General features: G+C 38.9%; 1 protein-coding gene and 2 long non-coding RNA genes across 3 annotated transcripts; 1 reads left to right on the top strand and 2 right to left on the bottom strand.

The window, feature by feature from the left end:
- Positions 1–5,184: 5,184 nt before the first annotated feature.
- On the top strand, positions 5,185–7,751 carry LOC135466865 (uncharacterized). The gene is made up of 3 exons (XR_010444157.1): positions 5,185–5,289; positions 7,161–7,339; positions 7,638–7,751. It is a non-coding gene; the product is annotated as an uncharacterized LOC135466865 (long non-coding RNA).
- A 7,547-nt stretch (positions 7,752–15,298) lies between these two features.
- LOC135467292 (fibroblast growth factor receptor 2-like) lies at positions 15,299–34,048 on the bottom strand. Its single transcript, XM_064745060.1, has 6 exons — positions 33,866–34,048; positions 31,802–32,021; positions 31,158–31,342; positions 17,021–17,145; positions 16,393–16,530; positions 15,299–15,461 (listed from the first exon to the last, which is right to left on the bottom strand). The coding sequence occupies exons 1-6, from the start codon at positions 34,046–34,048 to the stop codon at positions 15,299–15,301; spliced, it is 1,014 nt and encodes a 337-aa protein (XP_064601130.1).
- A 1,022-nt stretch (positions 34,049–35,070) lies between these two features.
- LOC135467771 (uncharacterized) lies at positions 35,071–41,330 on the bottom strand. The gene is made up of 4 exons (XR_010444184.1): positions 41,253–41,330; positions 38,025–38,098; positions 35,383–35,548; positions 35,071–35,174 (listed from the first exon to the last, which is right to left on the bottom strand). It is a non-coding gene; the product is annotated as an uncharacterized LOC135467771 (long non-coding RNA).
- Between the last annotated feature and the right edge of the window lie 11,727 nt (positions 41,331–53,057).

The following is a 53,057-nucleotide window of genomic DNA, read 5'->3' on the forward strand; positions in this document are numbered from 1 at the left end:
TTGTCGACTATAATAGTAATTGTAAGTGGGATGTTTTTACAGTTACATAATTAGTTTATATGTTGATTGTACAAAAACTGGTTCGTAGGCTGTTAGTTAATTAGTTAATTATTACAATGACTGTGTGGTTCCACGTTAACGTGGTCCAATATTTGAATGATTTGATAGCTGGTTGGTTTTTGGTTTATTTGCCTGTAAAGTTTGTATATCAAACTTTAATTATTCACATTGTCAATGAATGAAGTCACGTGAGACATAAAATAAGAGATGAACATAAAAACTTTCAGACCATTTTTTCATCACGATCCTACTCGGCGTAAACTTCATGTAAGACGAAATCACCCTATAGAGCGAGTTTCTCATGGGATCAGAGAGACTCTTGTTCGTGTGTCACTTCAGTCATTTTGAACAAAATTCATGTTTAGAAGCGGAATTTCGCTTTGTTATCCCCTTCTAAACTATCAAACGTTTCACATTTGGGCCCGTAATTGTAGTAAACAGCACGTGCTTTATGGAGAATGTTAACGTGGACATTGTCTGAGGGCGTCGCTATTCTTCACGTCTGTGTCACATTCTCAAAGGGTCATCGCTTATATGTTGGCTAAATCACAAAGTGACCTCAGCACAGATAAGATCACTTCCCCGTGGTATTTACCCAGGTAGGCATACAGAGTGCACGGGGTCCAAGGGCACCGGAGTGACCGGGCAAGTCAACAGCCAAAAGCAGACGCGATACAAATAGCTCGCTGAAAAAAGGAACGCGGTCAAAATCTTGCTCATCAGGTTAAACGATGTCTATGATTATAACTGTATTCGATGACTCAGACACAGAATCTGCACTGAGGTTTTTATCAGAGACGTTTGTAGTTTTTCAGTACTTTAGTCTGTTTTTATGGGGAGAAAAACTTTGACACCGGATGCAGGTGACAATGTAAATCATGTTGCATCATACCCTCTTATTTGGCTTTCGCAGATTTAACAATTTGAAGCTAACCAGTTTTCAACGTCATTTACCTGTTTGTAAGTTGTACGTGATGTGGGACGCCTTTTGCGAAGTACACCTTTCTGCTCTCATGAATTATCTCCCCTTGTCCACACATACATGCTTATGACTTCTGATGGGTGATCAGGCCAGCCATATCTAAGTTTACATTAATTAACCATTACTCTTACGCGATCAGCATATAGAGCTCTAATGCTAGTACATGTTATATCGGCACACGGAATATTGAATAACAAAACTTTAATTAAGTGCATAGAAGTGTTTTCAGCATGTTATTGTTATATTGCATATTACATATATGCATATATATATATATATATATATATATATATAACTATGTAACTACATCGCTCCATCTGTTGCAATGACCATTTTTTTCTGTTTATTTTGCTTTTACGACTATTGAATGACAAAAACTTGCTGTAAGAACCACGAGCTAATTTTTTGTATTGTAATGCTTTAACTGTTTTTTTAAATAACAGTCTGTTTATATAAGCACATAGAAATTAATGAGCTTTCCGCAACACTATGCGTTTTGTTACTTAACAGAGTCACGCTTGTTTCATCTTTTCTATCGCTACCCGGTCATTTAAAAGTAAAATACAAATGTACAACCTGGTCGTGCGTACGTGTACAAGATTCTTGCCACACCTCTTAAATTAATCAAAGTATACACCCTTAGTAAAAGGCTAAGAATGGATTTAGAAATAAAACAGCGTACTGTACAGTTATCTCACAAAGTACTGACTGGGTTGTGCATACCACCGTTCACACGACGGGCTTGTCGTTGGGATTTGGGAAGACAGGAAATTTTCCAGACGTGATCAGTGGAATGTAACTGTCTTTGCTGATGGTGTCAATGCCCCCAATAACGTCAGCGTGACCTTACTGGATTTCAGTTCCAGGAGGCTAATTAGAAGGTCAAATGGTTTTGATTGGTAGAAGATGGCTTCGTGCACTATCCTCCTAATTATTTCTCATTTCAGCCGAAATACTTTGAAACCCATCTCTTAAATGTCCCTCTGTGTTTCGTTGAGTACAAAACACGAAAAACGTGGGTCTTTCGTCTCTCAGATTACTAATTGTTGTACTAAGCTAATTGCTGTGTCATATTAGATCGGCTTTCGGCCATTATAGTTACCTACCATAGTGATAACAGCTATAAGTATCTGCTGATGCATCATTATCCCATTCCCTATGAAACTGTTTAATGCAAATTTTATTTCATAAAATAAGTAAGTGTACGACGTAAGTCTATCCGAGAAAAGTCGATACGCTGTCTTATCCGTTCTTTTGGCAGACTCATGTGCATGGTGGGGCCTTTTTTCTGGGCTCTGTTCGGTTTCATCAGCTAATAACCAAGAACGAAGTCATGGAAATGAATTATTCTTAAGCACGGTTTAAAACAAATTTATGTCAAGATGTTTGTTAAATTGAACGTGTATCGGGTACCCCTTATTTTATAAGATAGTGACTGTGCTTAAGTTGTATCGAATCCTAATTTTATTGGTACACTGTTAAATTCTGTGTAAAGGTTTATGTACAACCTTGTTTGTGTAATTTCGTACTTAGGTCAGTAAACGTTTCCACTTATTTCGCAAATGTGGTCAGATGTGCCCAGATTACATATAGGTAAACATTTACATCAATCCTTTAAACTCAGTGATACTCTTTTTTTTTCCGAAACTATACGGTGAAGAGTCCTCATAACTTCATTCTCCTTGAAGTTCCCAACGGAGATAATGCGTTCTTAACGGTTTTTTGAAGACCATATATCCGACAAATATGGGACTATATCCTACATAGGGCCATGTAGGCCAACTTGTACTAGTTGTATTTGTCTTAAAATTGGCATTATACAGATAGGCCTGTTCGAAATGTTCTGAGTGACGTCTAAACTTACCATTACATCGATCCTAAGCAATACCTTACTTATACATGGAGGTAGAATTATCTATTCTACCTCCGTAACTATACAATTAACACTAGTCTCCATAACCCCAGTTATACTTAATATTAAGTACTTGAAATGATCTAAATACTATCTATAGCAGTGCCTATACCTTTACTTAAACAACCTTGACAGAAATCGACGCAGCCCAGCTGCAACTTTTGCAGTCACGGTTTACCCCAAAATTTTAACAGGATACAATGCTGCAGCTGCTTTTCTGTATAACACATTATTGATACAAGACAAATAGAAATCAGCGAACTTTCCACAACTTTCCACGACCATAAAGAAGACAATGTTTGGTGCACAGCATTCTGTCAGACAAATGTGACAGGCTTGGGTGATCTTGGCATAATGTTTCATGTAGTCTTCCTGTACATTTACCGTTATGTGCAAGATTATCGCCTACACCACACCTAGTTTGACACACAAACTACCAATGATTTACTTTGCAGACTGACGAACATTAAAAAAGGAAACGACAAATTTGTGGATGTTTTTAGTTGTGTATGTAATAAACACTTATGTTAAAGACACACACCAACTTAAAAGCGAAAATGGAAACTGCAGAGAAATGACACACCAAATATGGTGCAGGTCTCGTCCATTCTGATCTTAATTTGTATTTATTTTAACTTTTTATTCCTGTTTTCAGCTTGTGAAGGGCAACAATGAGGCGCATGAGCGGTTTCGCTGCGGTCTTACTGTCATGTGTTGTTGGGACATTTGCATATCCGGCTATCGAGAAACGACAAGCTGACCAGGTGGAAGGTAGGCATATGTATATATATATACAAGAGATTCTGGTAATAAAACACTTCACATAACTAGTCTTGTTCCTAACTTTTAGACGTCCCCACTAAATATTTACAAAGTATGGTATAACATAGTCCTATACCACAGCATGATGCTCTCCATGTTATACATTAATATATAATCATATCATCTAGTCAGTCCTCGTGAAAGCTAAACAATTAAGTTAGATATTTTTGTGTTTATATTTTTACTTATTTTTGTTTATATTGACTCTTCAATATCTTGTTTACCTCTGTGTTTCAGCTCTGTGCGCCGACCTCATATTTCAGAATGCCTCCTTGTCTTATACCGTGGAAATCGGCTCCGACTGTACGATGTTTGCCCAGTGTTTACCCGAAGGAGGCTACCTTTTGGGCAACTGCTCTGCTGGACTGATGTTTGACCCTCTGCTGAGGAGATGCCAGTATGCAAATTTGGTCAGCTGTGCCCAGAGTGAGTACATACGCTCAGTGTTATTTATTTATTTGGTTGGTGTTTTTCGCGGCACTCAAGAATATATTTCACTTATGTACCTCGGCAGCCAGCATTATGGTGGAAGGTAACCTGGCGGAGTCTGGGGGAAACCCACGACCAGCTGTAGGTTGCCGGCAGACTTTCCCACGTACGGTTTGGGAGATACGCTAAATGTCGTGAACCTCTAACTCAACTTATAGTAACCTCAAGTGAGCAAAACAGTTTATGTTAACGTTAACTAAATGATTTTGACATACGATTCTGCTGCCTTCTCGTGGAATCGTAGCAGTCATTTAATATCTTTTGAAAGATGACAAAGAACTATTTATAGTAATGTGGAAAAGCGGAAAGCATTTTCTATGCAACAGAACGCTAATCTTGTCGCCGATGTTGTTAAGAAGATGATTTCAGACCCACAGATCTACGAAAGATTTAACAGTAATTCTCTGATATACGAGTTTTAAGTTGTATCCCATTGACAGGATGAAGTTCTGGTCACCTTTATCTTGAGAAATGAAAAATTTTATCTAAATAAAAAGAAGATCTTATGTTCTCCTTTGAGAGACATCTGTACAGGAGCTGGTGTAATATACTAAGATAATAAGCTTATGGATAAAAAAAAACACCTGTAATTTTTGCTGGTGACGTTTCGAATAAAGATGTTATAGAAGTTACATCGAAAAGTGTCTAGCAATTATTAAAGCAGTCTTTTATGTATAGGTCTAAGTAATGGTTCATCATAGTACATTACGTCTACTGTTGTTCGTCCGATACAATCGTTTTCATAAGGAAGCTGAACAAGCCGTTTAACGCTATATTAATCATGTCAATCACACAGATACAACGCTCTTGGTAATATTGTCCTATTCTCTGTGCCCAGATCCTTGTAGTGGTCGTCCAGATGGCGCTGCGATCAACGACCCCCGGGGTTGTGCTCACTTCTATGGCTGTAGTGGCGGACTGGCTGTGCCCTTGAGCTGTCCCGACGGACAGAGCTTTAGTGGCAACTCATGTGCCCCTGACGCAAGCTGTGGTTTCGTCGAGCAGACAACCATCGCCATGAGTCGTAAGTATATTGGAAATAAAAACATTTAATTGGAAGCTAATGCATTTAAATAGACCATGTGACATAGTTCAAGTTTAAAGGAGCTTTCTAGTTAGTATTCGGATTTGATGTTTAAATTGAGTTTCAAAACAAACAAAAAATATAGTAACAACGTGTATTCCCGTTTCGATCATTGTGTTATTTTTTCCGCATAAAATAAGAATGTTGTTACAATCCTAGACAAACACGTATCACAGGCAAAATACATGCAATCAAATTCCAAAAGTTTTTGGAAAGTTCTAGGAGCAGCCATTGGCAGGGTGAGTTATGTACTGGCAAAATCCGAGACGCCAGAATGACATGTCAGTGATCGGTGTTTTTTGCTATTTTTGTACACACACCTCTCCCAGTCGTTCTCTCTGTTGCGGAGCTTTTTTTTAAAATATCTGAGCTGTTAACAGGCAACATTCACTTAACAAGAAGCCCAAGTGCAAGACAACGGCGGCTTCATGTAAGACTTTTCGAAATTGCCATTGTTTTTTTTATAGCAAAAATAAATAACAATTTTATTCCATCAGAAATCTATCCATGCTTAGGATGAAAATGACTCGTGATTAGATTTAGTCCTGACTTCTTCAACGCTTAAATCATGATGAACGGTATAGCACATTGCACCGAATGAACTTGTAAAACATTAGGCAATCGGAAGAAAGCGATGGAGTGAAGGTATAGATCAGAGAACCTTTGCTCGGGTAACATCCGTCGATAATGCATGATAATCAAAATAAATGGGTGGGAACTTAACAATCATAACTGTTATTAGCCTGTCCCAAGTGAAGTATTTCTATGACGAACATATAGTAGTGCAATCAAATTCAGTTAATCAGTCATAACTTCAGAGGTGATTTAGTAAGTTTGGCGCACTCTTATATATATATATAGATCACGAACAACTGTTTATTAAGTTTCTGTCTAAATTGGTCTAAAATCACGTTAGTTACATTACGAAAGACAATTCCACATGTCACATAGTGGATAATTTACGCCGTAGTTACTACAGACATTTTCAAACCTGTGTCACGTCTACCCTTGGAAGCCACGCTGGTCGATTTTCCTTTGTGACTTATAGCTGCATTCATCATAAATAACAAAGGAGAACAGCCAAGAAGGATGTGGTCAATCCGCGTGTTTGTTATAAACATCATCGGACATGATGCTACGTGCGTTGATTCATTTGCTTGTGCGATATTGCTATAATCAACGTTGTTTCACGAAGAGTGTGCACCTAGGTGTAGGAAACCGTACGCAGTTGGAAGGCAACGACCGCAGACGCACGTCGCTGTAGGCTCCTGGGTAACCGTCGAAGGACATGTCGCACTCTATACATTGGCATTTGACATTCATTTTATGAGATTCATGATGATAATGTTAAAATATGAAGTCAGTTTCATCATACAGACAAATGAAAACTATGCGTGAAATTACTTTCATTTTTTTTTCCTTAGAGTTTTTCAAAGGCATTCAAATATTTGAATTCTATGGTGGGCTTTATGAACCACACTGACGGTATCTAAGAACTCCGACGTCACATCACCTTTTTTCCTGATGTTCACCAGAAGGAGGGAATTTTTAAGAATATTATTTCAGTAATCTTTTTATCATTGGTACAAAATTCAATATTGTTAATAGAGTTAGAAAACCTTCCTGTGATATCAGAGTTCCTAAACTCTGATAGTGTGGTCCATAAAGTCCACCTTAGAATTCAAACTTTTGAACGCCTTTAACTCTCTTCACAAAAGTCTATAAAAATAAATGAAATGATGTTTATGCATAGTTTTAAGTGGTCTATCATCGCTAAAGACTTATTGTTTTTCTTTTACCTGTGTTAACAGCAGCCGAAATGTGCCAGATCAAGGGCATGAAGCCGTATCCAGGGGATAACACGATGTACATTTCCATGCACGCTGGTGCAGTGGAGGTGGAGATGCCGTGTCCCCCGGGCACCGTCTTTGACGAGACCTGCTCCTGTACATAAGGCAGATAATTGTTGAGTAGCACATAACAGCCTGACGTAAGTTTCTCAAATGTGCAAACGAAAATCTCCCCATTTATTAAATGTTGAAGGGATTTAATTTCAGAATTGTCAGAATTGATATGGCTAGATTCTTTTCTATAACATTTATTAACAATAAATGCATATTTAACAAAATGAGGTGACCATGTGGACTGAAACATTACAAAATATATCTCTTTTTGTTATTTGTATTAGTTTAAATATAATGAATAAATATTGTTTAAATGTTCCTGATAAAATATGTATGTTAGGTTAGTCTGTGTTGATGGCCATTTCTTTCTACATTCTCTTTCAGCGTGATATAGGCATAAAACCATCGTTGAAGATTACATGTGCTAGCCAAAGAACTGAAATGTCGTCTTCTCTATAAATGTTTTATAAGTTGTTTAATTTATTAAAGTGCTTTGAAATGCAAATTTCCTACGACTGTGAGTGTACATTTTTTTGTGTGTTTTAATTCCCACGTTCTGCGAGCGCGGTCGGCTGTAGATTCGAAAATGGAGATTAGCAAAGTTTGACTTGCTGTCGGTGCACCATTCGTGTTATTCATAGTGACGTCAGTGACGTTGTTATTCACGGCAAATCAATATGAAATCAGAATCATTTCGGTTTAATAAAAACTAATTTAACAGCATGTTCATAGTTGTTTTTGCAGCCCTATAACTTGTTGAAGACAGGACAGTGAATGGAGGAGTATGTAAATCTGTATTTCTGAATCTTAAGCACAGAAAAATCAAAAAGTCCTCACATCTGCAACGAAGTATAGTCTTGCGTATAGTGTGTGAGATATGTACATATGTAGGCGTAGAGTTTGAAACGCTACTGATGTGCCTGGCCAACTGGGTTGCATCCAGTGCTATACTTAGCTCTCATCCGCCTTTAGATTATGTTCTCTGCGCGGAGATTTATTTCTTCCTCGATTGAATTAGGTTTACACGGAGAAGCCCAGAAGGGCATTCTTAAATTCTGTGAGTGTGGTCTGCGTCAAACTCGGGCACACTGATGAATGATATGAAATGAGACAAATGATACATCGTAACTCTAACCACCTCTGTAACTCTCTGCCACCCATGCACCTGACAACTGTATCCATCACCCATGGACCTGACCATCGATTCTACCACCCATGAATCTGACCACCGTTTCTACCACCCATGAACCTGACCACCGTTTCCACCACCCGTGAACCTAACCACCGTGTCCATCACCCCTAAACCCCATAAACCCGACCACCGTTTCTGAAAACCCATGCACCTGACCACCGTTTCCACCACCCATGAACCTGACCATCGATTCCTCAACCCATGAAACTGACCACCGTTTCCACCACCCATGAACCTGACCATCGATTCCTCAACCCATGAAACTGACCACTGTTTCCACCACCCATGAACCTGACCATCGATTCCTCAACCCATGAAACTGACCACCGTTTCCACCACCCGTGAACCTGACCATCGATTCCTCAACCCATGAAACTGACCACCGTTTCCACCACCCGTGAACCTGACCATCGTTTCCACCACCCTTGCACCTCACCACCGTTTCCACCACCCATGCACCTCACCACCGTTTCCACCACCCATGCACCTCACCACCGATTTTACCACTCATGAATCTGACCACCGATTCCTCCACCCAGGAACCTGACCACCTATTCCTGCACCCAGGAACCTGACTACCGATTCCTCCACCCATGAACCTGACCATCGACTCCTTCACCCATGAAACTGGCCACCGCTTTTACCACCCATGTACTTGACCACCGTTTCTAACACCCATGAGCCTGACCACCGTTTCTACCACCCATTAACCTGACCACCGTTTCTACCACCCATTAACCTGACCACAGTTTCTACCACCCATGAACCTGACCATCGCTTCCACCACCCATGAACCTGACCACCATTTCCTCCACCCATGAACCTGACCAGCACTTCTTCCATCTATGAACCTGACCTCCGTTTCTTCTACCCATAAATCTGACAATGTGTCTATCACCCATATAAACCCCATAAATCCGACCACCGTTTTCACCACCCGCGAACCTGACCACCGTTTCCACCACCCATGAACCTGACCATCGATTCCTCCACCGATGAACTTGAGGACCGTTTCCGTTACCCATAAACCTGACCACCGTTTCTACCACCCATGAACCTGACCACCGTTTCTTCCACTCACGTAGGTCTGCCATAAAGCTGGTAATCTTCGTGTAAAATAATTATTTTACACGGAGTACGGCGTAAAACTTAAATCAAATAACTAAATAAATAAATACATTAAATTCCTGTCAAATAAATTATAAATATTATTGCGAAGGAATGATACTGATTAATGCCGATGGTAGAGAATACTTCTCCAGGTGGTCCATATCCACCTGTGTAAAGACAAATTTAAAAGACCTTAACCGTTTTACATAACTCGACAAAACGGAACTGCAAAGCGTAACCATGTTTTAGCCTTTTTACAGATCAAAATGAATTGCGCAACGATGAACGATTTTTTATAATGTCGAAAAAATGAAAAAGTGAACAAATCTTATTTAGAGAAACATGTGTTTTCGGAAAAAAAAGAAGTTGTCTGAACAAGTTTTGGACAAGTGCTATCGTCAGATATAAAACAAGTTGTGGCAGTCTTTGACGCATCATCGGATGGGCCCACTTGTGTAAATTTAATCGTTGTTAAAGGCATTACTCATCGTCAGTTTTATGCATGAGTAAAACCGGTGGTGGTATATTGCGCGCATTACGTATGTGCATGTTGTCATATATGTCCATTACATATTGGAATACGGCGAACGGTTATCGACGAACATTAGACTATGCAAACGGACAAATGTACATCGTTGACCCCTCATTGTCAGCAAGCTTCCACAAACAATGAGAGCGGAAGAATAGGTGGGTTTACCAATAAATCTACGACAATGTTGTGAGCCAACACCGATGACCTGTTTTTCGCTGCCGGCAGGTTCTCGTGTCACATTATCCTGCTTTCATGTGTCTTGGTTGAGAGTTGTATGATTTGTCTTCGATGATCAATTACCAGTCTAAGAACGAACAATAGGCCAGTTTAGGGATTTATCAAATGTCAAAACCAAGTTAATAGTATTAAAAGTAAGGTTAGGTTATTACATAACAAAGCTTCACAGGTGTTTTGCATTAAACCTGAGATGTCAGCGGCTCAAGGAAAAAACTAGAAGCACCCCTCTTAAACACTCCATGTGTCAAAATCTCCTTAATAGTAATCTCAGGGAGTCCTCACATTCAACAGACCTTATGCGAGATCTATATGTTCAGCCTTGTTGTCCTATACAAAATCATATTATAATATCATCCATATTACCCGTTGACACGATATGGCTGGATTATTGCCAGAGTTGTGTTAAGCCGTAATCCTTCGTCAATGTAACCTGTTGCCACGATATGGCTCCAATATTGCCAAAGTGGCGTTAAGCCAGAAGGGTTCATCCATATCATCTATCGTCATGTGAGACGACACTAGAGATTTGAGCAAGAAGAACTATGCTGAGCGCATTCACACTGGTAATTATCCTCCGAGAACTGAACAACCTTGTCAGTGCTTTCAGTCAATCTAGCAGGGCACAGCTCCCCTGTTAGATTCAAATTACATTCAGCGACTATTTTGGGGTAAAATGAAGGCCATCGTTTTTCTTGGCAGTAATTTCAGTGTTATAAGGTCAACATTTGAGGATCTGAGGCATGTCTTCACTTAATTAAGTATGGGTTGCATTACCATTTTTATTGTTATTATTTAGCCGATACGGTTTTATATGTATAGTTGTCAAGTAAAATCCTTAAGCGTTGACCGCATTGCCAAATTAACTTCAAGTTCCGCATGGTTATGTGTATGGTTTCGTGGGATATGATGGTTGGTGAGAAAATCGTCTGCAACGAAGCAATTTAAACCGTGAAAGTGGTATCACTGGACTCCTTATACTTCGTGGACAATTGTTGAAGTTGATAGATGGCTGTTCGCCATTGTCCAGCAATCCTCTATTTACGGCGCCAGTCGGTTAGGCCTTTAGTATCCATTACGTGTGGAACAATTTACAACTAGAAGCCCGAATTATTTACAGCGCTGTGCAACAACCACAGTCAATGCACTCAAAGATGTGTCTTCCTGGTTTCCTGTTACATAAGTGGCATTACATAAGGGTCAAAAACAAATCCAGTTATGTGATGTCTGGCATCAGGATTGGGTATATTTTATACAGCAAGACATAAAACAATACCAAGAGCAAGGACACTTGTCCATCTTACATTACACATTTTGTGGCTGACGTGACTTAATAGTTAAGGCGATGTAAATGGCATCAGTTTGGGCGGATACCATACTGAAAACAGCTGAAAACTAGATTCCTGATAGAATGATTAAGACAGATAAATCCTGGACAATGTTTTGTACAGGGTTACGGGTCAAAGCGTCGTTAAACCCGAACGTCCCGTGGTTAAAATGCAAGGCACATAAAACAAAGCAATTAAGCTAATAGACGTATTTTAGGTTTAAATGGTTGTGAGGTGTCGCCTAAACCGATAGTTACTGTAGAATGGGGATAACTCCTGCGCATGCGCAAAGAATCACTACCCTGTACAGTAAAGGTTCAGTCTGATCTATTGTGGATGACTCTATGAAGCGTTGCATTAAAATCTCAACACAATGTACCATAAAAATCGTAAAATTGCAACGGATATTTGTACCATGTATATCCCTCTAGCTTATGTGTATATTCTTCTCTCCTATTTGTATTTATATGTACAACCACAGCATAAATACACTACTAAAACAACAAAGGAAAACAACACTAATTCGCTTCTGCACATAAAGTCAAACGAATATATTTATTGACAACAATAACAGGAACTACTGTCGTAAACTATGAGACCTTGGGTATAAAACGAAGCGAAAACCAACATAGTGGCAAAACACTGTATAGTGGTGAGTGTAAAACGTTGAGCAAATGGAGACTAAATACATCAAAGGACGATATGTCATGATAAACACAATGATTGTTTTGAGGCACATTTTTAAAATTATAAATAAACAAGCGTTTATGTTAAAAATCACACTAACTTAGCTTTAGTACAATCACAACCGTTATAAAGTACTGATTCAAGAGGCGCAATGAATGTTACCATTTAGTTCTGTGATGGCTTAAGGCAGATGATTATATGTACATATGTACACTATATACAGATTATAGAACACACAAAAAATCAGCATGCGTCATCATTTAAAAGTAGAGACAAGTTTGCATTTGCGACGGTGAAATGTGGAATGATCTCCGATGTACCATTTTGATCCGCTATTTTCTACTTAGCAAATATCTTCTGTGACTCAAATGTATAAAATTTATAAAATATTATTTTAAAAATGCTACATAGGCAATAAAAGCTATGTGTATTTATTTATATATTTGATTGATGTTTTACGCTTAACTCAAGAATATTTCACTTATACGACGTCGGCCAGTATTATGGTGAGAGGAAACCGGGCAGAGCGGGTGGGTGGGTGGGTGTGGGTGGGGTGGGGGCAAATATGCGCGTTTAATAGTGCTTGGCTGGGAACCATGGACTCGCCTAACGCACAATGACGTGGGATGTTCGAATTCAGCATCCGCTTGATCAGCAAGTTTGCTGCGCATGCAACTGACGAAGTACCCATCTCCCACATCTCATTAAACTGACAGCGGTAGAAAAGCAAAACACCTTTGATTATAGCGTAAATTATACTGTAATGAAGATGTATGTGTACATGCGGTGAAATCTAATCAGCAATGACTGGTTAATCATTGTCAGTGACAACACAAACAATGGTGAACTCTAATGGACATCCAGCCGATCATTTCCTGTGTAAAACGCAGTCTCTCCAGTCAGCGCATCTGTGTCATATTTTTGTGTTTAAGAGTCACCAACATGACGTACTACATTTGCTTTTTTATGTGTAAAATAGGATAAATTGAAACCCTTACTTCGTTTTTATGTTTATAAATATAAGTTATTTTCTGTTATCAGTCTGACCGTACCACTCGTGACATACGGATAGACCTAGGTATAGACCACGATGCAGTGGGTTTGAAGTCTGAGCATGCACATGTAACTTTAGTGGTTAACCTACATTGATAATCTGCCGTGTGACGACTGTGTTAAGAATGTCTCATTCACTCGAGAGCATATTCCGTTACACTGAGTGATTGATTGATTGACTGGCGTTTGATACTACTTTTTTTACTTATGACGGTGGTCAGATTTATGGGTGGAGGAAACCACCGGCCTTCATTATATTCCTGAAAAGCCCCTTCTTAAAGCTGCATCCGAAACAGCGAGAGCTCGTTTTGAGCACGCGACCTCGTGAAGGGTCTGATGTTTGCAGTGTGCCGTTATTATAATCATCTAACCCATACTTTTACAGTGTAGATCAGATCAAGCTGAGGAAAAACGGAAAGAACTTACAGTACTTCGTCAACCGGTAGGTGGATTTTTCTGCGTGAATCAGTAATTGGTAGAGCAAGACTTAACTGACATGGGAACTCTGTTTGAGAACATTTATATTACTGGTACAATATAAGCACTAATACCACTATTTCTTTTCACTGAACTACAGTAAAGCAAATGCTGATAGTCATCGTCATAAATCGCGTCGAGTAAGAGAATCTTTTCCTCTCCGTTCAGTATATACACCTCGCAGTAACTGAATACTTTGTCCCAGTGCCACTGGGATGACAGGCTTCGCTATATACAACGACTGAAAGTATATTTCACAAAGAAAAAGTGAAAACTTGCTGACGTTGGGAGTATCCAAGCGCTGAGACAAGAGCCTTAGCTTATCGTTAAGGTCCCAAATTCCATGTTTTACTGTTTGCTTTTACTGTTATAGCGGTTGAGTTTGAAATACGGTTCATTTGTTCATTTTAGTGTTAAAGGACGTGCAAATAATCAGGAGGAAAAAAGATATTAACAAAAAAAAAACAAAAAAAACACTCGGTTTTGTCACCTATAATATTCACCACAAACGGAGGCGTAAGGGTTTATGATATCAAAGAGTACATATAAATATTGTATATACAGTTTGCCGGATGTCATTGGTGGACTTCATTTACAGAATGGGAGGAGCAATGCAAAGGTGAAGAGCCAACAGAGGAACGCGGTGACATCTGGATGCCCTGGTCAGTGTCTGTGTCATCCGCTTCTCTGGAACTCATGTCTTTGTTGGATTTACTGAAACACAAGTTGCATGTTGATAAGACAACATTTTGCTTGTCACAGTACATATGAGTCATATATTTGTGATCAGGCGTAGCTTCAGTGTCATCCAACCATAACACTGACAAACCTAACAGTCGTATAAGTGACAAATTCTCGGAGTTAAAGGTGGCGAAAGCATAAAATTTACATAAAGGTCAGATCAAAAAGCGTGAAAAGTTAGATGTAAATATGGTTTTCAATATTTCTACTTTAAAGAAAAAAATATACTGGAAAATAATTTTTGCATGGTGGGTATTTATGACCACCTCTTGTTCTATATTGTCACAAATGAGGATGAAACATGTTTAATAAACATATTTGCACTAGAATTTCGTCTTTTCAGCTAACAAAAGTGTTCAACCTTGATTTAGACCAAACTTTGATAGAGAATAGCCGGTATCAATGAATGATAATTGTTCTTTTCAGTTGAAAAATCGGGCAAATCTAAATAAACTAAGAGACGAACAGGCAAAGACGACAGCTGATTTATTAGTCTTATTAACTAATTAACTGATATATTAATTTCGTCGCTAATTATCCCACAAAATCAAACATGTGATTGCACTAAAGGTCGTACCAATAGCTTGCTGCACTTCTCCAGTATGATTTATCAAATGGTAAAGTTTAAACATAAAATTTCTTTACTCTCACTGGCCTGATACCATCTCCAAGAATTGGCCAGTAGCTGATGTTACCTGGAGTCCGAGTGTAGAAAGTAGTCCTCGTTGAGATTCACCTTGAGATCGATATAGGCTTGTGTTGCCTCCAACATTGTCTCTAGTTTACTCCGAAGGTCAGTGAAGGATGGCCTGTCGATAGGATGCGGATGCCAGCAAGCCAACATTAACTGGTATCTGATGAATGGAAAAAGTTACATTGTACAAATATGTATAGCACAGATCAACGAAGATATTGTACAAATACGGACTGGTATCTGGCATACGTCAATACAGACACTGCATGAGTCTGAGAGATAAATAAATACACTGTACATGTATTAAGTAACAGTCGTTGTCTTATCAGATGCCACGTAAAAACTGATTGATTGCATGTCAAATACTCGTTTGATAAAGTTTGTGGTACACCGATTGATATATATGATACACCATAAGCAAATATCTATGGCCCTTACTAAATAAAATACAAAATCAATCAGTATATAGTTTATTCTACATGTGCATTATATGAAGGCATACGTCAGCTGGTATTTGCCGGCGGTGAACAAAAATGTAGTTTTTCTAAATTGACTCATGCCACTGGCGATCTGTCTTCTGTCTTCTATGTTTTCATATTATAAAACATTCTTGCCAGTTTACTTCAGTTAGGGTTTTATTCTGATTGATAATCAGAGTTGGGTCAGAACATGCAGAGATGATAAATGCAATTTATTTGACGTATCTGGTTCAGTCAAACTCCAAATACTGTTTTATTGTCACATTTAACATACAATAATATTAAAACAATGCAACCAGCCCACCACTAGAGTCCTGGCTTGTGCAGGAATACAATATCAGACACTCATAATCTGCAGTTCAAATCTATCCCAACTGCACGTATTTTGTAATGTTTGCATATATTTAATATGTAAAGAAAATGTATGAAACCGAGCATAGAGCATAAAACATGCAATCAGTATTCTGAAAAAAAAAAACAACAACAAAAATAAAGCACAAAGGATTGGGAAACCAGTTTTGATTTAAAATAAATTTAAAAGAACTAAAAAAAGGAAGAAAATTTCCGAATGCATGAACATTGATAGCATTAAATCAATTAAACTATACTTACACTTCCAAGCTGCAGTTACTAGGTCTTTCCATCCTGTAGCCATCTTTTAACAACCGGAAGAGGTCTTTGTCTGGGATACCGGGATAAGGGAAGCCACCTAGCGTCACTATTTCCCATAAAACCACAGCGAAAGACCACCTGTGTGCGTAGATCACAAATCACTTTCAGGATGCACGATTTAATCAAATGTTTTACCACGGTTACCCAAGAGCTAGAATGAGCCGAAAATGATGAAGTTTAAACTTGCAAGGCTGGGCACCGACCTGCGTCCGTTCCGCCTGGAATGTTTTCTTTGTTTATTGTTTTATATTTTAGTGTCAATTATTAAGTATTTCCATAAGCTTTATCAAATTAACAGAATGTGTTTGAGAAACTATAGTAGAGCATTCTGAACAGAAATTAGTTTGTATCTCAAGCTTAGAAAATAAAGATCAGATTCCACTTTAAAGTGAGTTATGCCAATTGAAAATTTACAAAAGGTGATCAAATTAATAACATTAATTAATAAATATTAGAAAGAATAAGTTTCGTTTCTCACACGTCGCTTTTAGTTGTAAATACGTGCTCAAACAAGGTCTCAATAGGCATCCATTTATAGGGTATTTTTCGGGTGGAATCACATATGTACACGTTATTCTGGTAGACGTCTCGTGTAAGCCCGAAGTCAGATATTTTGATGGACTTATCAGCGCAGACGAGTACATTTCTGGCGGCCAGGTCACGGTGTACAAATCGCTGTTTGGCGATATACTCCTGAAAAACACAGAAGACAAAATATTTAACGGGAAATGAAGACCTGAAAAACGACAACTCACTTCAGTGGGATCTACCGTTAAAAAACACAAAAGACAAAATATTTCACTCTCAACGACGTCCTGTAACTATTTCACTGGGATGAACTGAAACACAGAAAAATATTAGTACTACTGAAAATAACAGAAGACACTACAATTCATTAAGAATGTAATCGTCAAAAATAGTGAAGACAATGCTGGCTTCATTTTTGTTAGGCCAGCAGCAACTGCTCTAAAGAGGAGGTCCAGTTAAGAGATTGGTTGTCCAAAACTTGACCTATCAACCGAACGAATGACTTCAAAAACTGCTGGGTAGCAGCTAAAACAGAGCTGGAATGTGCTACAAATATAGAGAGAAGACAAAATAGTACTGGCGATATGCTCCTTAAAACAAGGACGGTAAATAGTTCACTGAGAATATACTCCCCAAAAACAGAGGTAATCTATTCCAGCTCACACTGTTTTATCGGAAAGGCAACCGGTTGCAGGAATAAATACGAACATTCCGTTTTTTTTCACAGTTGGTCAAAAACATGTGCGGATGTCACATTTTTTTCCCCGAGCCATTCCGAGATGGCAGGTATAATAAAATAATGTTTCAAAGATTCAGATAAATAAGGTTATGTAGGGAACGAAAAGACACAAGAATTGTATCGTTGTAAGGGTACCACTATCAGACAGCGTCCAGATCCGGATGGAATATTCCGGCTTCCAAAAGCGAGTCAGTCCAAGTAAATGTAGAATCCACAGTTAAGATGAATTTCTCTGTCTACGGATGATAGTCCGATAAGTGGTTTATTCCCCAACTGCCTGTGAATGTGTAACTTCTCAGGGCGGATGGGTAGACAATAGCGTCCGTGATGCCGAGCTGTCCTTGGAAATATAAAGTCACTTTCAGAGAAACTGGGATGAAATGCACCGAATGGCACAAAGAGACAATGAGACAAGCTCCAAAACGACGTCTCCAAAAATATCAAGTGGTGAAACACAAGCTCAGAAAGTTCTCTGTACAGAAAATGGAGTATTAATGACGAATGTCGAATGGCGTCAAAGCCGATATCTCCAAACCCAGCAAAATCCTTCACCATGAATGACAGTAAATATGACTGCTCTCAAATGGACTTGAGCAAATAGCTGCTCACAAGTGGGCTTGAATGAATGACTGCACAAAAGTGGACTTGAATGAATGACTCCGTCGCTCATATTTATAGACTAACGTAAATAATTTCTGCATGGTTTGATCGTAAACATGTTTACAACACCGTTACCTGTTTCCAACATGTGCACCTTATTTACAATAAAACAGATCTCAAAAACACCGAAGCCTCAAGAACACAGGGTTCGCAACGTCACCCCCCCCCCCTCTCAAGAAAAGATAAGTGTACACAAGTACGCTGATCTTTACAATAACTAAATATAACACATATATACAATAATGACAAAATAATAACTTATCAAAAGCTGACTAACAGCTATCCGACTACACAAACTTCACAAATTTTTTAAGCAACTGAGCTGATAGAACAGCAACATCGCTGGGTACAAACCTGCGGTAAAAACCACACACTCCAAGCACTCTAAGAATGTCTTTCTTACCTGTAGGTACTGGTAAATCCAGTATGGGTTGGACTTTAGCAGAACGAGGGACTACCTGTCTACCGCCAACCTCATGACCAAGGTATGTCACTTATCCTTTGGCAAATTCTGTCTTCTTGAGATTAATCACTAAACTTAATGTGGACAATCTAGAGAATATTTTCTCCAGATGTTTACAATGGTCTTCCCACATGTCACTTACACTAAGAATGTTAAGTACGTATGATGAGGGAAGTCCTGCCCTTCTACAATCTTATTGGCTAACCTCTGAAAAATCACCGCACTATTTTTCATGTCAATCGGTGTGACACAAAACTGATAAAATTCCGAAGGAGTAGTAAAGGCAGATATCTCCTTAGCCTTATCTTTTAATGGTACCTGCTAGCAACCCATAAGAAGATCAAACTTGGCATTTCCTACAGTATCAATACAATCCTCAATACGGCAATTAGGATAAGAATCCGTCTTGGTTACAGCATTGACCTTTCTGTAATCCACACATAGGCGTATAGAACCATTGGGTTTAGGGATAACTTCAATTGGTGAACACCAGTCACTCTGGCTGGGGTCTATAATCCCATTGTCTAACATGTACTGTATTTCCTGGTTAACAAGATTTAACTTGGTAGGGTTAATTCTGTAAGGGTGCTGTCTGATAGGCCCCTCCTACATCTACATCTTGTACTGCAGCATTAGTATAACCTGGTAATACTAACATATCTTTGGATAAGTCTCGAGCAACTTACAAATATCCTGTCTCTGACTTTCAGAAAGATGACTTTACACTTCATCTAAATTGCTCAATACACCTGAGTTATCCAACTAAGGGTATAAAAAATCAACTTGAACACTTCCTGGCTCTTTGGGTTCAGTACATATAGTAGACAACTCACCACTCTCCTCTACATGATTTACTTGCGTCACGGGAATTGTACTTCTTGAGTATAATAATGTGATACTCTTGCAGTTTATCTACGATCAGATGTGCTAATAATGTAGTTAACATCGTTGACTTTCTTTACCACCTGATATGGTCCACTAAACTTGGCCTTAACAGGTTCCTGGGGTAGGGGCAACAAACCCAGAATCTGATCTCTAGGAGAAAAACTTCTTGGCCATAGCCGTCTTGTCGTAGTATAGTTTCATTTTCTCCTGAGAGGTCTTCAAATTAGAATGGAGTATCTCCCAGGCCGAAACCGGGAAATACATTCAAATAAATTCCCTTCTGTTTCTTGGTACAAGATACGCTCCTTCATCAAAGCTAAAGGACCTCTAACCTCATGACCATACACCAACTCCAATGAACTAAACCCAGTGGACTCATTAGGAGTGTCCCTAGTGGCAAACAATACAAATGGAATCCCTTTTCCCAATATTCAGGATAATCCATACAATACGCTCGTAGAGCACATTTCATGGTTTGGTGGTACCTTTCCAAAGCCACTTGGGATTCAGAGTAATAAGCTGTGGATTTAAGCTGCTTAGTCCCCAACTGATAAACAATTAACCTGATATAAGCCTGATATAAAATATGACGCCTGATCAGATTATATTTCCGTAGTTAAACCATATCTGCTGAAAAACTGTAACAGACTATTAACTATCTGAGGAGTACTCATCTGTTTCAATGGCATAGATTAGGAAAATCTAGTAGCTGTATCCATAATAGTCAAAAGATACTTGTATTCTGACTTAGTTCTAGGTAATGGACCAACGCAAGTACCTTGCTAAAAGGTTCACCAAAAGCAGGAATGGAAATTAATGGTACAGGTCACAAAATGCTGGGGTTTTCCTAAAAGTTAACAGGTGTGAAATGTCTCACAGAAATTAACCACATCCTTGTGAATCTTAGGCCAGTAAAACTGGCGAGTGATTTTACTTTCTGTCTTTCTAATGCCTAAATGTCCATCTACTGGAATCTCATGAGCTATCATAAGTACTTCCTGTCTATAACTTACAGGTAAGACAACTTTATTAAAAATTACCCAGTCATCGTTCGGTGATACATGAGGAGGTCTATACTTTCTTCTCAACGGCTCATCCTCCATGTAATAGCCAACAGGTACCTCAGCTATTTCCTCCACAGATAAAGCAGACTTATTTAACTCCCTTAATTCGGGATATGACTGTTGTTGTTTATCCCCATCAGATCGCGACAACACAGGTCTGTCGTGTACACCATCGATATCATGAAAGAACGCTTCAGCCAAATTAATATTACCCATTGAATCCCCATTGGTATTGTCTTCTCTGTTCCTAGCTCTTTTCTGTGATCTGGTAACCACAAAAGAGGGAAATATACCAGGAAACTCCTCCTGTAGGTCTTCTATATTTCCGTCCAAAACTGGAACATTATTGACACGAGGAGACACCTTAACTTTATCTCCTGCTAAGTCATTACCCACCAAAAAGGAAATACCTTCCAAAGGCAAAGTATTAACAACCACTACAGTTACTAAACCAGTAACCAAATCAGACGTAATATCCAGTAATGGAATAGACATAAACTTTCCATTAATACCCTGGATCAAACATGACTGATAGCCTTATCAGAATGTGCAGGAATCACATGTGCCAACGAAGACTGACTGGCCCCAGTATCCCTAAGTATACGAGCAGGGGAGGTAACTCCATTACCGGTAACCACACCATCCGGCACGAATTCCCAGTATGTCTCTGGAATCTGCCATACCTCCTTAACTTGTGGTTTAATGATTGGGCCAACACTACGTATCTCTGCCTGTGACCTCACTGGTTTACAACTAAAGTTAACAAAAGCTACTGACTTTCCCTCCTCTTTCCTCCTCACTACTGGGCACGTGGATAACAGATGTCCCGTGACTTCAGAATAGCAATGAGAAGGTGGACTTACATCTTGAGGTTTGGAATGGTAGGCCTAGGCCGTCTTGTCAGAAGAAAAACTCACATTTGACTTATGCTTCTCACCGGTCTGCATGTCAGTGCTAAAATTATAAAAAGTCTTCTTATCAGAATGCCAGTTCTTCTTAAATTCAGGTTGAAATTTTTACCCATTAGTCTTGTGATTTAACTCGTATTTATCAGTCAAACTGGCTGCAGTTTTAACGTCCTTGACCTTTTGTTCACCTAAATAAACGTCGTTAGGAACACTATGCTCTTAAATTCTTCCAAGAGAACAACGTCCCTTAAATCCTCAAAAGAATGATCTATCTTCAGAGCCCTGTACCACCTATCAAACAGCGTTTCTTTACCCCTGGCAAACTCCACGTAAGTTTCAGCAGCTGTTTCCTTAACTATCTGAACTTCTGTCAATAGGCTTCTGGCACAAGCTCATAAACAGACAAGACCATAGCCTTAACTGTGTTGAAATCTGAAGATTGGTTTCTGAAAAGCAGAATAGACCTCTGCGGCTTTACCTTCAAATATACTCTTATACTCTTCAAACTATATTCAAATAACAGCCACTTTCTCAAGGGACAGAAAAAACCTTTATACATCCTTATCATTAAATTCGGGCACTAATCGAATGTTCCGAGCCATGTCAAATCCTTGATGACTACGACTAACAGCTTCACTATACGGGTGTTTATCTCTTCAGGGATAATTAATTCATTGTGTGACATCAGGGTGTTTGTTTTTATTTACTCAGTAGAGTTATCGCCCTTTAAAATCTGCGCAACCACTACGTGGCGATGCAATATAGGTCAAACGGCCTCTTTCCAAAATTCATGCAAGCCGTTCAGTTCGACAAAAAATTAGTTTGTAAGAAATTCTGTTGTTGAGCAGCATTGGAATGTTTTTTTCGCATTTAAAGGTGGCTTGGTGGTTAGATTAATTGTTGCTCTCTTCGTTAGTTCTCACTGTTTTTTGTATTTGGTAGATTTGGAAACGGGTAACGGCTATCCCGTACTCATGACTTCCCATTAGCGCTGCAAACCTCCGCCGTACCCGGCACAGGTGAGTTTCAAAACACTAATCCTGTTGATATAACGTCTTTAATGTTTCCTTCGCCTGATCACCTGCTCGAAAAAATTTGGCGCAGCGCGTACATCGAACTTGGTTTGTTGCTAAAAGGCGACTGAGAGCTGTGGGACATGTTAGAGTCTACATCGGTGCAGGTTAATAGTAACAGAGTACTCTAAATGAAACCCCGCTCACTCATGTCAAAACTTGACTCTATTGAAGCCTGGACTCAGCCTTTTTAATATTTGCTAGCGTTTACTTGTCCAAATTTCCCCATATAATCGAGGAAATTCTTAAATACATGCACACTGTTGGGATGGCAGCTAGTCGGTATAGTGGGGAAGCTTTTAGGCTGTATGATGAGCAGTTCAGAATCTGTCAGGCAAGACATCCGAATAATTCGTGGGCTACTGTCAATGCAGAACTCAGGCTAATCTTTATGATCCCGTCTCAAACTAAGGTTATGCATGTAGCTACTTCACAGCCTCATATAAAATATATAAATAGAAATGGGAAGAATAGCTGGCCCATTTATGGTTCCACAGATTAGCACCCTTCGAATTTCCTCCCTTGACCTTGATGAAAAGAAAGAACCCCGGTAAATTTGGGATTATCCATCACTTGTTATATCCACAGGGCGATTCAGTCAAGGATTTTATAGATCCTAATCTCTGCTTTGTGTATTACACACAGATCCACAGGGCGATTCAGTCAAGGATTTTATAGATTCTAAACTCTGCTCTGTGTATTACACACAGATCCACAGGGCGATTCAGTCAAGGATTTTATAGATCCTAAACTCTACTCTGTGTATTACACACAGATCCACAGGGCGATTCAGTCAAGGATTTTATAGATCCTAATCTCTGCTTTGTGTATTACACACAGATCCACAGGGCGATTCAGTCAAGGATTTTATAGATCCTAAACTCTTTTTTGTGTATTACACACAGATCCACTGGGCGATTCAGTCAAGGATTTTATAGATCCTAAACTCCGCTCTGTGTATTACACACAGATCCACAGGGCGATTCAGTCAAGGATATTATAGATCCTAAACTCTACTCTGTGTATTACACACAGATCCACAGGGCGATTCAGTCAAGGATATTATAGATCCTAAACTCTTTTTTGTGTATTACACACAGATCCACAGGGCGATTCAGTCAAGGATTTTATAGATTCTAAACTCTGCTCTGTGTATTACACACAGATCCACAGGGCGATTCAGTCAAGGATATTATAGATCCTAAACTCTACTCTGTGTATTACACACAGATCCACAGGGCGATTCAGTCAAGGATATTATAGATCCTAAACTCTGCTTTGTGTATTACACACAGATCCACAGGGCGATTCAGTCAAGGATTTTATAGATCCTAAACTCTACTCTGTGTATTACACACAGATCCACAGGGCGATTCAGTCAACGATTTTATAGATCCTAAACTCTGCTTTGTGTATTACACACAGATCCACAGGGCGATTCAGTCAAGGATTTTATAGATCCTAAACTCTACTCTGTGTATTACACACAGATCCACAGGGCGATTCAGTCAACGATTTTATAGATCCTAAACTCTGCTTTGTGTATTACACACAGATCCACAGGGCGATTCAGTCAAGGATTTTATAGATCCTAAACTCTTTTTTGTGTATTACACACAGATCCACTGGGCGATTCAGTCAAGGATTTTATAGATCCTAAACTCTACTCTGTGTATTACACACAGATCCACAGGGCGATTCAGTCAAGGATTTTATAGATCCTAAACTCTGCTTTGTGTATTACACACAGATCCACAGGGCGATTCAGTCAAGGATTTTATAGATCCTAAACTCTTTTTTGTGTATTACACACAGATCCACAGGGCTATTCAGTCAAGGATTTTATAGATCCTAAACTCTACTCTGTGTAGTACGCAAACTGTCGTGGACATAATCCAAGAGCTTGCACTTGGTTGTATGTTGGTTAAGGCAGATGATGAGTCAGCCTTTCGCCTGTTACCAGTTTCCCCTGGCGATTTTGATGAGCTTGGTATCAAGCTTAATGAGTTTTACTATTTTGATAAATGCATGCTGATAAGATGCTACATTTCTTGCTCAATTTTTGAACAATTTTCGTCGTTTTTGGAATGGAATATTGACCAGGGACATCCTACGGGGTACAAGATTCATTACATTGACGATTTTTTATTTGGAGATAAGGCTCTTTCAGAATGTGAGCATTTGTTAGACGCATTTTTAACTGAATGCGAAAAACTCGGTGTGCCCATTGCTAAGGAAAAGACAATTGTTTAGGAGAAACAAATTTCTCGTTGTTTGTGGCTCACATATCGCTGCAAAAACTTGCGCCCAATACATCATCCACTTATTTATCAGCTCTGCCTTACCGGCATAAAAGCAGGACAGACACAACTGAAAATTTCATTGTCCGGAAATGCTCGAAGGCATGAGTAAGCGTAGTCAATCTGAAGACGCGCGTGCTCCAATTACACTTGATATTTTGAGTAACCTCCCCGACGCTTTAGACCATATGTGTTTGTCAGAATATGAATCTATGCTTTTTAAGGCAGCCTTCATTTTGTCATTTTTCTCTTTTCTCAGGGTCGGCGAACTTCCATACACGACCGCAGCTGATGCAAACCGCCCACTAAACAGGGGGACATCCAGGTTTTACATGGATCACAAGGCAGTTATCTCCAAGTCGATATTCGTTTTTCTAAAATTGACCAACGTGGGCAATCAGTGGTGCTACATATTAAGAATTTAGCAGACTCACATTTATGCCATGTGAAAGCAATTGTGAATTACTCCACACAGCGCCCTTCTGATGGTGAGAATTTTTTTCTGTCATTTGAATAGTGCTCCTTTGAGAGAGTACCAGTTTTCTATTGTATTGGGTAAGGCCATTCGTTTTTTAGGCATTCCGTCAGTTCAGTTTAAATCCCTTTCTTTTCGAATTGGAGCGTGTACCACAGCTTGTATGAATGGGGTATCCCCTGATGTCGTGCAGACATGGGGCAGGTGGAGATCTGATGTATACAAAAGCTACATCATTTCTTTACCTTATTGAATGCTAATTCCATTTTGTGTATGTGTAACCAGTGACTGTGACGTAGAGCATATAAATATCATTCCAGAAATATGCATTTATGGGGATTCGATCGTACACTGGGCCCATAAACAGGCCTTGAGAGAAAAACGAACACACCTAGACCTTGAAAGGCATGGGGGTCACATCACATGGCATGGGGTGCGCGGAATGTGATGCGAGTCTTCACAGGATAGCGTCCAGCGGGACTTATCCACTGATGTCAAACCGGACATACTAGTTATCCATTTGCCATCGAACAATTTAACAAATACACCGTGCAGAGATTTATATCACGATATTACTGCAAGTCTGACTTATATTAAATTACTTCTTATTACTTTTATATTAAATGCATGATTATCTGGGTGGACATTCTGCCAGGGTTGAACTGGCATGGAGCCCAGTATGTGCGAGCGGTGGATCGATCCCGTAGACGGGTAAACAAGGCGGCAGCGGCGTGTATCCGGAATATTGGTGGCCAGTTGATCCTTAGACGTAGTGCAGCCCGTATATCTCGTGGGTTTCAAGCGGACATAGGTCTCGATTGGTGGCTGGATCTCTGTGGGCATTGTCTCGTACTTTGAATACAGCTCTAACACATGTGTACAGTGTATATAGTGTATGGATTTGACAACGCCTATGTGTTCCGTAGGGAGCGGTTGTCTTCCTTGTGGTGTTCCCAAGGGAGCGATAAAAAAACATTACCGCCAAGCCATTCAGCAGGGTGGGAACTCGCCTGTGGTGTTCCCCAGGGAGCGCTTAAAATCTTGGTCAAGCGGCACCTGTGTTTCCACAAGGTTGGTGTTTTACGCCTGGGTGTTCCCCGGGTGTGCGTAACCATACATGGTCGATCTGACAGTATGCCGGCGATCAGTGCCCACGGGGATTCAGTAACCAAGAGATAATTATGTACTTTTAGTAATAAAAGGCGTGGCCTATTCTCTCTAATACATCTGATTGTTAACTTGGTTATTTAGTTAAGAGACACGCATTTATAATTAACTACTCTTAACCTGGAGTTCCTTCAGTTTGAACTAGTGTTCTAACTTCAACTTCTCTAACTCTTTCTTTTTCTCTTTCTTCTCCTCCTCTTTCCCTTTATTCTCTGTCTCTTTTTATTTCCATTTCTTCCTTTTCTAACATAAACGTTTCCACATCTAACTGAAGCTTAACTAAATCAATATCACCACTTTAGCTGGTAATAGGTATTACCAAAGTTCAAGTGTTTGCTAACAGCACCCACTATTTCACTTTTCTAAGACTCTGGCTTAAGTCTAATTCAAACTTGCCTTCAAACTCGTCAGATATTTCCCTTAAATCTGCCTTTCTTTCCACTATCGGAGAGTAAAGATGACAAACAACTGGCTTATTTAACTCTCAGACCAGGAATCGGCCTTACACAAGCGTCTAATTCCAGATAGAAAAGGCGAGACAGTCCAAGTAAATACAGAATCCACAGTTAAGATAAATTTCTCAGTATACGGATGAGAAAGTCCGATACGTGGTTAACTCCCCAACTGACGGCGAATGTGTAACTAAGGGCGGATGGGTAGACAGTTGCGTCCGTGATGCCAAGCTGTCGATGTATGTTTTCTCGGAAATATAAGCAAAGTGACTTTCAGGGAAATTGGGATAAAATGTACCTAATGGCATAAAGAGACATTGCGCGATATAAGCTCCAAAATTAAGTGTTCTGTACAGAAAATTGAGTATAAATGACGAATCGAATGGCGTGAAAGCCCATATCTAAAAGCCCACCAAAATCCTTCACTGTGAATTCAATAAATATGACTGCTCTCATACGGACTTGAGTAAATAACTGCTCACAAGTGGACTTGAATGAATGGCTACCCACAAGTGGATTGGAATGAATGGCTGCCCACAAGTGGACTTGAATGAGTGACTGCGAGCTTCACAACTCCGTTGCTCATATTTATGGACTAACGTAAAAGACAATCCTGGATGGTTTGATGGTAAATATGTTTACAACATCGGTACCTATTTCCAACATGTAGCCATCCAACAAGAACGCTCGACTGAATTACAGCACAGGCTATAACTTACACAGTGGGGAAAATGTAGGTCAGACACTGACAAATAAAAAAATAAAAAAATAAATAATACAATGCTTTCAGACGGGATCCGTAGCCATCGTGACATGAAATGTAGATAGAGGCCAGGAAGCTTCTACTTTAGGTAATACACAGTTCCTGTGCTGTTAAATTAACCGTCAAGACAGAAGACAGCAAGAGATCTACTTACCATTCCAACGGCGATCTGGCGGGCGAAAGAGAGAAGTTGTTGTTCAGAAATAATCCCTGAGAGATCTTCGAACGTGAAAATAATAGGAAAAGATGTTATTGATTCATATATGATTATTTTGGTGTTTGAAAAGAAAATTTAAAAGCTAGCTTAACATTCAACTATGCATGTACAGAAGTAAAACACCCCGCAGGAAAATGTACTTTTAAATGTAGAAGCTGTTAATTGGCCATCTTGATTATTCACCTAACTTTTTATGTTTCGTAAGATATGGAGCACCTGTTTTCTGCATTATTAAATATGCAGGTTTAATCAACATAAAATACAGAGTAGAACTAAATATTTTTGCTAATTCGTACAAATGGATTAAAAATCCAAAGGTACCATTTTTGGAATCAGTTTCCGATTTGAATAGTTTCTGAAGCTTCCTAAAATTCACAGACCGGAGGTACATTTTCTGGCTGAATTCTCCAAAGCTGAGAAGAATCAAGAACTAAGCAATGCGTGGTCGGAAGAACATGAGAGCTCATTACTGAATTAAACGAAGCCACCGTCGAGGGATACTCCTTTGTTATTGGTGCGCTGGTTGCAGGAAAGAAGCACAGAAAACATTTTCTCCTACCATATTTCCCATCAGAAATCTCCTTTGTGTGGGATGAGACTGAGGTGGTGGTACTCCGAGTATAATAGCGGCTTATACCGCTGTCTGAGGACTGGTCTGAGCTGATGTTTGGCCTCCGACGCTGCCACTGAACCGCCGCTCGGGACAAGAGGACTGAGCCTAGGGAAACGTAATAGGTAAGTTTGATTCCTGAGACTATCTGCTTGGAGAAACCCTACCCAAGGATCACAAGGATGTTTTCGACTTAAGTTAGACGTTGTTTTAACATTAAAACACTTTACAGTTCTAAACTTGCGACGTTTTTATTTGACGGAATTTTACTTAAATACGTAGAGTTGTCTTAGGCATTCATGACTAAACTGAAAATCGGCGTTTAGTTCAACTATAAGTTCAGAAATACCACAAATTAAGACATAGTCTGATTAAATCCAAAACAGCCTACTGATCCTGGTGCCTGTATTTTGTAATGGAACAGAATATAGAAAACTGCAAAAATTGATCACTCCACACTGCAACTAGGAATAAAAAGTGTTTCCGACAAGTAATCACATAAACGTTTCGTTTATTTTTGCGCGTTCCTATCAATAAATTGCCCAAAAGACACGAGGAGTCTAGATATGACTACAGAAAGCTCAGTAGGTGTCTGAACAGAGTAGAATTTATTCTAACTCGTCTGACGGGTTTGCAGACGGCCTTGGTCGCGAAATCAGCAATGTATACTCATTATACACGTCAATCGTACTTTTTTGTCCAATGCGTTCCCACAATCCAAAGATTCCTGAAATGTCTCCTGAAATGTCTACAGACCATTTAGTAGGTATCTAAATAGAGTATATGTGAATTGCAGCTAATCAGCCGAGTATTCAAACTACCTTGGTCGCGATGTCATCAATGTCTCATTATACACGTGAAAACGAGTTCCTTAAGTAGAAGTTACACACGCCTGTACAGAAAGGGTTTACATGCGTTGTACATCACTAAAACCCATCTCGATGGAGGACGCACTGATTCAGTGACACTAGGTCTTTTAGGATCTAACTACGTGAAAACTGGATATTTGGGCGCTTGCTCGACAACATTTACGTCATTAATTTTGTCCTTTTGAGAGGCGAAACATTCTTTCATCAAGCTGACAAAAAGCATTTAAAACCGTGTTTAAACAAAACGAAAAACAGTTTTTCAAAAAGACTTATTTAAGACTTTTTCATGCTTTGTTATATGTTTTATCAAGAAAATGCCACCAGCATTGGAGTATCCTCTCATTTTCACAATATGACACCTACTGAGTACTGATTAAGATCATCTTATGACAACACAGTATGTGACAGTGTTAAGTTACAAAAATGTTTCCTTTATTTGTGTCTCTTGTTAAATATGTTTTACAACACACAAATAACATAATGTTATAAACAGATTAGAAGTAGTAAATTGGCCTAAGGGTACAAACTAACCAAATTACCGGCTTGGTATCCTGCATCCGACTTTGCTAACAGTCTTTTGCATTCGTATCCCATTCAGAAGTATTTCAAACAGCCAACAACAGAAGAAGTCGTAACAATTGATAATGGAGCTAACACTGTAAAATACACTTATTTCAATAGAGGATAAAACAGCCAGCCTCGGGGCAATTAGTGAATGTGTTATTTCTTCTTCTTCTTCATTCATCTATATACAAATTCTGGTTTCTCAATGACAGAATTGTCAAAATGACTTCAGTCGAGCAAAAACGCTCGCTCACCAGTGAAATACCATTTTCAAATCTAGCTGTCACTGGTTTGGCAGAGAATTTGGGCAGCACATTTTGTCACATAAATGCACTTGCTATAGTTGCAGAAGTGTGAACGCTGGATTCTTAAAGTATCTGTACTGTGAGCGGAAACCGCACTCAGTCCAGATCAGGGTGAATACAAGACTTGTCCCTTGGTGTATTGATCAAGTACAGAAGGACCGTGTTTCACTATGCAGTGACTGGATGCACCAATATTCCTGGCATCCCAGCGAGAAAGCAGCATAAATATATTAACATGGAGACAAGCCTAAGATTTTTGCGTCAACGATACACCCAGCTAGATAGGAGTATTTTTAACAGGCTCTTCGACAAGGCCAAGTATGGCGTAAAGCATCAAAACGAAAACAAATTGTGGTGTAAAAACAATGAAAATGCAGTCTACAACAGAATAAATCATAATACACCTAGTAAGCCGGGTCGGGTCATACCAAAGACTTTAAAAATGGTATTTAATGTTGCCTCGCTTGGCGCTCAGCAATGAAAGGTTAGAGCAAGGAAACATGACTGGTTAGTCCGGTGTCAGTATGATGTGACTGATGTGCCGGTGATCTGACATGACAACTGGGGACTAGTTGAAATGAGGCATACTGATAACGTATATTGCCACGGTTCGGACGACGAGCCATTACATAGTCAGATTAGAGAGTATTAGCGCCATCTTACCTCCTGACGACAACGCCTGAGATAGTTCCGAAGATCTCCTAAGGGGCAATAATCCATGATGAGTCGAACATCCGAGGCGATTGTACAACAGCCATTAATATTAACGATATTTCGGTGTTGACCTAGTTCTTTCATGAATTCAATCTCCAGCAACAAGTTTCGACGTTCTTCTTCTGTTGGGAAATCTAATTATGAACACGAAAAAACGAACTATGCGACGACGCAAGAATGGATCTCGGGAGAAATAAATGTATTAGCTATATCTTGACTCGGCCGAAGCGTCAGTCGCTTCCAGGCAATCGCCCCTTGAAGAATGAGGTCACGCGTTTGATTCCAGCTTCTACTGGTTCGCTGATTAAAACATTTGTACTGATTTAAAGCTTTAATACTGACAAATTACGATTGCTCTACGTCTTTGGTTTAGAAACAAACGTCAGGAGAAAATGGTTCACTTGAGGGGGAAACTGTAGTATTAAATGCCCCTAAATGCTCTTTTGTTATTGAAAATGCATGCAAATTATTCGCAAAATTCCTCTTTTCTTCAAAAATTCTTTCGCACACACTTGCAGTTAGAAGGACATTGTAAATGAAGAAAATAAAGCCGCTTTTTTATCTGAGTTGTCGGTCGTTAAAGGTACACATACCTCTGAGGACTTTGACTGCAAAAGTCTTGGTTTCTGGTCGAGCTTTGTTCAACACAAAGCCGTCCCGTAGGTCAGCTCGTAACACCTTCCCGAAGGCTCCTTCTCCAAGACAGGGTCCCACCTTGAACCAGGCCCAGTCAACCTCATAATCGTCCACCAGCAGAGCGGAAGTCTCGTTCGGACACAGGCTACCATTTGTTTTGTAAAAGGGATTAACTGCCTGAAAGCCAATGAAGTAACTGAAGATTGCACAAAGGCGATCTTTGTACCGTAGATAAGTATGACCTTCTAATAAAGAATTGTCGTATTCAAAAGAATACATATCTTTTCACGAAAGATTTGAAAAAAAAATCAGATTAAAAAAAAGGAATAGGCCTACTTTAAATAGCGTTAGTGAAGTTTAATCTGTACACACAAGCTTAATAGCATTTTACACATGAACTCTTGATTTTAGAAATATTTTTTGGCCATTTCAGGCAAATTTCTTTAATTATGTCCTCTGCACATGAAAACCATGATTGCAACTTGTGAGCAAAATAATTGTGTCTGGGTTTTCCATTTTGGATATGTGGGTTCTTTATTGACGGGCAGAGAATCTGGTTACCTAAGTTCAGGTATATAGCACAAAACAGCATACCAGAACAGATGCTGTCAGATCTGAGAATGTTTTGTGTTTCTTTTATTGCTCCTGTTCGTTGATTATTTGGATAACAGACGTGGTCTCGAGCAATGACCCAGTGATAAATGTGGAGCAAATGTCAACCTGTCCTATAAAAACTGTGCCGAAACATTGGATCAGAATGCAACCTTATATGGGATTACGCGAATGAGCGAACCACTCCTAATGACCATTCATCACGAAGCACTACTCACTGCTAATGCCTTAATCACCAAAAGCCAGGCTATACAGTGTCACGTCTCTAAAAGACAGATTCATAAGGAGAACCCTTCTGGCTAATAACACTCTTTTCACCTACATCACATACGCATGGGTTCCCCCACATCACCCACGCATGGGTTCCTGTCAACGTGATTATATGTGTATGCAGACCTATATCTGTGGTCTTGAAAACTTCGAAAAGAGCACATTCGTTACTAGGGTCGTGACCCATTCGTGAATTACATGTAGGTGCTGAGGTGAAGAACGGCTTTTTACACAGAAGATTTGCAAACCTAGTAAGTTCATCGTAAATCACGAAGATTGCGATCGTTGCCAGAGCATACAATCAGTAACCTCTTGCACAAAGAGGTCGTAAGCTAAGAAAGTCGTACCTGCTATCAGTTGAAACTTGTAAGTATTTACAAGGGTCAAAAACACCAACTTAATGACTGATACAAATACTTGTATTGGATAGCCTGAAACTTTTCGATTCGTTATTGCGTTCCTCATGTGGGTTTTATTAGGTTACTTAAAACCCGATTTAAAGAGGCTATGGCAGAATTTTTGGGGCAATAAATCAGGATTCTCTGTAATTAAACTGAATTTACGAGTTTCGAGGAAAAGCTCAAATTATTGCCTTTCAGTGAAAATATATCAGACTCGTACCTGTATTATTTTAAGTGTTAAATGATTCTAAAGTTTTAGAAGTTTTAGAGGTTACTGATTGTATGCTCTGACAACGATCGCAATCATAAATTTTTGGAAACTTCATTAACGGATTTGCACGTGTACAACGTATAACACTCATTGCATACGTCGCGATGAAATCACAGAATGCCCATGTTTCCCCACGAAAAATCTGAAGTTCGCTAGTACATGCCAGAAGGTCATTCGCAAACAGAAGATTAATCCCCATATCAAAAGATATAATAAATGCCTTAATGCATTAGGTACTTTTATAACTGACCAAGCCCGACTGTATATATGGAAATGCCCAGAGGGCCTCGTGTAGGAATCCAAGAATCAATATGATAGCGGCCACCTATTCCAAAACTTCGCTAATACTTTTTCTAGGGAATTTAGATTTTAATTTAAATTATGACGTGCTAAGTTACGAGAAACGTATCTGAGAGTGGATTTAGATCTTTGAGGTTATCCATACAGAACAACTGCGCCCTCCTTACTTGCAGAATGCCACCTTCTTTGGCCTTCTTGAGCGCGAGCCGATGTTTCCGAATCTGCCTTCGCCTGATCCAGAGGTAGGTCCCTATGACTGCACACACCAAGCCTAATGCTGTCGGAGCGACGATGAAGGCAAGGTTTGAACTTAACGTTTCTACAGGCTCTGATATCTCTTCTGTAAACATACATTCGTGGTATTTCAGCGTACGTACATTCAAACATTTCAGCAAGCTTGCAAGCAACCATTCAAACATAGCATCAATCATGCAAGCAATCATTCAGCCAGAGTCTAAGCAATAACTAATAACACTTTCAGCAAGATTAAAAAAATCACTTGAATATTTCATCAATTATGCAAATAAATAATCATTCAAACATTACATTAAGCATGAAAGGAAGGAATCAAACATTTCAGCAAGCAACCAAGCAATTAAGTCAATAAATATAAAAATTAATCAGCATGTCAAAAAATTTCTCATCCTTCCATGTATTCATATCTCAATCCGTCCAGCAAATCTGCTGGAAAACGCATTAATCGGTCGACACAATAATTGATTAATTTTTGTCACATTTCCGAAAGACCACAAAATACAAACCAAACAGTAGAATATAAGCTTAACTATTATAGATAAAGTAGGTAGTTTACCTGAGGTGGTAATAATAATCCTGTAAGGTTTACTCCAGCCCCCGTCCGTTTCTGCTGACACAGCCACTGAGTAACGACTTCTTAAGTGAAATGTACCCAAATAGACGCGAGTCACACCCTGAAAATGTTTACAGTTAGTATCTGATGTTAACTTTCACACACTGGTCATGTTAGTTTGTTTTATCATTGCTTTGACTTTAATTCTTGCAATTTAACTAATAAATGTTTAGCCAGTTTTGAGTCAAACCTGAACGTTATAATTCATATACTATGGCGGATTGCTACTTTTACATATTTAATTCATTCAGCACCTATTCTGCATTAGTAATGATCGGGTGGAAGTTATTACTGTATTCTATACTTTATTTATTTATTTATTTAATTTGTGTTTTACGACGTAGTCGAGAATATTCCATACTACTTCATCTGCGACTGTTTATACTGCTTGGCTGACATACTTACGCCAGCGACAACTCTCACTCCTTGATGAGGTCTATCAATCTCTTTGTTGTTTAGATCTGGACTTTTGCGCCAACTGAGTTTGTAAGACTTAATCTGATTGGCTTCTGTTCTATATGGCGGAGGTAGCCACGTGACCCAAATGTCGGCGCCATCTTCAGTCCTATTCCTTATTTCATATGTTATATTTTGCGGCGCCAGGGGAGCTGGAAAGCAAGATTATAAAGTGCATTGTAGGCGATAATTACTTCAACAATTCATACTTTGGATTGTGTTTTTGACTATTCCGTCTATATATGCTTCTGTAACAAGCGAAACATATCTACGATATTTATTAACGTATCTCGGATAGAGGACAGTTCTACGAGAGCACATAGTAAAGTGAAACACTGATTCTGTTTTGCAGACACGCACCACAAAACGTGTAGTTATGTCCGGACAGTTGAAGGCAAGTTGGTGTTGTGAAGTTAATTGATACAGGGTGACGGCTGTCTTGGGTGGAACCTTCTGCGTGCATTATTACTGTGTAGTTACATTCGTACTTCAGATCCTGTAATTTCCATACTTGATTTGGGACATCCTGAAAATACAACCAAATTCCAAAAATATGACATAAAGAAAGGTAAACATGAAAGGTTCACTATACTGAGAACTATAAACTATGCATAGAAATACTTTCATAATTCCTTTTGATTTTATTTTTAGAAAAGAGTTAAATACAATCACCCTAATTCTTATCAGACTGTAGCGCGAAAGGATGTTTAAATTGCTATGATTTAACCGTATACATGAACAGTGATAATAAAATCATAAACTGACTGAGGTAAACTGACAAGAGGTTGGATTTCACCAGTTACGTGTGATCATTTACCAACTATCACACTCTCGTCGCTGCTCCGGTTTTACTATGTCTTTTATACGGAAATTTCTGATTCTATGGTGGACTGTGTAGCCGGTGTTTAAGAACTCCAGTGTTACATGAAGTATTTGCCTGTCTTACGCAGCCTTTAAGGTTGGAATAGATCTTATTACCGGTAAGTTTTACCTAATTATTATGCACTAAAACTTCCTTTTCAGATGAATACACACGAAAAAAAAGCTGATATGACGTCAGTTTCAGCATGCTTTCTTTTAAAAATGGTAAATGGACATTGTCAATTTATTACATAAGAGCTCTGCGAATACATCACGTGGACACTGAATTTAAGCTTATTTATATAAATATTTGATTGGTATTCAATGCTTTAATCAAGAACTTTTCATTTAGACGAAGGCGATCAGCTTTTTTGGAGGAAGAATCAATTAAACATCTTATCCAATCTACGCACATGTATCTGTACAGGATATCTGAGCAGAAAATGTTTATAATGTATTACTGGGGGAACGTCCTTGAAATTTTCGCCATAATAACTGACCACATATTTTGTCATAGAGACGGTGTGATCTGTCTTTAATTTATTGTAGCACCAACACACTCCAAAGAAAGATGTACCAAAGGGAGTATCAGCTGTCTCATTTTTATTCAAGGGAAATTGCTGTAATTCACTCTGTTACTGTTTCGATTACATAACCATGTGTGTCTCTAAGCGGAATGTAGGAGGAATGGTTGTTAGTGCAGGTTAGTTATGTATGATTGAGAGTATAAAGTGCGATTTCACAGCAAGAAGAAACCATAAATGCCATTATTAACTTCCGAACAAAACAGGGAATGAACAAAATAACAATGTTTGCGAGGTCGTACGTTCATTACTCACTACCGAACTGAATAAATCAGGAAATGGAAAATCTGCCAAGGTTTGGCCAAGGGAGTATCAGATGTCTCATTTTTATTCAAGGGAAATTCTGTCACTGTCTCGATTACACAACCATGTATGTTTCTAGGCTGAATCTAGGAGGAATTGGGACGCCGTATTTGCATCTTTAGCACTAATTACAGCTGACACTTCATCTGTTTCAAGTTTACTCTGATACAGATCATTGACGCAGTTGGCAATGGTATATCGGACAATCTGATAACACGTTACAGACAGCAGAAATAAGTTTCAGGATTCCAAGAAGAAGTCTGTTTAAAAACTGTCAGGGAAACTTGGATTAACTATGGGTTACCTGGTTCATTCCTAGAAATTTTCACTTGAAGCCCCAGATGCATTCAAGGTCTTTAATTGAACATGAAGATACCACTGACAAGATACCAATGTTTGCGAGACTGTACAAGCATTACTGACTACTGCATAAAACCCTGGAATTGGTGATAACACGAATGTTTGCGAGATCGTACAGGTATTACTGACTGCTGAATAAAACAGGAAATGGATAGAATACCAATGTTTGCGGGACCGTACAGGCATAACTGACTACTGAATAAAACGGGAATTGGAGATAACACCAATTTTTGCGAGATCGTACAGGCATTACTGACTGCTGAATAAAACAGGAAATGGATAGGATACCAATGTTTGCGGGACCGTACAGGCATAACTGACTACTGAATAAAACGGGAATTGGAGATAACACCAATTTTTGCGAGATCGTACAGGCATTACTGACTGCTGAATAAAACAGGAAATGGATAGGATACCAATGTTTGCGGGACCGTACAGGCATAACTGACTACTGAATAAAACGGGAGTTGGAGATAACACCAATTTTTGCGAGATCGTACAGGCATTACTGACTGCTGAATAAAACAGGAAATGGATAGGATACCAATGTTTGCGGGACCGTACAGGCATAACTGACTACTGAATAAAACGGGAATTGGAGATAACACCAATTTTTGCGAGATCGTACAGGCATTACTGACTGTTGAATAAAACAGGAAATGGTTAAGATACCAAAGTTTGCGGGACCGTAAGGCATTACTGACTACTGAATAAAACAGGAATTGGAGATAACACTAATGTAAGCCGGACCGTACAGGCATAACTGAATACGGAATAAAGCAGGAAATGGAGATAAACACCAAAGTGTGAGGACTGTTATTGTATTGGCATAAGGTTGAAGAACTATGCATTTTAAGGGGAAAACAGACATTTTAACATAGATATATAACGTACCTGCAATATTTCCTGCACGCTCTCTCCCGAACATGTGGTTGGCAGGCAATACAGTCTTAATCGGCAAGCTGGTCCTAAAAATATCATAGTACAATAAGGGTGTACATTTTGCAAGGTACGTAACCATTTGCAAATCTGAACTCATCTAGGTGCAAGTGTACAGCTATAAGCAGCTTTTGAAGCCATAAAGGACGACCACATTTAGTTTTAGTTTAGTTATCGAACGCTAAGGTTCTTGACTTTCAGTTAAATAATCTAATAGCAATGTTTTATCGTCGCTTCTTTTCCGTGACATATCTCCTTTTCTTTGGCCTCAGCTCACATGTGGATAAATCAATTAGCAGCCATGAGCCAAATTCATCACAAGGCGTGTCAACCACAATCAAATCTGGAAAACCACAAGTCCATTTGAATGGATTGCAACCGACCTGTAACGCAAGATCTCAAGTGGGCATTCCATGTCATGGAACATAAATTACGGTCTGTTTAATAAGATGCCAGTATGATGTGTACACCATTGGGAAATGTTTTTATCAACGCTCTTGTACCGATTATCATGTCACATGATTTACGAGAAAGGCTAAGAAAACCACATTTATGGAACTTTGGAATATTAAGGGACCAAGACATCTTTGTCATGGCAATTAGAAATTATGCAAGCAAAACATTAAACAAATGCTAGTAAAGCAGTACGTGCAACTGCGCACCAGACAACAATTAGCAACAATGTTAAATTTATACCAGATGTGTACAATTTTCACAGCATGAGGATCCCAAGCCGCTTGGAGTGAAGCGTTGTTTTTATTTAAGTCTAACCTGTAGGAATTTCGTGGGCAGTCCTTCGAAATTCTTATCAGCTTGAGGGCACGAAATAATAATAAAAATTTGTTTTTTTTTTGTAAGCACAATTTGCTTGTTGATATGCAATAATAAAATTCCAGATAATTAATATTAGCGACCCGTCCCGTGGACATACAAGGCATTATTTTCCAACTTCGTGGCATTCTTTGGTGCCAGTTTATTACACATAGTAAAAGCCTGGATAAGCACCTTGAGTGTATGCATTCAATATCTTTTACCATTAGTGACAGATTACTTACAACCTTCTCCCCAAGCAAAACCATATCCAAAGTGGAACACCGTCAACACATAAAAACCGAGTCCTTCTACTATTAAATCGAAAACAATGAATACCACTTTAGACATGTGACTGTGTAGCTTGTAACCAGGAACTTGGGTTTCAAGTGAAGCTTTCTAAACGAGTATTATAATGGCGAACGGTATAAAAAACGGTTTACTTTAATAATGAAGCAACTCAAAGATTTTGGAACGATTTCTTAAAGGTGGGAAGGAGTTTTACGAGTTTCCTTGTGATTAGGCGTCCGGCTTAATGAATGCAAACGTATGGATGATATTATAGCATAGGCCTGTATATACGAAATCTAAGAAGCAGTGAATGAAACAGATAGGAGATCTGACGTCACCTTAACTAATGAAAAAGTCATAAATAATTTTTTTTTATAAGTCTCGATTTGTTGCTAAGCTATGCCAGCTTAGCAACTGGCGTACTGTCAACTACTAAGAATCCACAGTCATGACACCTCAATATAAGAATGTATTTTGCGTCTAATACTCGTTGTTCAAGTAACATTCGTCACTAATGTGGATGGCGCCACCACTGTATGGAGTATGGAAGCGTGATCGAAAATTGCTGTGGCAGAGGCCTGCACTGAGATGAATATGGAAGTGTGGCCACAAATTGCAGTTCTTAGGAAAACAGGAAAGACAAAAAGGTCTACAAAAGCCCATGGCGCTCTCTTTGATCGTAATAGTACTGATTATATGACCTTAATCAAACTAGAGTATGCCTTTCTTGGAAGAAAAAATCCCTAAACTATTATGATGTCTTGATGATAGCGGAGATGAGAATTCGCACTGAATACAAACTAAACTGTAAATATGGCCTGGTAAAACTGTCACACAGAGATGGTCTAATCAAGAGCTGTCAGAACAACACGAATCCAATATTAAGTTTAAAACATACATTACAGAATAAACAAATAAATGGGGACAATATAACACGACATGCATGACCAGAATAAATATAAATCTTCACAACTGTAGCAGATCTGTGTGAGATGAAAGCTGAATAGGCCTATACACAAATATGTTTATGTATGTGTGCTTGGGTGCTTGGGGTTTTACGTCCTACTTAGCAATGTTTACGTCAATCCCCAAAGTGCTGCCGCCACTAAAGCATTATGCCGAAGACACCAGACATGACACCCCACCAGGTCACATTATACTGACATACTCCTCATCATTTTTCATTTCCTAGTGCCCTCAGTGATATGATGATGCTGACAGAAGACAATGGAGAAGCCTTGGTTTTATTCATGTACGTACGGGACAATGTTTTGTTAAAAAGTGGAAAATGTACAACTAGACCGATACGAAGTGTTAACAATCCATATCATCTATTAAGGTGAAGGCTCTAAAGAATAATCAAATAATCCACGTGTTATGGTGTAATATAACATAATCTGTATTGCAAGTGAATACAGTTGAAAATTCTAAATGAAGTTATTTTGTGTATCAAACAATACATCGATCGGTATGTAAAATACACATGTACATACACAGTGATCGTGATTGCATCGTAGCCTCACAGTTTGTGAGTGCACATCCGTTATTTTTTAATTATTGAAGAACTAGTGATTCTCTCGGGCATTTCAGCCATTTACATTTATTTATTTCATTCTTCACGCGCAAGAACTTGGCGGTGAGTTGTATGCGTGAAGGAAAGAGCCCGGAGTATACCACTAACCTTTGGAAAGTTTCCGACGAACTTTCCCACAAGTGATGCATAGCTATACACATCATACGAGTGAATGATTTCTGGCCTGTGTCATTAGCCATACGAGCCTCGTTGACCAAGGGCCTACATGCAGTATGAATGGGGGAAGCTACATGATATATCCTAATTCTTCAACCTTTTCAATCTCCACTGAAACCAATATTTTGAAAACGTCTTAGAGAATTATGGGGTGTACAGAAATAATCTGCACATTTTTATGAAAGTTGTAACTTTATTGACACAAACAAATAATGTTTGGTGCCATTTTCATAATAATTGTATATATAAATTCCAAAGAAAAAAAGTGCTTTTATGGTTGAAAAGATTGAAGATCTAAGGTAAATCGTGATACAGAATTTTGTTGTACTTACGATGCCCTGACTGCCATCCAATAAGTACATTAACGCCTCTGTCGGCGGGCTCAGAGTCCCTTACAAACAGTTCTTTTGGGGACTCACCAATTTCCCCATCTGACGAAAAAACAGAATTTACCATGTTGGTAAAATATTGATGTCCACAATATATGGTTAAAATGATTAAATCTTCCTTGAAGTGGTCAAATGTGGTTTAATCAAACTGGTTAAGAATCAAGAAGTATTCTTTAGCTTATAAAGTTAGTGCTACCGGACTAACATATAATGCAAGGTGTATGATGACTTAAATTTTACTTTTCAGATTATTTGTTCATCCAATGTCGTTCTTACATTCTTTTTCCAGGAATATAACATTATCTCTTTGTATTTTCTCTCAGAGGTGTTATCTTCCTTCGCCACATAAAAAACAGGCAGCTGGGATTCGCCCAAAGTCAAAAATCTCTATTCTTTGACAAAAAGTTGAAAACTCCCGAGGGAAACGTAGGAGCAAAGTGAATGCTGAATTTAACTTTCAGGTTTCAAAATCGCAATAAAAATGTGGATGCTTTCACAGTTTGCTGGAAACATGGCATTATAATAAAAATGTCCCAAAAAACTTGAACGTAACAAGGTACTTATTTATGCTAACGAATTATTGCCTTCAGTTGTATTATTAAGAAAGATAGGTAGACAATAATGAGACATTTTACAAAAAAAGTATGGAATACCCATTCACAGACCACAACCCAAGATTATGGTTACCTTAAATAAATTAGGTTATTCGCTAATTGGAGACTTTTTAATATTTCGAAGATCCATGTAAACAGTTACAGTTATAAAAAAAGTGTGCGCAAATCGACGGTACGTCAAAGAAGGTTGTACAATATTTTAACCTCATTTATAGCAATATCTTCCAAATTTTCGCTACTTTTTCGAGATGACGAAAAATAGTAAGGAAAACCTAAATCTTTGCCTTTAAGCATTGTGATGACCGCTGTGTCCCGCGGCGCGTGCACGATTCCATCAGTGGATACGGCAGTGATTCGAAAACTGTAGTCTTGCCCGGGGTCCAACAAAGTGACGGGTACTACAGCACTGAACGTCTGAAACATAGCAAAACGTGACGTGTTTGATTTAATAGGCCGCCTGAGATTATACATTAAGTCACAAAAACTCCACAAATCCTGAGGTGCTAATGTAGGTTTGGTGTCCATTGAAAGTCTTACTGGCACAAGGTGAAATCGAGGACGATTTAGACAGATGATTTAACCATTAGCATGTGAACGGGTAAACGTCCAAGAATACTGGCATAATTGGAAACGCAGGAGAAAGACAAGAAACGTCCTTACAGAAAGACTTTAAGGTCACTGTTGTAATAGGCTAAAAGATAAAAGCTTCTTCAGCTTCAGCTTCAGGAACCACACACTATCGGTTTTCACATGTCAGTTGTTGGGATGCACGTTGCTAATGTTTAAGCATATACATGAACAGCTGGAATACACGCCCAACACAGGTAAACTAATAATAACTAACGGCAATTTTGATTCAACAGATATCAAAACTGCGAGAATTTCGGTCCATGATCTAAACGTTTCTTAGAAAATGGTGATTAATTTTTTTAAAAACTGATGCAACAATTTTCATTATTGAGCCAGTGTAGTTTAACATATATCGCTCCAGAATTGCAATGAATTTATTTTACTTATTCTTAAAAAAGAGTCAATCACTCTGACGCAATTTGGTAGTAAATGGTCACTATTTCATCCCATGATCTGTATATTTTTTCTATGTGTTTCGGCTGTTGGAAGAAATGTTTAACGTCATCAAAGTTGAACCGTGGTCTAATAAAATATCAGGTGTTCAAATCAAGTGGGAATCACAAAAAGTGCGGAAAGAACAAGTCCTTTATTGCAGCCACACTAACTCATTAGTACAATTATATCGATAACAGCAACATCTGTTATCTTAAACCTCACTATATTATATATAGTCTTTTACGCGTTTAGGGTTTAATCGTTTTATTTCAAATGGTGTAAATAAAGAGATTCTCCTCTAATGTAGTATAATCTTTCCGCCCAATAGATTCCAATAAATTTCGGCGGCTTCCCACACAAATCATTTTTTACTTGGTGTGAAATGGTTTGTTTTCTCCCAGAAAAACCGGCTCAGACAGTTGCCAAATTCGTTTTGTCGCGTTTTCCCTGAATAACCTAAATTAACTATTTCTCTAGATTCTCGAATATAGCTTAGGAGACAGGCGCACGCAATAGTCCCACATCAGCTATCCAGTTACAAGTCACTTTGCAGTTGTCAAGCTATGAAGGATGCATTATTCCATCTCAATTTTTGCAACGTTATCTTTATGTCCAGTCGAAATCGATACTTTAACATTTTGATAAAATAATTGGAAAACCGGGAACTCCAAGTTTGTTTAATAACGTTTTGTACGATTTTTCTCCTTCAAATGTCAATGCATACAAAACACATGAAAAATGAAATCTCGTGTGTACAACTGAAAATTAGACATCTTAATTGGAGCAAGGTCATACATCTTCCACACTTGTTGGAGAATCTAACAACATCTGAACACCCAGTACACACTGCCCAGGGAACATGCACACCTCTGAAGACACTGTATAGTCTAGCCCATCTCATATGATTGAGATGCTAGTCTTTTATTTCACATAAGGTGGTGAATCATTGTACATTTTAACCGGATGATTTGCCTCAAATATTATACTATATATATTATAGGAAACACCTAATAAACAAGCTGTACGGGTGAAAAACTGTGGGTAGTTGGTATGTTTCTGGCCCAAAACAGGCTGTTTTCTCTGGTTACGCTTGTTTTCTTCACTTTTGTCGGTTTTCTTCACTCATAAGAATGACTGCTGTTAAATGAATGAACTATTCTTAAAACATCAACACATGAGTCGTGTATAAACAAGCTGCATTACAGTATCTTGATGTCTAAGATTTTCATTCTTTTAGCAAATATGAAAGCTGTATCTGTGTTTACTTTTGCCATGTCTATATACACTGTTTAATAGACAGGTATTTTGTGGTAGGCTTTCTTTAGCGCACAGACAACTCCATTTTCTCAACATAGAACATTGTGGTATGTGCCAAATGTTCACCGTATTTACATAAACCCAAAAACCAAAAAACTACTTTTGTGTTTGCGTAAAATGTTGTCATTCTGTGATAAAACAATGACGCATCATACCTTTCTGAAAATGTTAAATTTATATACGTATACATCAGATAAACTTTCAAAGCTTTGCAGTTATTACATGTATATCGGATAAACTTTCGAAGCTTTCTAGTTATTACCATTAGATCTTGAAAAAGGGTGACAACAGCAGACCCTCAATACCGTTTTCCCAAATTTATTTTCGTCCCTTAACATTTAGCTGCTGTTATAGTCATAATCCGATGTCAAAATGCACCGAAGCGCAATTTGAGACACTTATTTTAATGGGGTTTCCTCACAATGTACCGTGTTGTTTAGGAGTTGTAACTGGCTGTAGTGAGGAAATTGGCAGTGGAATATGGCCAAAGAACCACCATATTATGTATTGAAATCATTGAAACAGCATATGTCCCGGTAACTTTTGACGACGCAGTCGCAACTGTTCTGGTAATGATGAAAAGCATCTCGAAGCCCCATGAAAAATGGTAACAGCAATTTTGAGAACATCTGTTTGCCAAAAGAAGCTCCACACCATTTAACAAATGTTGAATGGACATCGTGCGACCAATTCAACAAGCTGTTAGTATTTATTTATTTACCTCTTTGATGTTTAACACGGCTAGTTTTATATGGCTAGAGGACACCGCAGTAACTGTGAAAACCATTAACCTTTGACACGTTACTGCTGAACTTTCTAACATGTGACGTATAGTTATGCACATCATATTGCCCAGAGACAACTGGTCTTCATCGAACGACTCTCCAATCGATCACACGAGCGTTGTCCATCGATAAATTTTGTCCCCGTCCCTCCAAGTGACACTGCTCGTGGCGTCTTGGAGATTCTACAAATTCCCTGACCATGCAAGGCAAGGGTTACACTCACACCTTTTACAAAATTGTTAGTAATCACCACTGCATTTTGAAAATACACCAAAGATCAGGGCTTTTGTACAACAATAGCTGCCACTCACTTGGCCGACGGCTTTCCATTTGCTATCCCCACGCTTGATGGATAAGACAAATGTTAAGGGTGACAATGATGTACTTCCGTCTTGATCGGTTATATGCCAACCCAGAACCACTCGGGCATTGTCGCCGAGGGTCTCCATACACGTGATCTCCGGCTCAGACAATCTCAGGTTCAAACTGGACAACCGTAAACCTGGGCATTAGTGCAAAAGACACAACCATTTATTATAATGGTTAAGCACAGACTTCTTGGCTATGCTATGAATGAATGAATGAATAATTATGGCTTTACGCCACGTCGGTAGTATTTCAGGGTATGCCCTATATGTGCTATGAGGTTATGTATATTGCTGATTTTTAAACAATACGTTCTACATAGACAAGATGCACTGAATCCCCTCCCCTGCCGAAAAAAAAAAGAAACAAAAAAACAACAACAAACCTGTAAACCCGAACCATCATTATTTGCATTTTCCTCACACACAAAAGAAAGCAGGAGCCAAAAGCTTTAAAAGGTTATTTTCAATTCAATTCTACACTCCATACTGTAACAGTAAGTCAATAATTTTCGACGAGTTAAAATAAATTAGTTATGGGTGTTAGCATCATGGCAAATTACCCAATTAAATTAGTGCATCAATACCATGAAAAACTACATCACATTGTTAAGACAAATTACTAAGAATCGGATGGACAAATTGACACAATCTGGGATTGAGCCACGGCTTTTTTCCTGACACCATATTTGAATTTTAAAGCAAACCAAACCTGATTTTACACCACATTGCACACACATTAAATGTTCACAGAATTCAGTTTTACTTACCACTGGTACGCTGGTACTTTGCAATTTCTTTGAATAACACCGCACAACTTTCCTGGCATTGGGTGTTTATCTGTAAGCAAAGAGGTACGATTAAACTTGAATGTTAATGGTTTAGCATCCTGTAAGTCGGCAGTGTTCCAGCCATATATGTTTTGGCCTGAGTTCAGTACTGGAAACTGTGGCTTGATTCTATCTACCGATTAATTAAGGATTTCGAGCAAATCAGTATTACAGACACACATTACATCCGACACTCACACACACACAAAAAGAAAACAAGTTAATAAAGAAATAAAGGATGAAAATGTATAAATAGAAACATAAAATCGATATTGTGGTGTAGATAGATATCAGTTGAATCGAATCATGTTTTTTCCCTGTATATGGAAAGGCGGTTGAATTGTGTATTTTATTCACACGTTTCCGTAAACTGTTGGAGTCACATTGCTTTCCAACAAGGAATTGAGAGCTGATGAATTATTTTTGGAATTCAGATACTGAGGCCTGGTAAAATCGAAGCCTAGACATATGTAATTATCCAGCAGACACCTTCATAAAGAGGGTCTGTGTTAAAGGGGCGAAGAGAGAACGTCATCTGACATGGGCAATTATGCTCCCATAGAATAAAAGTCTTCTGGGAAAACTGTATATGTGGTAAATAGACGCCATATCCACTTCCCCCAAGCTCATGGAGGAAAATCGCTGCCGAGTCAGTATAAACCAAGATTAGGCTGACTTATTATATTCTGGTAGTCGAATGTTGTAAATCTCCGTTTTCAAAACTCCCATCACTAATTGTACATTCGAAGTGACTATACATAATGCCATTTTACCAGCCCCCGAGCCAGTATGTCACCATCTGTGCAAAGATTGGGCTGACTTGTATATTCTGTAATGTTTTGGTCGTCAAATCTGAAAACTCCTACATTAATGCGATTTTTCCATCATTATATATATAGTCCAAGTGACTACACAATGCCTATTTACCAATTACTATTAACAAAACTAGGTTCGGGGAAAACGATAAAAGACACCTTTAAAGTAATTAATAGATGAATTCTGATAAACGTCCTGAATTCCATTTCATCTGTAATTAAAATCGGATCAAGGGAGATGACAGTTGGAATTAGATAGCAACGGTCTCCAAGTGTTGATTAGATAGGCCTGTTCCTGTTAAAACTCGACTTGAGCATCACCTGTTTCCAATGGAATAAATGTGTATCCCCTGACTTGTTTTGAAATTATCTCCAACAATTCCCAGCTACACCTTCCCTGGTGTTAGAAACAGTCAATGTGCGTTTGAATAATAAATCAGCCGCTAGCTGCAGCGGAATTACAGACCATGATATAGTCGTAGTTATTGTGACCAGTCCTGTCATATTTATATAATAAATTCGATAACGGAAAAAGCCATTGCACGCATAAACCTTATTTGACTCATATATGTAAAATATTGATAAGAACAGCATAAGAATACTAACGGGATTGTATAAAATTGAAAATGCGATGTTTACCCGCATTTTATGGGAATTCGAACTCATTATTACTTGATTTATGGGTTTCGATCGCATCAAACATGTAATAAAAAATAGTACAGAAAATATAATCAGTGTGTCAGCCTTTAACAATCTCATATTAAGGCTATATGTCCTTAGCTCGAGGTTTTCAACGCGGATGTCCTCACCACCGTTCACGCTATCACCGCAGGGTAACGACCAGTCCCGTATACATTATCATCTATTTAATTATATCATGCATTTTTGTTGAACGCCACACTCAATAATTTTCCTCTTACACAACGACTCTCATGCCGTGTTGTAGACGAATAATGCAGGAGTGTTCCGGGTAAACCGCGCTATTTGTTTTAGCAAATTCTATTGAAGGTGCCTAGGGGATGGATAAGTTGTTGCTTTTTAAGCACTTTTTAAGAAAAACTTACTTAGCATAAAAACCATAATTGAGGTAAACTGACAAGAGGCCGGATTTCACCGGGTTACGTGTGATTATTTGTCAACTATCACACTGTCTTCGCCGCTCTAGTTTTACTCTCCCAGCTGTTGTTTTCTGTACTGACAAACATTCCCAACGTTATATGCACACCATATTGGTTTTCTTAAAGAATGTTACCCTGCTAAAGCGACCAACAAGGCCCACGAATAGTGAAAGTGCAGAAATTCTTTGCCCAAGGCCTGCTTTAAACCGACACTTCAAGAGCCCTAGTGATTGAAAGACAGGTCTCATCCTAATTGTCAACATAGCTCTAAAGCTGTTGATCTGTTGCGCCACAAGCCGTATATTTGTGTAACTTCGTGGAGTTAACTATCCTTCAGATGTACAGATTTATCGAACGCTTCCATAAGTTCATTTAACGTGTATTTACATTTTGTCTATTTACATACTTACATCTAGCGTGATACCTACTTTATGTATTTCCAGGCACATTACTGTGTGGTACAGCAAAAAAACCGACATTGTATTATTATCACACGTTTAAAAACGACTAAGTCATAAAGTCATGATCGCAAATAGCATGAAATTATTTATTATCTTAATCACTCCACCAAAGTGAAAGGGCACCGATGCTTCAGGCTGATGATAATTGTACACCACCTCAGGGTTAGCCTTCGTAATCTGTGCGGGATCAATAAACCTACTTCCTGAAAACCATGCACCGGCATGACCTGAGAGATTTGGCAGTAAATAGCGGTGAATTGTAACGTCAGCCTCTAGTGGCCACTTCTTGACCGGATGCTAATACCATTCTATAGCGGCAGTGACAGATTGCTGCCGTGGTCTCTGGTACTTTCCAGCTCAGATGGTTAAAGCGCTGGCTCGCTGCGACTATCAGGTACCACCTGACCATTGACGTCGCATGTTAGAATCCATTTCTGGCTGTGTCTGCTGCGTTTTGTCAGGTACCTGCCAAGGCTCGGTGGTTTACTCCGGGTACTTCGTTTTCCTTTAGCCAGAAACCTGACCTCCTTCACATAAGTGAATACTGTGTTTGTACAGTCACAGACACACGTCCTTGTATAAATACGTCTACATGTCAGTACTAAAATTATAAAAAGCCTTCTTATCAGAATTCCACTTCTTCTTAAATTCATGCTGAAATTTTTACCCATTAGTTTTGTGATTTAACTCGTATTCAATCAGCCAAACTGGCTGCTGTCTTAACGTCCCTTGACCTTTTGGTTCGCCTAAATAAACCTCGTTAGGAACACTAACTTAAATTCTTCAAAGAGAACAACCTTCCTTAAATCCTCAAAAGAATCCACGTAAGTTTCAGCAGGCTGTTTCGTTAACTATCTGAACTTCTCAATAGGCTTCTGGCACAAGCTCATAAGCAGACAAGACCACTGCTTTAACTGTATTGAAATCTGAAGACTGATCTAGTAACAAAGAAGAATAGACCTCTGCAGCGTTACCCTTAAATGTACTCTGCAGCAGCATTGCTCAATACCTTTTAGGCCACTCCAAGCTAACAGCCACTTTCTCAAGGGACAGAAAAAACCTTTCTACATCCTTATCATTAAATTCGGGCACTCATCGAATGTTCCGACCCAAATCAAATCATCACTGGCATCAGAATAGGGCGCCACTAGGGTAAGTGTGTGTGATGCAGTGAGTTATCTCCTAACTAAACACTTTTACGTACGCCATATGAAATCGTATCGTGGTTTTCTTACCTTTGTATATTTGTTACGTTTCATGAAGCTACTGATGGCAAATGTAACACTGCACTGTTATTTTATACCTTCCCATCTGCTATGATATCAGTACTCACGCATGAACTCTCACAGGTTGTCAGATTGTAATTCTTCATTCGACATGGAACGGAGCACTGTAAATACAAAGGCAGAAATATAGACAGCAATTTATTTACGTGTGGTGGAAACCAGACAGTAAGAGCCCGGGGGAGTTCGATTCGACTGACTGATTGGTGTCGAAAAAAGTTTAACGCATGCGACGCGGGTTATCGTCATGGGTGATCAACCAAAGTAAACTACTGAACATTGATAGGTAACACCTTGATCTGACTAAAATGATTGACTGATTGATTTGTTTTTTTGAATATTTCATGCACAGGCCAGTTAGCGTCACTCGTTAAGGAGATTAGGCGGAGTGCATGCAATGTAAGTCGTGGAAATGTAAGTCTGATTCGATTGATTAACTGATTTATTGATTTCTTTCCTTGAATTGCATGAACTGATGGTTTTGCTTTCAGTCACACGACGCCGGTTAGTGTCATGCGTTAACTAGATTAACCCAAATGACCGGATGTGAACCACTGATCTTGGAAAAGTAACAGCCATTTTGGTCTGATTAACTGATTGATTAGACTGGTGTAGTGGAATGTTTAACTGATATCATGGCGATTAGTGCCATGGGTAAAGGACATTAACCTGAATGCTTGGAGCAAACCACGCAGCTTGACTTATTAATCCAAAAGTACATATCCAGTTTGGACCACGACAGGAAAATGAACGGCACACATTATTAATAAATCACAGACGCCTTAGGCCTACATAGATATGATTTAGAACTGCCACATGGGCAAACTCACATCTTCTGTTTTGTCATTTATCTTATTTCCCCTACCCCACGGGCTGATGCCTTGATGATAATTGCTCAGCACTGTAGCCGCCACAAAGTGTACACCTGCCGAAACAACCTTCGCGCTAAAAACGTCGAATTGATTACTAAATAACAGAGTTTGATGCATATCTATATATGTATGATTCACTAGGTGTATGTACATATGTGTCTTCCAGCAGGACGAGTCCATGCCGCCAAAGTGCTGAAGTGTCATGCTGACCAACCAGTCCTGTTTCCGTGTTCTAATATTTTGATGGAAACAAGGGATTAAAGTTTCCAACCGGAGCGACCTTTGGCAAGTTACTGAGGAGTACGCGTAATAGTACTGGTAGAAGTAAAAAGTGCTCTGTAACGAGCTTTAGATTGAACAAAGGACCACACGTTTTCCTGCATAGGTCAAGCCTATTTTTGAATTTTTTTTTATTCTGTTATGATCCGAACAGGCATGGGTCTACACTTATACAGAATAAGTCATTATAAAAGAAGATGTAACTTGATTGAAACTCAGATATTGTTTTGTAAAACCTACAGGGGGAAAGAGTGTGGATGCTATGGGCCACGTGACCTTATGTAACTCAACGCAGTATACATGTATGTTACCAACACTTGGCCTTGAAAATAATCTCCACTTGACTGAGTACCGAATTGAGTGGATTTGTCGGTAGTATCTAAGTTAACTTACGTTGTGACACGCCTGTGTCTCACACCGCCATGGTCTGTACAAGCCGATGTGGTGGGACTGTACACTCTCAGCAACACGGCTGCCATACTGCAAACAAAACACGTCCATGAATTATACATCAAAACATGGTCAAAATGCCAATGATTCTCTGCAGTGTGAACTGTTCACCGCACCAAGAATATACAACTCCACTTAGATGGTAGTGTTGACATATGAAAGTTAAAAAACGTCATTATACAGGACGGTGTTCGACTTCTGCAGATTATGTGGTTGGGCTATTGAATTTCATTCACCAATCATTTACGTATGCATTTGAAACCACCTCATCTCTCAAATTTACATGACAATTTCATACTCTCTGGCATACGAGTAAGATGAGCGAGCTACTCTGAGCTGCAGACATGCGTACTAATCACGCAATTGATCAAGGACACCTATAGTCAGACCTGTATCTTCTCTATAATATAAATATAACGATAATTTAGTCACTTCTAGACGAACGGACATAATCTAAGGAATCGTCACAGTAAAGGAAGACAAATGGAATTCATCACCACACAATCAGCCATCAATCAACCATACACATGAAAATCGGCTGTTTTTCAAATGATGCAGTTTACAAACTGAAACATTTATTTCCATTCAAATCTTCGATTTTTAGAGGGTTTCCCCCCATATATAAAAACTGTTTTCACTTAAATAACACCGCTCAAGTTCTCTGATGGAAGAAACTCGCAGACGCCTTGGAAAATTAGCAATATTTAAACACCTGCAAAACTAGAGGATCTAGCCATATTTAGACACCTGCAAAACTTGAGGAACCAGCCATATTTAGGCACTTGCAAATCTTGAGGATCTGACTATATTTAAACACCTGCAAAACTTGAGGATCTAGTCATATTTAGACACCTGCTAAACTTCATAGGAGCTAGCCATATTTAGACACCTGCAAAATTTGAGGATCTTGCCATATTTAGACACATCCAAATCTTGAGGATCTAGCCGTATTTAAACACAAGGAAAAATTGAGTACCTAGTCATAATTACATACCTGCAAAATGGAGCTAGCCATATTTAGACACCTACAGACCTTTCACAGCTAGCCATATTTAGACACTGGCAAATGTTGAGGAACTAGCTATATTTAGACACCTGTAAATCTTGATGAACTAGCTAGATTTAGACACCTGTAAATCTTGATGAACTAGCTAGATTTAGACACCTGTAAATCTTGATGAACTAGCTAGATTTAGACACCTGTAAATCTTGATGAACTAGCTAGATTTAGACACATGCAAGTCTTGAGGAACTAGCTAGATTTAGGCATCTGCCAAACTCTCCCAGCACAGCCACGAAAGGATCAATCAATACCTGGATTGATTAAACAAAACAGAACACGAAAAATGGCCTATCCAACGGTTATACGCTACATCCTATCGCAGCTAAAATTAATATATCTTGTTTCAGCTTTGTTTATGATCTGTTTTGGGACAAATGACGCTGAAATGTAGACAGTATACACGATTTCACCAGTAATGTATCTGATATGTA

Source organism: Liolophura sinensis, chromosome 6 (genome assembly GCF_032854445.1).
Source record: "Liolophura sinensis isolate JHLJ2023 chromosome 6, CUHK_Ljap_v2, whole genome shotgun sequence".
Lineage (NCBI taxonomy): Eukaryota > Metazoa > Mollusca > Polyplacophora > Chitonida > Chitonidae > Liolophura > Liolophura sinensis.

Coding starts and splice junctions, on each gene's coding strand:
- LOC135467292 (XM_064745060.1), bottom strand. CDS start 34,048: ATGTTTACAGAAGAGATATCAGAGCCTGTAGAAACGTTAAGTTCAAAC. Junction 17,146..31,157: donor TCAGGCGTTGTCGTCAGGAG/GTAAGATGGCGC, acceptor TGTGTTTTTCAG/GAGTATATCGCCAAACAGCG. Junction 15,462..16,392: donor AGTAACTGCAGCTTGGAAGT/GTAAGTATAGTT, acceptor TCCATTCATCAG/ATACCAGTTAATGTTGGCTT.